This window comes from Cupressus sempervirens, chromosome 5, assembly GCF_028749045.1.
Source record: "Cupressus sempervirens isolate cs-2001-9-10 chromosome 5, ASM2874904v1, whole genome shotgun sequence".
Taxonomy (NCBI): Eukaryota; Viridiplantae; Streptophyta; class Pinopsida; order Cupressales; family Cupressaceae; genus Cupressus; species Cupressus sempervirens.
This window is the reverse complement of record NC_143122.1, coordinates 664,020,646-664,092,734: the sequence shown is the minus strand read 5'-3', so window position 1 is coordinate 664,092,734 and position 72,089 is coordinate 664,020,646. Positions and strand designations below refer to the sequence as shown.

The following is a 72,089-nucleotide window of genomic DNA, read 5'->3' as shown; positions in this document are numbered from 1 at the left end:
GGTTTTTCAAATGGGGTTACAAGCTTTGGGTTTAACCATGGAGGAAACTCCATAGTTAAGCGCGCTCAGGCTGGAGTAGTACCAGGATGGGTGACCTTCTGGGAAGTCTCGATGCTTCACCCCTATGAGCATCACCTAGATCCAATGAGTGCTAAGTGTTCCATTTATTCTCATGAGAGATGGATTCATGTTGAATCACTACTCATGAAACATGGGTCAATGATTTTGACTCAAAAATCACGCAGTTAAATCCTGATAGCAATATCACAATCATTAATAATGTCATCAACCTTCCATCCAACCAAAGAAGACCAATGAGAATCATCGGAGATGATTTTAGAGTATCCCTCAATCTTAAGGTATTTAGTACTATAGAGATGACAATTTTAAGGCCCCAAAGAAGAGTTATTCCCTTTATTTAGTTCACAATGTGATTCTTTAATTGACTAAAGAAAGTTGCAACTAATTTTCCTCTATGGTCTCATGACTCCTCTAGATTCCATCCTAGAATTGGTAGCACCTTCAAAATTAAATTTTTGCCAATGACAAAACAAGGGTTTCCAAGTTGTATTTTGGATGGCCTTCTTCTTAGAATTAGCATATTTAATAGCCATAAGGGAGATTCTAGGATTGAGAAATTGATTTGTCCATAACTAAAGTAGTGGAGATGGGGATATTCCAATTGGTGACCGAGATGTTCTCAAGTAACATTTTTTTCGCAAGAGAGGAAGACATTACCTAGAGACAAGGTTTTATCCTTGAAAAATCCTATTGTTGTGTTCCTTCCAGATGCTCTAATAGATACAAGGAGAGATTTGTCTCCACTATTTTTTAATGAGAGGTGATTTGAGGGGAGATGGGGTGGAGGGGTGGGGAGGGGGAGAAAATTGAAATAAATAGTTGAATATCCCACCCAAAGAACCATTGAAGTTTCAATTTGTGGATGACCTTTTGCTAAATAAGGGAAGCAAATTGGTAGTAAATAAATAGATGGTAGTTTTCTCAACCATTTTGCACAACACACAAATATTATTTGTTGGTTTAAATTTCAATATATACAATAATATTATGTCAATACTTGTGACTTCAAAATATTATTATTGATAATTATCATCTATGATTGAATAAAATAAATTCTTTGGACCTAAAAATAGTTAGTATGTGATGTCATATTGATGCACCAATAATACACGATCTAGTGTACAAGCGTAAACTCTACCTTTTTAAAGTTTTTTTGAACTCTTCAACAACAACAAAATACAAAAGCGGCATTATGTTTGATGGTGTGACTGTGAATGTGAAAGTGAGTAATAATCAAAGGACTTGCCAAATAAGGTACTATAAACAAATTAAGTGTGATTTTAAATTTCTAAATTAAATGTTGAAAAATGTCAAAATGCTCAACTACTAATCTTCTCCCTTGATAAATGTTTCTTTCAAAAAAAAATCTTAAAAGTTCATTCAATATTGTGTTCCACTCTTAGGCCCATATGAGAAGTAACATGCATGAACCATAAGATCGGGAGAATAAACAATCAACCAAATTTTCTTATTTGATCAATAGAGTCGACTAATATACATTATAGTTGTTTTAACAAAAGCAAAATAGTAGCAACTTGTTTTTAAGTTTTATTAGAAATCACATAGCATCCTAATTCATCAAAATAAATTATACATTGGAGTAAAGAAATAAGTTGTATTTTAAGAGCTTATTAAACCCCAGTATGTATATGTAGATACATGTGTTATACTATACGAAGAGATGAAGACAATTATAAATGAACTATCTATTTAGGTATCTTCATGAGTCATGACCTAAATTTATGTGTGAATGTTATGAACATAGTATATAGTATAAACAGAAATTATGTAGTGTTTGAAATCAAACATGAATATGGATTTATTTTTGTATATCCATCTTGATACAATGTGACTGGGAATCTATGTTTCAAAAAGATTTTACATGACACTTTATAGATGCAATATTTAACCACAAGGATAGGTTGCTAAATTAAATTGATAATGACATTGTATGACAAGGTCTCATAGGCAAATGTACCTTTCTAGAATCCACCATTATCTAGCCCACATGTTGTAACTTGAGCCTTAATAAATGTTAATTGATCTCCCATTAAATTATTTATGTTGTGATACTAGATTATTGATGAAACAAACCATCTAACCTTGTCACTAAACTATAATTATACATTCAATTAAAACTACATCCTATAGACACATCCATCATAATTATATTCCCCTACGAGACTTAAGGCCTAGCTAAGGAGTGTTAAAGCAACATGGTATTGTTAAGAATATTACACTATGCTAAATCAACAAATTAAAGAGATTACCTTCAATTGGTGATAGAATTAGGTATCGACATATTCCACACCTAATGAACATAATTATTACTTGAAGACCATGATTATGTATTTTGAACACATGACTAAATGGTAATCTAGTGGCAACATGTATATGTCATTATGTGATTCCCTAAGTTTACCTTTCAAAATAAAATAGTTGTATTATTGCCCATAAATTGTGGGCATGTCATATTGAGTAAGTTGACATTCTCTCGGTTATAAAGACTCGTGACAACTTAGTTCACCCCCTTTTGGTGGTTACTAGTTTTCAATGGTTGTTAGCTTTCAAATATGAGGTCAAGAGTTTTGGTGGGGTCATGGGATTTGTTATGGCTTGTTTTATTAGGGACCACCTTTGGGGGGCAACTTCTATGATCCACTCTAACAATGTTTCTAAATTCACCTGGGTTTGTATTAGTTGGGAAGATACACATTCTAGGAATATCTTCATTTTAATTTTTAACAGTACACATGATGATGACAATCTATATGGGGATTCACACAAGTACATTTCTCAATTCTCGACTATGGTGGAAATTTTCATTATGGAGGACTTTAATGCACATAGAAGGGACCATTAGACCCCCTTTGTGAAAGAATGGCCAATTTTGTTTGTACTTCCAAGTCAAACTTGACCACTTTGGGTATGCAATGTACCTCTAAGGATAAGGAGGCACCCTCACTAGATATGGTCATCATTTTTACAATTATGTGAGTCCTCATACTTGGTGATCCTAAATGTTCTATCTTGCCTGTGTGGCTCTAACTCTTTCACCTATTTGCCTCGGTAAATGGGTGCTAGTATTGTGGACTACATGCTTTCACTTGCCTCTTTCATTCCCTCCATTTTGCTTCTCCATTTCTTGCATTCCCCTAGAAAACTACACTCTCTTGATCCTTATCATCTAGACTTCCTCCGCCTCACCTCTTCCCATTAGAGCCACCTCCCACCCGATACTCCATCTTCTTTGATGATGGAGACCAATATATTTTCACCCTCCATCTTAGATCTATCATCCCCCCTAATCCTTTTATTAATACTAGGTGTGTCTCCAATGTGTTCAAAAGCCTGGTCGTTGCCCTTTGGGAATTTGTAGTCATTTTCTTCCCTCATTGTAATGCCCTTGTTTCTCACAGTCTCAGACACTGAAACATCTATCTCATGAAAAAGTGGTTTTTTGACAAGTGTAATTCCTTCAACTATTATAGTCACACAATGCCTTCTATCTACACCCCCTCATCTAACCAACTAAGACTCTCCTACCACCACTTTCTTTGCCACAATAAGTCCATTTTCATCTCAATGTAGTATAGATCCCTCCATACCTCACTCTTATTGTATCCCAAATTCTTTTGGTGCATTCTCTTTTCCTAACGCTCCCCCCCTCCCACCCTTGTAATGAATTCCTTGGTCACTCACACCTCCAACCTTTAAGATCTCCCTAACCAACCCCTCTTACAACTCACCCCACACTCACTACCACTCTTTATCTTCTCCAATATAATGAAATGGTTAGATCCATGAACAATAGCAAGGAGATGGATGAAGAGGGGTTCCAAGTTAAAATCTTCAAGCTTGGAATTACAATTTTGGTTTCCTTTCTCACAATGCTCTTCAACAAGGTAGTTTATTTTGGTTTTCCTCCTTTATCATAAAACATTATTCATTTGATTCACAAGGTTTTCCTAACCTTAGATCCCAACAACTACAAGATTTTCATGGTTGGACACACAATCTCCAAACTTTATGCCATCATATTACACACTATGTGTTCTAGGGAGTTGGACCAATGCCACTCAATTAAGATGATGTCAGTTTCCATATGGACTATCAAACCATGGACCATATTTTGACTATGTGGATTGTCATTGAGGTGGGCTGACATCACTCAACAAAGGTATAATGTTTAGTTTTAGGCTTTTGTAATGGTTTTAAATACATTCCTTGGGCTTCCCTCTTTAGAGACTCTAAGATATGGGGATTTTAGAGACTTTATTAATAGCCATCATGAGATTTTATGAGAGTGTTGTGTAAAAATTTGAGACTTTATGGGGACTTTTAATGTGATCCAGAGTATCATCAAGATGAAGTAGGGTTTCCCTCACTCCCCTACCCTATGTTTCATATACATTGATGGTTTAGAGGATTTCCTAAGAGAGCATTCTCTTTTGAGTAAAAATTTATATCTTCTTGAGGAATTGATCTCCATCATTCTCTTCATCAATGATGTAGTCCTCTTGGCCTCCTTGCCAAAGGTCTTCAAATAATTATGGATGACCTAGCTCCTTTTGTGTTTCAAGATAGTTGATGATGGACCTAAGCTAGACCTGCGGTCTAGTCTTCAATTTATTGAGTACTTCAAATCTTCACTTCTTTTAGGGTGCATGGATTGAGATATCTTCTTCTTCAAAGTCAACTATTTAGGCAATATATGGTGTTTTTGTATTCAATTGATCTAACATTATTTGGATCAAACAACCACTTAAAGGGATATGGGAGGAGGTAAATTGTCATGTGACACTATTGTTGTTTGTAGCAGGCCATATATTGCACACATTGTTGGTATTATGGAAAGATTTTGTTCTAATCCTAAAGAGACACATATGACTGCTATAAAGAGAATCCTTAGATATCTGAAATGAATCAAAGACTATGGCCTATGGTACAAAAAGGATGGATATTTTGAATTGAAAGTGTATACTAGTGCTGATTGGGAAGGTAATATGGATGACAAGAAAAGTATGATTGGGGGAGATTTTTTATAAAGAGAAATATTAGTGACAAGGATAAGCAAAAAACAAAGTTGCATTTAAGAGTCAATTGTTGAGGCAGAATATATAGTTGTTGCAATCAGTTGATCTAACATTGTTTGGATCAAACAACCACTTAAAGGGATACAAGAGGAAGTAAATGATCTTGTGACAATACTAGTGCTATAAATATTTATAGTCATAGTCAGAATGGGAAAGAGGAGACAAGAAGGAATCTAGTTGATGGGAGCCAAAAGGCCATCTAAGAGGCCTGCCTACCAAAGAAGAAATGAAGGTCATATCTTGGAACATTTTAGGGCTAAATGGAGCCCACAAACAAGAGGTAATAAGAAATATGCTAAGGGACCATAGACTGGATTTCATCCTTATTCAAGAAACCAAAATGAGAAAGGAGATGGCGGAAAGAATCTCTTTCAGTGTAAGTTTGAAGGGCTTCATTACAAATTTGGATGGGGCTTCGAGAGGTTTTCTTACTCTCTGTAGTTCCAATCTTTTCAAGTCTCATGCTTTATACAGTGAAGGTAATCTTCTTCTCATTCAAGTTGAAATTATGAAAAATAAAGAATCCTAGTATCTTTTGAATGTGTATGCTTCCAATACTAAGAATGGAAGGAGGAACTATTGGGTTAAAATAAAGAATATTTTAGTTAGATTCCAAGTGTGTACTTTTATTATCATGGGGGACTTCAACACCCCTTTCAAGGATGACAAAATATAGGGGGGTCTAGCTCTTGATTTGGATAGTAGGTAGGACCTTTTTAACTTTATCAATGAACTGGTTGTGCCAAATGTTGATCTTCAAGGAGGTCTTTACACTTGGTCTAATAGGAGAGTGGGTAGAGATTGCATTCAAGTTTGATTGGACAGGGCTTTTATTTCTTTAGACTGGATGAATTCTAACTATTGCAATCTTTCTTTAATGGCTCGGATTGGATCATATCACTCTCTCATTTCTCTCACCTTGGACCCCATTGATATCAAACTTAACTTCCCCTTCATATTTGAAAAAATGTGGACCTCCCACACTAATATTTCTCTTCATATCTTGGAATGGTGGAACATCCATGTATAGAGGGATCTTCCATGTTCAAGGTGGCTAAGAAGCTAAAAAATGTAAAGTTGAATATTAGGAAGTGGAACAAGTCTAATTTTGGTAACATTTTTTACTCCAAAGCATAGATCTTAAAGAACCTGGGCATCATTCAAGATGTCATTCAGAAGGAGGGGTACAATGAAGAGAGGTTGGAGGAAGAAAAATCTATTCTAAGATTCACAATTGTTATTAGTCAAGAGGAGGCCTACTAGAAATAGAGATCAAGAGTTGTCTAGTTAAAAGAGGGCAACCAAAATACTAGGTTCTTCCACACCTCTACTCTAAAACATAGAGTACATAATAGAATTACCAAAATCAAGCAAGGAAATGTTGATCTAGAAGAGGAAAATGAAATAGTAGCTAAGGAATTTTCTTTCTTCCCTAATCTTATTTTGAAAGATCCAAATCTAGTGGAACAAGGGTAGTTGGAAATCCTTTCAAATATCTTGGCTTTGATCCAACCTAAGGAGAATGCTTTGATTGAGGCTATCTCTTCCCCTCTAGAAGTTAAGTAGGCAATCTTTTCTCTTGCTGCCAACAAGTCCCTTGACCCATATGGTTTCCCATATTTTTTCTTTCAAATGTTATGGAATGTGGCCCACCAGGATGTCACCAAAGCGGTGCAAGATTTCTTTGGTGCCAAGAGTTTTCTCAAGGAGGTTAATGCCACTTTCCTTATGCTTATTCTGAAAGTGGCTTGGGCAAATTCTAAACCCAATTCAGACCTATCAACCTGTGCAACTCTTTTTACAAGATCTTTTCCAAAGTTTTGGCTTAAGGATTATCAAGGTCCTCCCTTTCATAATAGCACCTCAGCAGTGACAATCCTGGACTCAATTATGTATGTCCATGAAGTTATTCACTCTTTAGAAGAAGGTAAGATAGAAGGTTTCCTCCTCAAGCTCAACTTGTCAAAGGCTTATGATCATGTGGATTGGTCCTTTCTTTTCAAAGTTCTAAGAGCTTTTGGGTTTAATTCTAGGGTCATCAAACTTATTAACCAGTTGGTGAGTATTACCTCTCCAATTGTTATGGTGAATGGATCCCCCTCTACTTTTTTAAAACCCTCTAGAGGGCTCAGGCAAGGAGATCTGATTTCACCCATTCATTTCATTATTTTAGCTGAGTGTCTTGGAAGGATGATTTATGCCAACAAAAATTCTAGAGCTTTGTCAAGAATCAAACCTTCTTATGTTCCCCTAGTTTCTCTCACCAATAATTTTTTGATGACACTATTATGGGAGGGAAAGCCATGGTTGGTGAAGTCGGGGTGGTGAAAAAGATCTTGAGCTCTTACTCAAGAGGCTTGGGGTAGCTAGTCAATTAGAACAAGAGCTTTATTTTCTTCATTAACACTTTGGTTGAGAGATAGAAGAAGATTGCTACTATTTTGGGTTGTGAGTGAAGCCTACCTTTAATTTATTTGGGTCTCCCAGTGGGCCTTAAACCCCTAGATTCTTTTTGGAATAGCCTAGTTGACAGGTCTAATAAAAAATTGGTTGGTTGGAAAGGAGTCACTCTTAGCCAAGCTGGTAAGATTTAGCTGGTCAAATCTACTCTTCAGTATCCCCCAACTTATGCTTTGAGTCTCCATGGGATTCTCAGCAAGTATGTTGATCTTTTGGAGAAGATATAGTAGAATTCTCTTTGGTCAAGGTTGTAAAACAACAAGAGATTTCCCCTAGTGGGGTGGGATAATGTGCGCCTACCAAAGCATAATGGTGGGTTGGGTCTAAGGAAGTTGAGACCATTCAATAAAGTTCTCCAAGCTAAACAGGTTTGGAGAATCTTTTCCAGTAAGGGGACTGGAGAGACATCGTAGAAGAAAAATACCTACAAAGACCTTCAATTAGACACTTGCTCTTGGAGGGTCAATCTATAATGGATCAAATATATGGAATGACATTCTAAAAGCTAGAGAGACAACCAATAGTAGAGGAAAATGGAGTATTGGTAATGGGAAGGAGACCCTTTTTTGGCAAGACAACTAGCTGATCATGGGACCTCTTCTCAACATTTCTAATTATGAAAGATGGGCTTGTATTTGCATCTAGAGGTTTGGAAAATTTGTTAGTGATTAAAAACAAGGCCAGCATTGGAGGGATCTTTCTTCAATATCTAGGGACCTAAAACCTCTAATGACTATTCTCCACTCTATGGCTTTGAATGATGATCAGGATCATCTTGTTTAGGAGAACACCTTAGATGGAATTTTTTCATTAGCTTCAGTGTACCAAGCTATAATGAAGCAGGATTCGAGATCGGACTGGGCTAAGGCCCGGTTCCCTAGTCTTATCCCAAAAATCAATATTTTCTTTTGGCTTTTACTCCAAAACAGGATACTAACCCTAGACAATCTCAGTAAAAGGGGTCTTCCTATTCCTAATAGATGTGTCCTATGCAAAAACTAGGTTGAGTCTATGGATCAAATCTTTATACAATGTTCCTTCACTAGAGAGGTGTGGTTTATTTTTAGTCCAACTCATTTTTAGTTCCCCTTTCTTACCTTCCTACCATTTTGCAGCGAGTACTGTTGCGACAACAGGTATTGCTGACGCAGGAGTGCCCATGTTGTAGCAGACAGCCTATCGGTCATGCGGGCCCTAAACGCAAGGTTATATGCATTTGTAATTTTATTTTAAAATTATTTTTTAATTTAGTTTTTAATAAATTTAAATTATATTTAATTTATATTAAATTTATATTATTATTTATTAATAAATTTTATCAATATTTATTAATTTAAAAAATTAATGAATGAGAATATAGTTTTTTTATATAATAAGTAATTAATTTAATTAAATTTAATATAATTAAGGTTTAATTTATAATAAATAAATAAAATGATGGAGGTTATTAATGAAGTTTTAAGTTTATTTAATTATTATTTTTAATAATATTGATTTTAATAAAATTGCAAATTAATCTATTTGATAATCAATAAGTATTATTTTAGTAATTTAAATAAATAATTACCCTTAAGGTTTTTTTTGAATAATTGTCTTGAAATCAAATTAGGGTAATTGTACATTCTATTAAAAAATAAGAAATGGGTTAAATTATAAGGATTATGATGTAATCTTTTATACTTAGAAACTCACATTGAAAACTAAAACTAAAACCTTACTATTAACTCAACTATGTGTTTGCAAAATCAAACCAAACTATGAAACTACTCTGTTATTTATATGATGTCTATGTTTTGGGTTTGGGTTGACTAGAGTGTTGACCAATTTTAGGACGTCTACTAGAGACTTGGGAGTTTTGTGATTGTGGTATTATGTTGATTTGATCTTTGATCTTTTAAATTCAACCATGGTAATGTGTTGGTATGCTCTATGATGAGTTTGATTATATTGTTGGTATTGCTTTCAAAGTCCTTGTGGGATAACGAGAGGGATGTTATGACATATTTGACTTAACCTTGAGTCTTCGATCAGTATTTTTGGAGATGTTTTCTAGTTACTTGTAAAGAACTGATGGGTTATTGTGAATTATCTTGTGATGCTTTCCAGTCACTTGTATAGGACTAAGGTGAAATCTACGATTCTTTGATTTATACTTTTATGAGCATAGGGTAGGTGATCTATATGTTAAGTTGGGAAGTGGCTTGCAATGGAGGCTGGGGCCCAAAGTGGCTACCAGGGTAACCTATTGTAAGTAGTTTGATAAGTGATAACATTTCATTAAATGGGTTTTAAATGAATTAATAAGATATTGGTACCAGAGAAAGTCACTAAGGGGCCAGAGGATTAAAAGACTACTCGGGTAACCTTAGAGTTGACTCGTTAGTATGCCTTGTCAGTACAAAAGAATACTAGTGCCGCATAGAGTCACTAGGGGACCAAAGGATTAAAAGACTAGTCGGATAACCCTAGAGTTGGTTCGTGCGATGACACTTGCCCACTAGTAGTGTAAATTTCCTATGAGTCCTTGTTTGCCTTTGGGTCTACATGTTGATTTATCTTATAACCTTTGAGTTAGATTACTTTTAGGGTTTCCTTGACATAGATATTACTTTTGATTTGGGATTGATATCCTGTTTGGGACTTGAGACTATCTCCTCAGAACGGTGGGAGTGGACCTTTTTGGGTTACCACGCAGTCGGGTGGTAGTGCTTTTTACTTTTACCATTGAGATTTGTTCATTGATGTCGTGGCTAGAGTTTCTCGTTTGCATTTCCTTTCATTCTATCTTTGTGTATTATGATGGATGGTTATATCTTTATGATGGATGATTTCACTTATTGTATTGTACTTTGTTTCATAGATTTGAAAGGGATGATGTAATCTATTTTTATAAATGTATATTCTTTTAGCCTTTTGTACCCTGTGACATATATAGTGGATGATTGAGCATTCTAAATTTTATTGCCAAGTGGCATTCAAAACAAATTTATATTATTTAAGTGGAATGGACTTGTAGTTGTACTCTCATGTGGATGTGTTATTTATTAGAATTAGTATTATTTAAATTTAAATGTGATTCAACATCTTGGGATCCTTAAGGAATGTAATCTGTTATATTTGCTTATGTATGAATTGTATATTATTGCTTCCGCTACTTCATGATTGATGTGTATGTTATTCTTTCCTTTAAAAAAATATGTTTGGCAAACTTAGTAAAACTTTAAGTTAATTATTTTGGATCCCTTGGTGGGGCATTACATAGAGACAATAATTGTCTATGTAAAGGATGGACAAGAAGGTTGTTGTTGATAGCCAAGTGAGTACAAAAGGGTATACCAAAAAGAACAAAATTGAAAGAAAGTGTGAATTGAGTGAAGGGAAAAAATGATATGAGGATTGTGTGTTGATCAACCATCAAGGAAGAGTTTGAAGAAGAGAAATGAGCATAAAAGATATTTGAATAGGCAAAGGTAGTTGTAAATTTTATTAGATCATTTCACAATTACTCTCTAACCTTTTGTAGCAAAAAACCTCTTAAATAAGTGGATTTACTAGTCCTATTTATAAATCCTTTCTAAGGTGACATCTGAATGAATGTGTTATATAACTGAGAGAGGGGGTGAATTAGTTATCTCTAGTTACCCTACTGTCCTTTCAAACACTTTAGTACCAATTCAAACTTTGTGAGCTTCAATAAAAATAACTCAATGATCTCATTTAACTTCACAATTCAATCTTGTAATCAATTTACTTCAAATTATTATCTCATTGTTTCTAGTTTTACTAAGTGTAAGAAATATTACTTAGATTTTACCAAGTTGTAGTATTAAGTAAATAACATAAAATAAAATTTGCAACACAAAAGAAATCACACATTTGACATCATGATTTAACATAGAAACCCTACAAATGGAAAAACCACCTAGGACTGACAACCCACCTAATATCTTTCTTCTGAAGTGAGCTATGCTAGGAGACAACCTTCTTAAAGGTTACATACACATTTCTAGTGTGACCTAGTTAGAGGGTCTTAACTGAGTGGATTAGATAGTCCTATTTCTAAATCCTTTGTAAAGTGGTATTCAAATGCATGTACCAAGTCCTCTAACAAGGCCACTCATTGTAGGGTGATGTTGATCTTTGTTGAAAATCCCCTAATAGGGTCACATCTAGCAAACATGTTTGTAAGCTTGTCAGGGTTCGCTCTAAACCAAGCTTCCGTTAGAAAGGTGAATTATTTGTGGGTGATAATTCTTGTAGTGGGTTTTACCCAAATTGGATTTCCATGTTAAATAGTGGTTTTCAATTGTGATTGAATCTTTTGCATGTTATCTTCTTATTTCCATATGCATATTGATATGTTTGGTTGAATGCTTAATTTTTTTTAATAAGATGCCTAGTTGTTGTCTAACTGGGGAGTGAACAAGTTATCTTTAGTTATATTTAGATCCCTAAACAATTTTCAAGATTGTTCCAAGGTTCAAGATGATGAATTAAGTGGAAGTAAAATTGTGGTATTAGAGGATCGACTCTTTCTCTAAACCCTACTTCTACTCTCAACCCTACTCCTCAAACTCCATCTTTTACTCCTTCGATTTCGTCTATTGATAGTAATGATGATAATGTTGATAATAATGATGCATCTATAGATCATGACTCTACTTCTAGTGATGTATCTATTACTACTAGGAAAAATCCTAAATGGTTTCAAAAGTTACTTAATGAAAGAGATCATTATCTTCCTAGATTTGGTGGACTTAAACCTAGTAGAATTAATTATTGCAATTATGATTTCATGTCGTCTCTTATGAATTCTAATGATTTTGAAACTTTTGAACAGGCTAATATTCAACCTCATTGGCAAACAAATATGCCAAAGGAATATGATACTTTAATTTCTAATCAACCTTTGGATTTAGTCTCTTTGCCTCATGGTAAGAATTTAATTTCATGCAAATGGTTATAAAAACACAAAACTAAATGCCAATAATGAAATTAGTAAGTTTAAAACTAGACTAGTAGCAAGAGGATTTTCTCAAATTGAAGGTTTAGATTACAATGAAACTTTTGCACCAGTTGCTAAGATGCCTACTATAAAAATTGTGCTTGCTATAGCTTCAAAAATGAATTGGCTTATTCATCAAATGGATGTTAAAAGTGCATTTTTAAATGGTGATTTACATAAATAAATTTATATGGCTCAAACACCTAGTTTTGTCAATGAAGGTAATGAACATTTAGTTTATAGCAATCTCCTAGTGAGTAATATTCAAAAATTGATGATTTATTTATTTCTTAAAGTTTTGATAGAAGTAAAAATGATCATAACTTATACATCAAACATATTCAAGATGATATTGTCTTTATTATTCTATATGTTGATGATTTGATTCTCACTTCAAGTTCTAACACAAATTAATTTTGATATTAAATTTCAACTTAATCAAAAACTTCAAATACACGATCTAAGAATTTTACACTACTTACAAATGCAAATATGACAAACAGCTTGAGATATTTTTCTTTCTCAAAGGAAGTATTATAATAATAAAAAATTATAACTTCACTATTTGCCATCCCACCCCTTGTTGACATTATAGAATCTCCATCAACTTTTAAAATAGTTATTTTAGATTAAGGTAAAAACAGGTTTTGAAAGAGCTCCGAAACCCATTACATCAAAGAGAAAGATAAACCATTAAGCACAACCAGGTTTTAAAAGGACCTGAAACCAGCCAAACAACTAAACCAGGTTTTGCAAGGACCTGAAACCAGCAGATATGACTTGTAAAAATAACCAAAAACTCTGGAATCTGAAAGGACAAACAGACTGGAGCAAAGCAGCCAGGAAGGCTATCCAAACCAGATACCAGAAAACCAGAGACAAGACCATAACACCAACCCAGAAGAACCAGTCAGCATAAAGGAACAAAAGATTATCCTTTTAAAATGAGGTTACCCTTACGCGACCGAAGGGTCATATCTAAAGGGGGAGCAGAAGGCTTAGCCTTCTTCCCTTTAACCGCAATCCAACCGTCCTCAAACTTCGCTGCCTCGATCACCCAATCCTCAGAGGACAAAGACCCATGGAACCCAAGGGACGCAGAGGCCTCAACAAACACCCTATGAGAGATAGACGACAACTGACCCTTAGGAGGGTCAACCGAAGCAGGGGGAGAGACCAAATCCTTAACCACCAACTTGGAAAGAACGCTGCCCACAGCCACTAAATCCACAGGATGAGACGCCAAAGCAACCTCCGCAACCACCGGCTCGAAAGGAACACTAGCCTCAACCTCTGAAACCGCAGGAGCAACCAAGGATTGTTTCACCGTATAATGCTCAGAAGAGGCCCCAGTCCACCAAGAGGGGGAATGCCTGGGTTTGGATTTCCCAGCTACACAACGAGCAGCAACGTGACCCGTCAAGTGACATTTCCTGCAACGAAAAGGGATTCCCTCGAAATCCAACATTTGAGTCCAAGACCCCTCGGGGAATCCAAGTAGACCGCCTCAGGAAGGCCTTTAGAAACATCCAAGTCAACAAGGAAGCGAGCACAAGTGGAGTGGAAAATATCCGAAGTGTTAGCATCCACATATAAGAAATCCCCAATAGCGTTCCCGATAGATTCAAAAACTGAATCCTGCCAAAGATGAATCGGAAGATTAGGGAGCCGAACCCAAATAGGGTACTTATTAAAAGATTCCGAGAGAGGATCAAAATCCATATGCCACGGTTTGGCCATAAGTGAAAATCTGCCCTGCCAAGAGAAATTATTGTGACATAAAATAGTTGTTACAAAATGTGATTTGTCTTATTCAAATGAAAACAAAGCAAATAAAAAGGAAAGCGTCTATCCAACAGACATAATAGACATTATATTATTATTTAATATTAAATTAAAATTATATTATAACAATTTATTAATTTCTAAACTATTAATAAATTCTAATATGTAGACATTTTGTCCGTTGAATAGCCAATTTGAATAAAGAGCTCTTTACATTATAAAGTTAATAAGCAAATTAAAAAAGACTTCGCATAAACAATTATCATATTTATGTCTGTTTGCTTCTCTTTCAAATGATGAATTATAAAATTTGATTGATATGATCGGAAGTGTCCAAGGGAAATAATATTACGGTCAAGATCAAATGTACCAATAATAATAATATGAAATGCGAAAATTATATGTAACTTTATTCACTTCCATTTGTAGGCAACCCGTTAAGTTCACTTACATGATTATTAGTATATTATTCCATGAATTTTGCATTTAGTACAGCAATTGCTTGCAATGTTCCATTTACACAACATTGATTAAACATCATAAGAACACAAACGGCAGTCAATTACTATGTTTAAGATGTCAAAATTTTGAGAACTAAAAAATAATGTACTATTCTTGAAAGGGGAGAAAAAAAGTTATGATATTTCATGTCAAATATGATGTCGATTGATTAACAAGAGATACAATGCATCAAAGTTACTTTCAATAATTGAAAAAGAAGGAAAATAGATTTATACATAGAAGGATATGAAGAAAAAGCTAAAATAGAGAATATGTTATTATAAAGAAATTTAGAATGATAGAGAGAGTTGAAGGGAATTTGAAAAATATTAATAATTATATTATTTTAAGAAATATATAAATAGCAATAAAAATTATATTATATGAATGAACTACTCATTTATACCAGTTCAATTATAAGTTAAAATATATAATTTTGAAGAATAAATTATTGATTACTTAATTCAATCTACCAAAATATCTAATAAGTTTGAGGTGTAGTACTAGTTTTACAATTTGTAAAATGATATTCAAAAAGAGTTCAATTGTAAAATAGTAGCTAGTAAAACATTGTGTAAACTTAAAGAAGTAGCATTTTACAATTGTCAAAAATAATCAATGTAAAACTAATAAATATATTTAAAATATTAAATATAAAACATTTAACTCCATATTTAAACTTGGCAATAAAAATAAATGGTCATAATTAATATTGATTAAACATTCATTTTTGTCCAGTGAAAGATAAAAATGATTATATCTTAAAAATCTAATCAACTTGTCACAAATGTGAAAAAGATAAAATTGTAATTAATGCATTGATAATGTATGATAGAGTTGTTAGAAAATGTGTTTTTTTGTTGAAGAAAATTGAATTTTCTCCCTACCAAAAATAGTATGGTCCAATAAAATGAATAAGAAATGTGAATTATAAAATAATGAAAAATTAGAAAAAGATACATACATTTGAAATTTCTTTTAATCTTTTAAATTTTATGAATTTATTGGTCAATTGAATTGAATAAAAGCAATAGTATCCTACCTTTGGCAGAAACTAATAATATAGACATTTTGAATCATAAGCAAGTCATTTTAAAAAAATTATAAAGAATTTTGAAAATCCAGTACCTAAGAAGGTTTATGTAAACAACAAAAGGCTGCCATCAAATGGTAGCTAATTTCATTACAAAGAATAATCTATTTGAGGTAGCCTTGCATTATTTACCTAAACTCTCCTATGAGTATATCAAAGCATAAATTAATCGAAAGGCCCCCAAAAAAATTTTTTACCAACCTTACTGCAATCCACAACCAAGAGAATTAGCTCCACCTTTACTCTCTATTTTTCTCGTAGGTGTAAAATGAGTCAATGAAGATACATATGTCAAAATTAAGACCACTCTTTGAAAAAAATAAGAAAATGGCAAGCAAATTCCGAAGCGAGTGGTGATCAATCATGGGAATTCTACTACGGTTTAAGCTAATCTAATAATTATCAACACTTATCAACCGCAAACAAGAGAACTCCATACGCATCAAGTCTATAGAGAGTTACATATGTACATGTCACACTTTCACAAATGATTATAAACCATGCACAAAAGGATTAAATTCCAACATGGACGCGCAAAATGAACATAAGCCTTTTATATGAGTCAAAATTCAAAGCTCGACATTTGATATGCACATGTCAATGCCAACGGCTAACATTAACTGGATCATCAATACAGATAGAAACACATCAATATTTGATTTTCAACATCAACTATCATTCATAAGAATCTGATGGTATAACAAGTAAAACACCTAGTGAATAAACCATCATTGTTACAAGCTGGTCGCAAAAACTGCTGTAGCAGAAACACACTATGATTGCTAATATAACACATTCCACTGACTTTGAACTACAAATGAACAATGCACACCAGACTGATACTCCACGTTAACCTAAACAGACCAGGATAAGATTTGAACACGATAACTTCCAAGAGAGTATAGGAACTTCTTGGGGACAAAGAAGGTACTGACTACAGTAAGACTAGAGAAGACAAAGGAATATATGACAATTACTCACCTTTGAGAAGAAACTCTGTACCATTCAAATAACTTGGCTACCAGGTCCATAATACATATCAGTTATGTGGTAAGAAAATCCCACACCTTTTCCTTAAGAGATTTTGGTTCATCTTCCTCATCATCTTCTTGCTCTGTTAGAACAAAATCTTGAGGAATATCTGCGATATCATTATTTCCATCACTCTCTGCGCAGAGCTCTCCTGTCTCCGGCTGAAAGCAAAACAAATTTCATGAGCACACCAAAAATGAGTTTAATAATTTTGTTTGAAAAGCCTAACGACATTGAACAGAAAGCTTGCTGTCAAAAGGATATATGAGAAGAACACTATTTTGTGAAGCAAAAAAAAACAATGAACTCAAACGCATTGGATCAGAAAATAGTCTTGTGTTTGCTTTTGAGATTTAATAATTTAATAAGTAATAAGAAGGAAGCTATATTTACTATAGATTTCAAAGATGTTATATATGCCTATCCGTTATGTAAAAGTGTATGCTTCAAACAGATGTTCAGAAAACGAAAAGGGCAAAGAAATTGCTAGGAAATGCTTATTTCTAGATTTACATAAGTACCGCATCTCAGAAAATCTCTCTGCTCATTCGCTCAGTAGCTTCTATCTAACTAGTCTATGATAGTAATATACAACAAACGCTTGCAGGTTATAAATAAAGCAATTTTGCAAAGCGAGCAACAGAGAAAGCAACACACAAGTTTTTTAGACTAACCAATGATATAGAGAATCATTATAACACAATTTCCCATTTTACAGTACAAAACATACCAATATAACCTCAAGCGGAGAAGAAATCTCTTTGTCAATTTCATTGACTGAAAGTACTCTTGTAAGCTCATATGAATAATCCTCCTGAAGTTCCACTCCAAGATCTTCTTCCAATGTTTGAAGTGATGTCTTCAAATTGTCTGGATTTTGATAAGAAAGCATGTTCTCTTTTTCCTCAGGCTCCTTAGTAACTTCCTTTAAACAATTTTCTATAGAAATTGTAAAATTATTTCCCTCTTCATGGGAAATGCCCTTTTCTTTGCCCTCGGTACCTGATGAGCGTGTAGCAATCTTACTTGCCCTGCATTTAGAAACTAGATAAACATTATAAGGAATATGCATAAAACAGTTAGAAAGACAAAAAATTAACAAAATGAAAATCCAGAAAAGTCACAAAACTCTGTCAACACACTTACACTGTGGAATCTCTAAAATTATATCGTTTCCCATTAGATCCTTCCAGTCCAGGACTGCAATTTGGAATTTCTCGTTGTTTTTTTCTTTGCTCTCCACTGGTAGGCTCAGATTGAATTCCAATAGCCTCAGCATTTTTTTCAGTTGTATCTTCCGAGATATACTCATGACGTCTCTTCCTCCCAAGATACAAATCCTTTTTGCCATTGTCAAGTGATTCATTTCTTTCTTCATCAATATCCTGAGTAGAAACTGTCTGATCCCGAGCTTCTTTTTCACTATTTAGCATAGCATGTCTACCCTCCGCCAAGTTCACAGTAGTTTTCTGTTGAAATTGGTTCATGTGGTCTGATCCATTCTTTTCATTTGTGACTTCAAAAATCCTTTTAACTTCGTCTACAACAGTCTTCACTGATCGAGTTCTTTTGAAAACTCTAAGGCTACCTTCAGCATTCCCTTCATGTTTGTTGGTACCAGAACAGGATGGTTGAGACTCAGTAAGGTTAGCAAGTGGTGCCAAGCACTGTTTCAGACCTGTCATTTCTGTCCCTACTCGAGGAGACTTCTTAAAAATCCGTGAAGTGCATTTCTGCAACCATGCCAAGGGGCTGAGAGTATCTGAAGCACTTGCAGTTGATCTGGTCAGATGCAGTTCAGGACGGAATCCATCTGCATTGAATGCCATGCCAGAAATACTTTGTCCTGCTTGAGAAATACCACCATCAAAATGTCCAGGGGAGATAGCTTCACAGTCATTCACATTGGCCTGTGAAGGTGGCTGCTCTGAAATTTTAAGGCTATCTTCTGTCATTTTAAGTTCATCTTTTAATTTCTTTAGTTGGTCAAGCTGTGCTTCAAATTCTTCTCTCTCTCTGTGCAGTGATTCTCGAAGTTCCTTAAGCTTCTCCCTTCGGATTTCCATTTCTTCAATATCCTTTTTCATCTCAGACCACTCTCTATCTATGTGCTCCCGGGTTGTAACAATTTCCTGCTTTTCTCGGTCAAGTCTCTGCCTTTCCAGTTTCATTTCTTGAGATTCTTTCTCTGACAATTCCTTTTGAGCATTGATATACTGCATTTGTTTTTGTTTTTCTTTCCGAAACACTCTCTCTCTTACCTGGTAATTTGTCTCTAACTCCTCCTGTCTTTGTTCGATGCTCTTTTCCAGTTCACTTTTTTGTAATTCAATATCACGATACAGATCTGCACGTTCCTTCTCAAAGTTAGCAAGCAACTCTGCTTCTTCTTGCTTCTTGTTATTGGCAAAGCTCTCTTTCTCAAGACGGAGAGCTTCTTCCTCATTTTTTATTTGCTCTCTTAACATCCTCCTCTCTTGTTTCAATCTCTCTTCTTCATCTCTCAGCCATTTGGACACTCTCTTCTTCTCATTATCAATTTTCTCCAACTCCTTCCTGAGTTGCTCCGTTTTCTCATCAAGAATTTCCCACTCTCTTTCAAATTTTTCTTTCTCCACATTCAACACATCATCTTTCTTCAACAGTTCTTGCTCCTGTTGTCTGAAATTATCAATCTCCTCTTTCAATTTGATTTGTATAATGCGCAAATCGTCCCTCTCTTTTTCTGTAAGCTCCAACCTCTCTTGTTCTTTACGAATCTGTTGTCTCTCTTCTTCCAATGTTGCCTTAGACTCTTCAAGAACTTGCTTTGAAATGTTCATTTCATCTCTTTCTAAATCTAGCTGTTTCAACTGAGTCTCAATTTCTTTTTCCTTTATCTTGCATGATTTCTCTCTTTCCTTCACATGTCTCAATCTTGTGTCTAGTTCTTTATCCTTCTCTTTTAATTTTTCAACTTTTTTCTCCACTTGTTGTTCTCTTTTACTTAGTTTTTCCTCTCTGCACTGAATTTCAAACTCCCTAACATCTGCTGCATTTCTCTTGTTTGCTAATTCATCATCAACTGCCCTGCATTGCTGTTTAATTTCTTCTTCAAACACAGCCTTTCTTTCTTCAAGTGCAATTTGGTGTTCATCAGTTAGCCTTTGAATCTCTTCCTGGAATTGACCCAAAAAAAGGAAGCTTTAATTCACTACATGTTCCAGAGACATGAAACATACAAAGATTCAACAAATAGTAGAGTGATAATCAAATGGCAAAAATCGACAGAAAATTTATTTGAGAAAAACTATTATATTCTTCCACACTACTCTGTTAATCTAGAATGTTTTCATGCAAAGGTTTTTAAGACACCAAAATATCCAACCAAAACCAAAATCATGAGAGGGATCAGATTTATTTCAACGAGGACAATCAAATTTGGCTAGGCATTCAAACTCTTCTAAACAGCACAAAAACAACTATATTAAACATTATCTAAGCAACGCAGTAGAGATCAGAAAATATACTCGTGATTTAAAAAGGTCCAATGGCCTAGACACATGTCAGTCTTGGAAACCTGTCATCCACATACATGAAGACTAGAACCTAGTGTGAGGCAATAATTAATGTATGGATTATTTTTTTTATTTTATAGTTAAAAGAGCCTAATCAGTAGTTTGTATTTGATATACATTCTTGGAGGTATATGCACCACATAAATTTTACTTACTGGAGTTTCTATATATTGACATCTACTCTTCATTCCCAATCATACTAATGATGGACCATGAAATTTGATCTGAAGCAATTATTTATCAAATTCCTTTATCTATGGAAATATATTTTCTATTAACTATAAACTTTAGATAGACCATAAATTTTGATCTGAAACATCAATTTATTACATTCCTTCTTAAAAAAATGCATTTTCTAGTAACTATGGACTATACAACTTAGAATCTTTAATTATATATTTGACAGATATCAAGTGTTGGATACTCAACTTTCCCACCACAAAATTTGGCAGAAGATGCACTCAAATTTTTTATTTTTTTTTGTAGAACAAACAACTTACTCGTTCTCTAGTTGCAAGCTTTTCTTGCACCAAAAGTAGCTCTTGCTCTTTCTTATTAATAATGACTTCTTGTTTAACTAGAGCCTGCAAAGAACAGTAAAATTCATAAGCATCTAATTACCCTTTGAACATTGCCTAATGAAAGAGCTTAGTGAACACTGAAAACAAACCTCCTCACGAACTGTTAAATCAGTTAATCTCCCTCTCAGATCAGCTTCCTTTTCTTTTAGGCTTGACTGCTCTTTCTCGATATTCCTTTTTAGATCCTGCAATTCCTTTTCTATCTGTTTTGTGGTTTCATTCCTTTCAATGACATACTCCTCCCTTTGGTTGAGGAGTCTCTGGCCATCTAGGAGCCTTTCTTGACCTTCTTGAAGATTTTTCTCCCATTCTCGCAGATTTTCCCTCTCAAAAAACAGCTCCTTCTCACGAGCTTCACACCTTTACAAAATAGAGGTCTACATCAACAATCATATTATTAACAGAAGCTATAACATAAAAGAACAGAAAAAATACACAGACTTGACTTTTGATGTGATGTGAGGACTGTAAGTCAACCACGAATGATTGCAGGTAGCTCAATGTGATAGGACATCTTTTATATGATACCAAAAGCTTTCTTTTAAATATACAAAATAAGCACTGGTACGCACCAAATAAAAGTTAAAACTAAAAAGTTTACTAAAAACACAAATCAAAGGTTACTGCCTAATGCAACCTGGCAGAGCATACAAAGCTGAGGAATATGTCAGACTCCACCACAAGTAGCCATTGATTCCTTAATAAGATATAAAATACTATATATATGAGTTGGATCCCAAATACACATTGTAGAACAGATTCATAGCGCTTCCAAATTAAAAGGTAAAAGCAAAATTACTGCAGTGTTGCACATACTCAGACTTGAACGACTGTCGCTGCCTTCGAAGTTCATCTTCACGAGCTTCAACATCTTGTAGAAATCTTTCTGCATCGGCAAACTTATGTTTGGCTTCTGCTTGCAAGGCTTCTCCTGCATACAACTTTGATTCAGCTGCAATAGACTTTTCTTCAGTAGAAGCCACCAACTCACGTGCTTTTGCCAGCTTAGTCTCAGATACAAACTTTATTTCAGCAGACTCTGCTAGCATTTCATGTAATGCTTTTTCAAGCTGCAGCCAGTGAGCATATCAAAACATATGGTTACAAACAATCAAAAATCCAGACTACAAAATACACAAATTCCTAATTAGTGAAGCCATGGATGTGAATCAGAAACACCACAAAAACAAACCAAATATGCATTACAAGCCCCCTAGCTTGCTAAGTGAGTAATAAAAAGTTTATGAAGATTTAAGGTGAAAAACAGCAGCACACAGCCAGCAATGCTTTATGCGTAAACTTGAGAAGGATTAATAGAGGTACATAATGCATTTAGCATGTAACATAGAATTCTAGCTTAATTATGTTTCCTTTGTTATTTATTCTCCGATGTAATTGCAAATTAAATTGGAATATTGCATATTTCTAGTTAGAGTGTCCTTATTTGATACATCTTTCAATTTAGTGAGTTACCTCAACGCTCTACTTGACACTTGGAGGATGTTCTTAGTTTGGATATTTGATTCAAACACATTACAACCACTATTTCATAATGCAGTTGCTTTCAGTAACCAGTTTTAGTAAAAATAGAAAAAGTTACAGATAGTGACTACAGGGTAAATAAATTATGCCGTTTTTATAAGACAGAGATATATATAGCATAGAAACTAATAATCTGCAAAAAAAACTTGATTTATTTACAATTAATCCTGAGTCCTAGACCTAGCCCATTATGTCCGAAAAATCCTGATTCATCAAAAAAATGCTGACCCAATTTTCAATGACCTTTTTGCATTTATAGCACATTAAAATCATATTAAAATCCCTTAAAATGTTTTAAAAAATCATTGCAAAAAAGTACAGAGCCCTTACAAAAAACTCTCAAAATTGACGATCCATCAAAAATAAGGTTGATTCTGAGATAGAAATGAAGTCAATGTGGAATTAGCTTGGATACAATTTGTTAGTTTGTCCCTTAAGTTTTCTTTCCAACCTCAGGAAAACATTAAATACAGGAGTGGGAGAAGCAATGTTGGTCATTGACCAAATTTGAAATGAAAGGGCCTCAATCATCCTAAATTGGAGCATATTGATATTTTGTCCCTTTAGTTTTCTTCCCAACCCCTAGAAATCCTTCAACAAAGGAGTGGGAGGAGCAATGGTGGCGATCAAGAGAATTTTAAAGAGCCTCGATCATTTTAAATTGTTGGGGGGCATGGGAGATAGTGCCAAAGCAGCTAATAAATTTACTCTAAATAGTGGTATGATTCGAGCTCTTTGCACACCTCACCTCATGGATTTTGACATGATCAAATATATGATTAAATATCATATACTATTTTTGAAAATTATAATATTATGCACCATTTTAGATGGTGCCTTTCAACGGAGAAGCAATGAATCCCTGTAGTTTATATTTAATACTATAAAGTAGTTTCAAATTTTAGATTATTATTGACTATTAGTAATTTAGTATTTAATAAATTATAAATAATAATATATTTATTTTTTATATACAATTAATATATTCAAATTTTAATATTTGAGTGTGTATAGGCATTGGCCTGCAGTGCAGTGGTTGATGCTTCTCTTTGTAACAGCAAAATCTTGTGTTCGATTCCCGAAATGGGAGCTTAAATAAACTTAACATAAAATGAAATAAATATATTTTCTTTTATCATTAACATTGGTCTCCACCTAAAATAGTAGTTGGTGAAACCAGTGGTTTGCTAATCTTTGACTTCAACGAAACACGTCTTTTGTTAAATTCTACCCCATATGGATTACGGATTACCAATTGCCATTATGGAATTTAAAGCATTGCAATTGTGGAATATGATTCAATAAGGTTTCTCAAAAATTGAATTACGCCTACATAACTCCTTGCCTCAATCACAATGGATGTCTTGGCTCACCTGACAGAATGGTTTTCACTTTTCAGAAAATCCCCTTTGAATAAATTCTTAACGGTAGCTAGATTGCTCTGGCAAATTTTGATCTCAGTTAATTCATAGACTTAGCTAAAATTATATCCCAGACTTAGAAAACTAGTTGGTGACTGCCCTCTTCCAAAGTCTGATAAGTTTTGATCTCAATTACTTCATAGACCTGGCTAATACTTTATCTCAGACTTGGACAGACATTTCATAATTGCCTCCCCGCTAACGGAATATTTGCCTATGTAACTGGCAATATGAATATGAACAAAAAAAATTATTTCCTACAATTCATTTTGATCTTAATATTTATCTCGCACTTAGGCAACTATTAGGTGACTGTCCTATAAAAGATAACTGAATATTTGCCTATGCATCAAAAAATATGAATATAAACGACAAAGTCTATTTTCTATAATTCATGAGACAAATTCTATTTTATTTGCTCTTTGTATCTCTGCCCTTAAGTTTTAAAAAAATCTAGTTTTTCTCTTTTTCTACTATTTTTTACTATATTTTTTAAATCCAATTTTTTCTTATTTTTTCCTGATTGTTTCAAGAAATCTTTATACTTTTGGTTTGTCAATTAATTCCCCAAACAATTTTTGCTCCTCTGGCATATGGAATACCCAAACTAAGAACATCCTAACAGTGTGACTAATATGACAAACATTGACACGACTCAACTACCCGGAAAAATGTCTCAGGACAATAGCTACTTAGATGAGATGGTAAATGTAATATTCCAATTTCATTTAGAATTAACCTGAGTACCATGCTATGTGCTAAAATTACAAAGTATCCTCTAAAAGTCCTTACAAAACTTTTAAAATATCCTATTATATAACCTTGTCTCCCCAAGACTACATTCTAAAAAAAAGGTATCCATTCCTTGAAAAGAACGAATAATTGCATAAGAAACAAGCAAAAAGAAACAAAGTTTAAATAAAAAGGCAGACATCAAAAATATTTCAGCTGAAGAGATGTCAAACCAACAATAGTTTTTGCATTAAATTTGAAGAATAAAGAATAAATTTTGAAGTGGCATATCGCAAATCTAAAACAATGCATCACTGCAGCTGGTTGTGTGAAATTAACTTTTTACGGAATATACAATGTGATGGAGTAATCTACCAAAAGAAACTTGAAATAGTAGAAAAACAAGCTTACTTTAGTTGGAACGTTGAAGAGTGTTATTTCAAATACTCCAATAAATTACTGTATCTGAGGTATAAAAGACCACAATAATAGAATATACTGGACCATGAAAGTAACAATGTTGGGTTGTATAGGGGAGGACCACAGTGTGCTTATGAAGAGAACTCTAACTATTGATTTGGCCTATAGGTTACTTGTGTTGTTAGGACAGAGCAACTGGTAAAGATATAAGACATCAGTGCATGTACTAAGGTGCACAGGACCATAAGTAGCTTCCATTGTCTGCAAGCAGAATTCGAATTGCCAGCCTTCAATCAGATTTCCAGGTCTTGTTGAAAACATTAATGCTAGACAAATGAAAAATGGTGTACTCTTGCTCTTGCCTGCAAAGGTATCTGTTGAAGGTTTTTAAATAGCGCCCAGTCACTACTATCAGTGACTAGTTGGTATTTTCATGTAAATTAGACAACTATTTCCATTAGATGTGTGATGCAATAGTAGTTCAATGTATTGGCGTAGTGTATGACCTCTCATTGACCTGCAAAAGGTTCTGTACTTATATATAGAGAATGATACAACAGATTAAATAGAGTTCTGAAACAACAGGAAGATTATTGTAATAATTTCATCATGTTGTAGCATATTATATGAAAACAATCATATATGTGCAGTTCAAAAATAAATGCCCTTCTTTGTCCCTGTTACAATCAAATAACTCGAATGACAAAAATGATTAATTTCATGCAGAATAATCAGTACACTTTTCTAAAGACTCTGCTTTCCACATCATCATCACTTACAGCAAATTTAGATATCTATAAGCAAAGCTAAAGGGAGAAAGTTGATGTACTTTATGGTTGCAACGTGAAGCATGGGCTTAAATGTTGAATGACCTGAATACATGGTAGATCAATAACAAAAGGATCCAATATAATAAGTCAAGTGACAAAAATGTTTGATTCGATGGACAAAAACCAGTATGTTTCTCTGAGGACTCTGCTTTCAACATCATCATTGCTTTTATCAAATCCAATATCTGTACGCAAAGACAGAAGGAGAAACTGAACTTCTTTGAGGTAGCAATATGCTAAAATGTTGACCTGGATACATGGTAAGTTAATAACAAAAGGATCTGATGTAATAACCATTGACTAAGGTTGTGTGTGCTAAAATGTGAGCGAAAAACATCATAAAGGAATAATTAGTAGTCATTTAAGCCTGACCAGACAATAACTCAGAGCCATCAAAGCTTGGTAAAATGAAGTTGCACAGATTATTATACAACATCAAGCACACTTCTTAAGAAACTGATATAGAATTATCTTTGATAGTTTCTAATTGGGAAAGAAAAATCTATATAAGGCACGAATTTAAATATAATCTGAAACTTGCTAATACTAAAACTGTGATAAGAAGTTATTTTAGCTTTATAAAATAGATCAACTAGTAGTGCCAAGAAATTATGAAGTGTAATCTTACATCGGCTACACATTGTTTCTCAATGCCTAAAGCCTTTCTCAGACTTTCTTCTCGCTTCTCAGCCTCAGCCATAGCAGCTGAGTGAGAAGCTCGGTCACGCTTACAATTTCCTTCAGCTTCTCCTGCAGTTAGCTTCAACTGCTCATATTTAGATATCAATTCCTTGCGCTCTAATAATATGAGCCCCATGTTATATTGGTAATCATATACCTGCAAAACCAATGCCAAGCACAAAGGAATTATTAAATAGACAATTTAGAAAGAATTCATCTATGGCATCACTCTTAATGACAGAAATACAATGGCAGAGGCAAATGCCATTGTGTACAACAGACATAATATAAAGTTGTAAACTAGTAATGTTAACTAAAGAAAAATAAATTTTGCTGCACTAGTCTTCTGTTACAGAGTAATCTAGAAAAATTTAAATGTTCCAACCAAAAACTGGAAGCATATTTCAACTTTATTTAGCTGTCGCCACAAGCAAAAATCTGTTGTACACTTTTGTTTATTTAACTTCCTGATACCTATATATATATATATATAAACTGCAAAGGTACAAATACAAATCTTTGAACTGCCAAAATCTATTCTATATGTTACTTTAACACAAACTGTAACAGTACAAATACAAAAGTCCGAACTACGAACCATTCATGATAATGTGAAGGATATAAATGAACAAAAGTAAGCAAGCACCAAAAACAAAACATGAACTCTTTTGTTAATAATATGAGATGTACTCCCATGCGATGCGATTTAGCTATGAATTCAAACTAAAGGCAGATATAACCAAACCCAAGTTTGAAATTTGGTAGGCATGCCCCTTAATTTTCCTTACAGTTTGACACTTTAAATGGTTGAGGCTACATATGATCTGTAGTATTCATAAAATCATTTACAGGTAAAATTGTAATACATAATAAGAGTGTAAAAAAAAATAGTCCAGCAGCAATGGCAAACAGTCTAGTGGTAAGATTGATTGGCATGTACCAAAATCCTTTAGTCGTGCAATACATAAATGGAAAATAATCTAGTGGTAAGATTGTCGGCACAAACCAAATTGCATCAGACAGGCAACCTGCTTCAAAACAGCCACAATAATGCAGATCCACTAAGACAAGGCTAAAAGCAAATGCCACGGGTACTTTTGACAGAAGATATATACACCAAGCATGACATCTATGCCAAATAATATTCAAGCTTGATAGTCCATTCTCAATGCATCAAGTCAGAGAACAGCTAGTTCTAACCACTTGGGCAAAGAAGTAAGAAAATAATGTCTATAAATAGAAAACAAATGTTGACATCTGTTTGAAATCAACAAAAAGCAGAACACCTTGTGATCCAAAGTGTTAAACAGATCACTCAATAAGAACAGTATAGTAAGAAAAACGTCATCCAGAATTCAAAATAGGAAATGACATGCCTGAAAGATGCTACTGGCAGATAGTAGGACCAGTACTTGTCGCCTAATAGAAGGAGCCTAATTTAACTTGAGAAAAGCTAATGGCATGTGGAAAACTTGAGTAAAGCTAATAGTATGTGGAAATGTCAAAATCGATAAAAGGAGGCTCAAATTATATCTCCTTAATGTGTGACTTAACTCTCAGAAGCAAGATTAAAATTTAAAAATATCACTTGCCTGTTAGCAGTTTTTAACTAATGACTGCTGAAAAGAATTTTCAAGACCATTATAAAGAGACATGAACTAATTATGACATCATCATCTTATTGTTTCTATTGAGTGTTTTTGTCCTATAAAAGTATGGCAATCGTAGTCCAACCCTATTAGTGACATTATTAAACAATTCATTGCTGACAGCATAGAGCATATGTCTTTGGCCTACCAAATTTAAGGTGTTAATGGTTAAGCAGTGAGCCTATAGATAAATTGTTAAAAAAGTAATGTAGTTTAGGCTTAACAAAGCCTTTGCAAGCAGAAAATGTTTAGTTACTACTTAGTCCTGATCAATGTAACCAATGCTTTGTTTAGGCCTATAAATGCTGCTTCTATCTTGTTAATTCAAACTAGCATCACAGGCATCTTCAATCATATTTGACATCCATTATCCGAACTTATAAATTGAGGAGGCCGGAGTTCACAAGATGTAGCATTTTTTAGAAAATATGAAGCGTTTTAGGCATAACATTATGTTATCCCTCATGTACGATTCTGACAGATGCTATCAATGTCCTGTTGCTGAAAGTTTTAAATCCAGTAAATATTTCCTGTAGCTTCCTCATCTGATCAGAGGCAATAAAGACCAGAAATAAGAAATACTTTGGGATTCCACTAATTTGAGAGACAGTTAAGTAAATTTGAAAAATAAGAGCTGAAATCTGTGATTCCTATGAAGGATCCTTGTTATCGGAACCTAAATTTGGCAAAAAAATTAGCATTTATACATATTGTGAAAAAAGCCCATATGAAAGATTGTGCTTAAATAGGAGGTAGATGGAGTCGCTGCATTTGAGAAGTGAATTCAGTGTTCCACAGTGATGTGTCCCTTCCAAAAAAACACATCCATCCCCAGTGCAGGATGTTTTTGAGCCTTGGGGAAACATTCCCCTACGGCACCACCAATTCGGCCACCTATGATGGGGCCATTACTAGGTCGCTTACTATATGACCATGCCATTACATACTGATTGTGACCTTTGACTTTGTGAAAACTAATTTACCTTTCATGAAGCACTAGCAGAGATATTATCCTACAGATATTGCCTTGAAGATTTCAATTCACTTAACTTTGTATATAAGCAATAGTACCTGTCTTTTAACTCAGATACGGTACCATGCAGCTTGGATTTTTATCTATGTTCCCCCAAGTTTCTGGGACGGGGACGGCAGGGGACAGCGGGACGGTTTTCCAGGATAGCAAATTTTTTTGCTGATTTTGGGGGACGGGGAGGGACGGCAAATGGGGATCGCAAAAGTGACATTTTTGTTTTTTTTTTTAAATTTTTTGTGTTAAAAAATTGGGGACGGATGCAAGTCCCCAATGAAGTCTCTGGGACGGGGACGTCCCCGTCCCTGAAACACTGGCTTTTTGGGTGGGACACGTCCCCGGGGAACATAGATTTTTATGTATACGGTAGCAGCATATTAGTTTTCACCCAATTTTGTAATATGCAACTTGGTTATGCAAGCCAGCAGAGACATAACTATTTGGTCATGCATATTCAGAAGATTTAGTAATTTGAAAGCTCATAAAAAAATGTTTGGTGGAACATGTTCTGATGCTGTTTTTTGATTTGTAACTTATTTGTAGCACTCAAAATGCTATGTTTAGAATTTTCCATTTCTTGCACTTATGTTCATGTGTGCAGCAGCTAATTTTTATTTTATAGTTGGGAAATCCATTACTAGCACCTACTCAACGACCCCCACCCCACCCCCCAAAACACTAAAGAAAAAAAACTAATCCAAGGGCTTGCAGTGTTAATAGTAACGGGTACTCTCATTAAGAGTGCAACCCAGGTTAATATCCTTTTGATGATTAAGTTGACGTTTACCAAGAAATATGCATGTGGAGCGTGCTTACATTTGACATACTTGGGGCTGCCCAGTATTTGAGAAGTCAAAAGAATAATGTTACAGTTAAGGTTGTGAAGCTGTCCAGTATTTGAAAAGGATACTTTACCAACTACTGCAAAAATATGGCAAATAGAATGGTAACGGTGGTTCAGTGCCTAGAGGTTGCTCCGTAACAATATTGGGCAATTTAAATACGACTGAAGTGCTGTCCAATCTTGGCATAATTAAATAGGAAATCAAATTGAAACTGAGATTAGAATCTCCCTCGCTGCAATAAGGTTGCTGCGTAACAATTTAGTCTATATTCAAGGAAGCCTGAAGTGCAGTTCACGCTTAAAAAATCACACTGGTCCGAACAATTATGATGGCAATCACTAACAAGATTGAAACTAACATTAGAATTCCCCTTGCTACAAGAAATAGATTGTTTTGTAACAATTATAAAATTCAAATACGACCCAAGGAAGCCCCTTCGCTTACCAGTACTAACAAAAGCATGATCAATGGTCAAATCCCTAACGATATAGCGTGACCCATTACTCAAAGGGTAGATAGGTTTTTGATGTAAAAATTATGGGTTGAATATGACCCGAAGGAACTCTATCGTGCTAGCTGACTAGAAGCATAATCCACGTTGTAATCCTTTCAACACAGTAATGTAGCACAGAAATCTAAAGGGCGGCATTGGTAGTATTCTGGTGTACCAGCTATGGGATACATTCGAGACTGATCCAAGTGCATAGGGGATAACTGCAGTGAGGCTGTAGTGTAACAATAATGGGCTTACACTCAAGCACAGCCCAAGAATAGTCAAGCTCTACAATCATCTCACCAAAGGTTTATCAAGAAAAAAAAAAAATACAATTAATGGCAGAATTGAACATAGATCCATAAAATCTACAGCTGAGAGCTAAAACACTACTTACTAACCTCAGTTTCCAAGTTGGTGATGTGGGCAATCAAGGCGGCCTTGTCCTTCTTCTGCAAGGTTTCTTCATCCAACCCCACTTTTTTCAGGCGCCTCCACATTTCATTCTCATTCACTGGGCTCCCTCTTCCATTAGGAGGAGAGCGAGCATCAACCAGAGAATCCCCCTTCTTACTCTCCTTTCCGTCTGTTGACGGAGAAACAAAAGGTTTCAGCCACCTCTTCAGCTGCGGGCTCAACATATTCAAACCTCAAATCTCTGGCTCGGGAAATCTGTGTCAACAAACCCTTACAACGATTTCAAAACGGGTCATAAGGTCCGATTTCTGTCAATTCTCGATGAACCTTTCGAATTCTGAACAACTGATGAAGCTGAGTAAGCAAAAATCAAATAAATATCTCCTCAGACACAAAATCCGCTGCCAACAGTGTAACTGAAAATTGCATGCTGCGAGCGTACTTTGGCGTAACAGTCGGTCTTTTATAACAGAATAGAAAGTAATCTAACGCTCCCGTGGGAGGCTTCTGATCTCCATTTCCGCTTTCATTTTGATTTTCCCGCTGGTCAAAATGTTTGTGAATGACCGTGAAACTTAGAGCTCGAAGTATTTTTATATAATATCTGGTTTTTCAAGCGCCGGGAATCCTTTTGAATGCTTGTGGAGAATTACAATCGACACTTTCCAATTTTTATGCTTTGTTTATGCAAATTTCGGCGAGCGAAAAGCAGCTTTGTATGGTGTGATGTTAACCATTCATTCAAATGATACTTTTTCCATTTATAATATTAGTATCTTTGGGAGGCAAGGATACCGGGGCATTATTTGTCGAAGCTAATTTCTAGTGTCAGTGCTTATGGCACCTATGCATTAATTTCTCTAATAGTCAGATTAGTTTATCTGTCAACAAAATAAATCTAGACTTTTTTGGAAGGTCTAGAAATATCTATTTTAAAATGAAGGGCATATCTTTTGTATGTAGGAAAATTCGCATTTTAAAAAGTTTTCAAAATGGAGTTAATATCTGTCTATATTGCTTTACTATTAATTCAATGTGTAAAAGGTAAATATTTTTATATTATTAAAAAAAAATTGTATTAAGAATTTTCATTATAAATAATGATAATCTTTTAAAATGCTTAAGGATAGAAAAAAAATATTATTAAATTAAATGTATTGTTAACAAATTCAATGTAAAAGAAATTATATATGTAGAAAAAAATGTAGACTAAAAAAGTTAGCAAAACAATCCTATCATTGTTTTACCATTAACTCAGTATGGCAAAAGTAAAACATGGTTGAGCTATTAAAATCTTCTTCATAACAAATAAGTGCCACATAGTGACTTAGTACTTGCTTTAGTTTTTATATAATCTAATTTTAATTTAATAAGTTTATTATAATATGTTAAAAAAATTATTAATAAATGTAATTATTGATATATTATAAATAAATTGTAATATGAAAATAGTAATATTTTTATTTTCATAATAATAATATTTCTTAAACAATTATATAATATAAATAATAAGAAAATGCAATATTAAAATATTAAAATCTAAATCAGCGTACTTACATTCAAAAATTATTAAAGAAACATGAATCACATTAGATGTAGTGCCCACCTATAGTTTGTTTTTCCATTATATTTACCAAACTATTTTATGCCTATTTCATGGATGTGTTAGTTTCAAGGATATTATTTCATAATTTGGACTAGATATATATCAACTTGACTATATTTCATGTGTTGTTTAATGGTTATGGTTACTAGTGTAGTAATGATGCTTTAATGATTCGTAGTTAATAAATGTGATTTTTTTCATACCAATGTTAGATGATGCTTTAATAATGATTACTTCATATTTGTAATGATGCATTATTTTATCTAAGCATTCAATGTTTAACTTATAATTATTATGGTACTTACCTCATACTTGCATGTGTATGGTGTGTGTGTTTGTTTTATCTTTCTATTTGTCGTGTTTGATATGGTTAAGAGAGGGAGTCGTAATCACCTACTAGTTGGGATCTACATAATATATCACTCCCTGCCATTGCTTGTTTAGTTTAGATATATTTATATACATGTACATGCTCATCTTTTATACAGAATGTAGGTATCGAGCATCGACTTCCCTAAATTGTTAGGATGAGTGTGCCCTATCACAATAACTCAATGGTAAGAATAGGGAGATAATATTCAGGTCCAATCCCAACCATAGCCTAAATACTTGTCTTATAAGGAGGACTCGTAACTAATTTTCCACCCTTTTTAAAACTTATGAGTTTATCTTTGTATGTGGTTTGATTTTGAGTTTCAATTTGTTTTGGTAATGTTGCTTTTATGTGGATTTCACTACGTGATTTATTTATTAAATAATTTAATTATGTTGGGGTTAATCATATAAGTAAATATTATTTGATTAAAAAGAAAATATTAAAGTATGAGATTATTTAATTAATTAAATATGTACTTTAATTTAGAAGTCTAAATTTTAAAAATTAGCTAAGGAGAAATTAGAATATGATGATATTTAATTAATTAAATATCTTTAGTTTAAAAGTTTAATTTAAAAGTTTAATTTACGAAGTTAGACAAAAAGAGAATAAAAATATTAAAGATTTAATATTTCTTTATTATAATTATCTATTTAATAATAATTAAATTAGAGTTGCATTTAAATAATAAACTTTAATTATTATTATTAATTTAAATAATAAATGAATACTCGCATGCACGGGTTGAGATGATGGAGATTCACTAGATGGCTCTGCGATGCGAATTCGCACCCTACGGAGCTAGGGCCTGCGTGCCTTTGGCCCACTGATCTCAGGCACTCGGTACTAGGTCAAGGTCGCTCTCTCTGTGTTTTGTCTGCTTGTTGGATCGAGGGTTTAAGTAGAAGGAGTGAGGAAGCTGTGGTCTTAACGTTGGAGGATTGTGTGGAAGTGTGGTCGGCCGGGAGTTGGTGTTCAGAGTGTATTTTCTTCTACGGTGGTGGGGGAGGCTCAGTAGTGAACGGCTGGGTCTGATTTCAGCTTTTGCTTGGAGTTTTTGCCTTTGAGTCTGAGCATGGGGCAATCGGAAGCCCCTAGGGCTCAGAGTTTTTCTGATGATTTGGAAATGCCTGATACAACTTGTCAGATGCGTGGAGGGGCTAAAGGTTAGATGGACAATATACCTTCTGGAGAGAATGTGGCATCATCAAAAGGTTTTATCCGAATTAAGAAGACGAATGGGTGTTTGGAGAGATCTGACGATCGACCAGTCTTGATTATTCAACCAGAGAAAATTTCAGAAGATGTGGAGTATTGGAGCAAGCGTGCGCTCACATGCAAGTTTTTGGGTCCTGACTCCCTCTCCATGTGTTGGAATCATGGGCGCACCGGATTTGGAATCCAGAAGGGGATATGGAAATTCTTCTAGTGGCTAACAACTATTTTATGGTTATTTTCTCATGCATGTTGGACAGGAACAAAGTATTCGAAGGAGGCCCATACTTTTTTAACCAAGTTGGTCTGTTCATCAAACCCTCACACACTGGATTTAATTCTGCTGAAGATATCCCGTCTCGGGTCCCTGTGTGGATCCGGCTGCCACGTCTGCCACTGGAATTTTGGAGAGAGGATATTCTTCATTCAATTGCTCTTCTGCTTGGGAAACCAGTTGGGTCGGCCACCCAAACCCAAGATCGAAAGGTAATTTCATATGCACGAATCTGTGTGGAGGTTGATCTTGTTAATCCACTGCCTAATTCTATGGAAATTTTCTTGGGTCCTTCTTCATGGACTTAGTAGTTGGACTATGAAACTCTACCCTTCAGATGCAGGATTTGTCATGAGTATGGGCACTTACAACGCAAATGCCCCCGAAATAAATTTTCTCAATCATCAACTACCACTTTGCCGAACCCTAAGGATGACAAGGGTAAAGCCCCTATGACAGTTGGTCCCTCTGCAGATAAGGTGGGTTTTATCTCGGTGAAGCCACGAAACAAAGGAAAGGGGCAGAAGAGAACGTGGACGAATAGACAAAGTGATGATACCTTCAACAGGTTTAATGTGTCGGAGAACTTGATGCAGGAGGAAGGTATACCTATTGAGATACCCCCGGGTGAGGGTTCTCTTTTGGAACCACAGCTAGAAGAAGTTGGGAATCTAGTCCAGATTCTTGAGGAAGTACAAGGCCAGCCAATTGGTTCAAATGGATTGGTTCAGGATTTATGTTATGATATTCTTGGTGAGGCACATCCCCATGACGGTCCAAATATCATAGCCTCCTCCCATCCTGGCAAGAAAGGAGTGACCAACAACACAAAAGGCTATAAGGTTGCATCCACATTGGGCTTACAGCAAAAATCCTTTAAAAAAGAGATTTCAGAGACGTTTGCTAAGAGTGGAAGGAAGACGGATCAGGAGAAAGTTAAGATGATGGGTGAGACTTTAGTTGAGGCAGGGTTTGTGAGGCCCATTGACTCCCACTTCTCGCAATCTTCTAAATGATTGTTATCTCTTGAATGTTAGGGGGTTGAACAACATCCCTAGACAAAAGGTTGTTCATAGATTGATAGATTCTCACTCTCCAGCTATTATTTTCATTCAGGAAACTAAACTTTCAGTTGATGAATTGAACAGTTGTGGGCCAAAGCTATGGCCCTATGGTAGCTAGTAGGCAGGTGGTGCTCAAGGAAACTTAGGTGGTCTTGCTTGTTTGTGGAATCCCATGAAGGTAACTCCCCTGTGGTGGACTGCAAGCAGGTTTTCCATCTCTTTTATGGCTTCTCACTTTGAGACAGGTGAAAGGTGCTTGTTCTCCAATATTTATGCTCCTAGTGATTTGGTAAGCAAATCTCTTATGTGGTCACATATTATATTTGTCTAATCTTTAGATCCTTTCCTTCCTTGGATTGTTGCCAGAGATTTTAACACTGTTACTCATCTTGAGGAAAAGAGAGGTGGATCTTCTCATTTGGGTCCTTCTTCTAGTATGCTTAGAGATAATATTAGCTCTTTGAATCTTATTGATGTTAAACCTAGTTCTAGTATATTCACCTGGAATAACAGAAGGAGTGGGATGGAAGCTATCTCGGAAAGGCTTGATAGGTTCCTGATATCTTGTTTTTCGATGAATATTAGATGGTCTACCAACTCAGATATTCTTGACTGGAGAGGCTCTGACCACTGGCCTATTAGGCTCTCTGTCACTCCTTTCAAGACTGTTAAGAATCCCTCTTTCAAGTTTCAACTGATGTGGTTGAGAGATCCTTCCCTTCAGAATCTTATGATAGCTTGGTGGTATGAGGGCAGGCCTCCTCATGGTATTGCCATGTTCACCTTTGAGAAGAGCCTTCAAAATGTGAAATTTAGGCTGAAACAGTAGAACAAACAGTGCTTTGGAAATCTTCAAGAGCATTTAAAATATGCCCAGGCTAGGCTGGCAGGCTAGGCTGGATGGTATCACTTGCCAGATGAGGGACCAAGGAATGACTCTAGATTTAATGTCTGAGGAATCCTCAGCTTTAAGAGAGGTTGAAGAATGGGAGCTTCGAGAGGAAATATTTTGGAAGAAAAAATCTCGGGTGGATTGGTTGCAGGAGGGAGATAGGAACACTGCTTTCTTCCACAACACTGTTAAAGCTCGTAGGTTCGAAAACTCCATTTCTTCTCTTGTTTCTTCTTCTGGAGATCATCTCTTTTCCAAGGAGGCAATTTCTTTAGAGGCCACTAATTACTTCTCTCAACTCTTCTCTAAGGAGGAACCTATTTCCTTGGTAGAGACAAGGGCTATTTTAGATTGTATTCCTCATCTTGTGTCTGGTAGTATGAACATAGATCTATTAAAACCTGTTATGCTTGAAGAGCTAGAGAAGGTGGTATTCGCTATGAAGAAAGGTAAAGCCCCGGGCCCAGATGGATTTCCCATTGAATTTTTCTAGGAGTTTTGGGAAATTATTAAATTTGATCTTCTAGAAGTTGTTCGGGAATCATATCAAAACAAACAAATGCTCAAGTCTTTGAATGCTACTTTCCTGACTCTCATCCCCAAGATTGATGGAGCTAACAGGCTGGATCAATTCAGACCTATTGCTTTATGTAATGTCACTTACAAAATTATCGCTAAATTAATTGTTGAAAAGGCTTAAGCCTTTCCTTGCCTCTTTGATATTAGAGGAACAGGGAGGTTATGTTGGTGGTAGACAGATTCTAGATGGAGTGGTTATTGCTTCAAAGGCTATTCATTCTATGGCCACGTCCAAGGAAAAGGCTATGCTTATTAAGCTGGATCTAGCTAAAGCTTACGACCGAGTTAGTTGGGAGTTCCTGAGACAGGTGCTTCTTACTTTTGGATTTGATAGGGAATGGGTGGATTGGGTTCTTAGCTACTTTACTTCCACATCCTTTTCAGTTCTTATTAACGGAGAACCTACTGATCTATTCTCTACTTCTCGGGGGCTTCGGCAGGGGGATCCTATCTCTCCATATCTATTTATCATTATGGCAGAGGCTTTGGGTAGATTTATAAAATCTCAAGCAGAGCAGGGACTTGTCCAGGGGTGGAAGTGGCACAATGATATTCCAGCTTACACACACCTCCAGTTTGTGGATGATACTGGATTGATGGGTTTGGCTACCATTAATGAAGCAAGGAACTTCAGAACGATTTTGGATACTTATTTGAAAGCCTCTAGACAACAAATTAATGAAGGTAAATCATCTATTTATTTCTTTAATACTCCTCAGGCGATTCAGGTCAGGATTGCTAGAATTCTCAAGTTTCAGGTTGGATCCCTTCCCTTGATTTATCTTGGAGTACCTCTAACCCTTGGGGCTCAGCTGAAGGAATATTGGCAAGGTCTGTTTGACAAATTTCGGAGCAAGGTGAGTCACTGGACCCATAGATGGCTCTCTTCTATTGGTAGGGTCATCCTTCTCAAGACTGTGATTCAGGCTCTTCCTATTTATAGGTGTCTGGTGCAAACTCCTCCCATTGGATTTATGAAAGACTTTGATGCTCTGTCGCAACAATTCCTTTGGACAGGCAATCTCCTCTCTTCTAAATGGTGCTTGGTCAAATGGGACACTATCTGCCTACCTAAGTTTGCTGGAGGATTAGGCCTTAAATGTATGGCACTTAGTGTCAATGCTTTGGCAACAAAGTTATATTGGAGGTGGTGCAAGAATCAAGAACGAGATTGGGCTAAGATTCTGGCTCATAAGTATTTCCCAGGAGTGGAATGTCAGGATATTCCTAGAATGGAGATGGATGGTAAGGGATCCTTTATTTGGGACACTCTTAAAAGAGGTTCTCCTCTCATCAAGGATGGTCTCTTCTGGATATGTAATGAGGGATCGTGTGTGTTATTCTAGCAGGACTCCTAGGATGGCTATCCTCCCATTCTCTCCAGCTATCCACACCTTCAGCCTCTATATCATATTTTTTCAGCTGTAGGATGGACCAAAGTAGTTCACTTCAAAACTTTGAGGAGGTGTGGCTCGATGGTTATGGCTAATTGGAAGGATCCTCAGGATTGGCCCTTAGGGGGCTCCTCAGAGATTCGGGCTGAACTGGCCAATCTTCTCTCTGGTAGGCTATGCAGCTCTTCTAAGGACAAAGACATCCTGGCTTGGGATCCCAGCCCTAAAGGTACTTTCAGTGTGGCCCAAGGATATGCTCGATTGGATAGTCAATGTAATGAATTTCAGGAAACTCTCTGGTGGCGAAAAGTTTGGAATAGATTCTCGTGGCCTAAATGTAATTTTTTTCTATGGCTAGTTGCTCACAAAAAGTGTCTTACTTGGGATAACCTCCAGAGAAGAGGGTTTCAAGGTCCTTCTTTTTGTCCCCTCTGTAGGTTGCATGGAGAGGATGTTTCTCATTTATTCTTCTTATGCCCTCTCTCTAGAGAAATCTAGCATAAGTGGTGGGAGGCATGGTGTCATGGATGCATTCATGCTGAATCCCTTATTGAGTTTTGGGATAGCCTTGGGAGGCCCCCTGCGAGAACTTCATTTCTCCAGGTGGCTTGGGCTGTTGGACCTTCTTTTATTCTTTGGAATCTTTGGCTGGAGCGTAATCGTCAGATTTTCTGTAACTCCAGCCTGGGGGTCACTAAACTATGGCAGTTGATCTTAAGTAGGCTTCAGGAGACTATCTATGTTAAATGTGGTATGACGGAGCCAGTGGATCCTGATGACTCCAGGATAGTTAGGAATTTGGGATTGGTGGATAAAGGTTTGGGAAGTAGAAGCAGTAAGAAATCTCAGCCACAAAAAATTAAAGTGTGTAGGATGGGAAGATGGAGACCTCCACCAGATTTTGTCCTAAAGATTAACACTGATGGCTCCTTCCGTGGTAATCCTGGACAAGCTAGTATAGGAGGACTTGGGAGAGATACGGATGGTAAGGTTTGTTTGATTTTCTCTGTTCACAAAGGAGTTCATTCCAATAACGTGATGGAAGCCTTGGCCATTAAGGTGGCTATGGAGCGAGCTTGCTCTCTTGGATGGAGGAGAATTGTATGCGAATCAGACTCTCAGATTGTTGTGGACATGATTAGTAATCAAAGAATAGATGATTGTAACTGGCAGATTGCCTCTCTTGTTAGAGAGTTTCTTCACTTGAGCAGCTTTGTGGATGAGATCTCCTTTTGTCATATTCCCAGGGAATGGAATGGAGTTGCTAATGTAGGTTGGAATATTTTCGATAGGGATGATCTTCCTGCTGATTATGTGGGGATTTTCGAGCATTTAGTGGAGAAGGATAGAACTTAATGGCTTTTGGATGTGGTTTGGTAGATTGGGCCTGAGGCCTTTGTAATTTGGCTTTTACTGAATAAATTTTTACCCCTTTTTCCAAACAAAAATTTAAATAATAAACTATGTATTAATTAGTGCAAGCACTAATTAATAAACTAGAGGAAAATAAAATATAAAAGAATGAAATTTAAAGATAAAGTTATAGTTCTAATTGTGGCATAGTTATATTTATTTAATTTAATGATAATTATTTAAGATTTTTATTTTAATAATAAACTCTAAATAATGTTATTAATTAAATTAATAAATATATTATTAAAAACACTTCAAAAATTAATTAAGGAGAGAAAGCTAATTATTTAAACTAAGATTTTTGTAATTAAATATCTAAAAGAGTTGTGCATGAAAAGGTAAAAGGTAATCAAGTAATAAACAGTAATTGATCAAGTAGTTCCCTCTCATGATTGCACATTCAGAGCCCCAATTCAGGGAAGAACTCTTTATTAGAGATCTAGAGCTCATTTTGCAATTATACAGGTTTTGGGGAGCAAAATTTGAAATTGGATTAGAAGAATTTTGAGAGTTTGAAAGGGTTTGGGATTGGCAAGCATTCATAGATTGTCTCAGATTTTAGATGTGGTTTTGAGGTTTTGGGAGTGAAAATTCAGAATTTGATCAAAAGAATTGTTGAAAGTTTTAGAGGGTTTGGATTTGCATGCATTCATAGATTGTCTCAGATTTTAGCTATGTTTTTGAGGTAGGGTTTGAAAAAATATTGTAGAATTTTATTGAAAGATTTGTCTACTTCATGTCTTCATGGGTTTTTGCATATTGCTTATTAATTTAGTATATTGATTGTTGAATAAAGAATTATGTTGTAGATTTGAAAAAGGAAAATTTATTAATCAAGAAAACTTGACTGAGGAAAATTATAGAAAAATTGTAGAAAAATATTGTGACTATATTCTTATAAACCTCTTTCTAATATAACAAAAAATTGATTATTGAAAATCGGAATAAATTAATAAATTGAATAGTTAGGGTTTCGCCTTTAAATTTGTCATTAGAACTATGTGATTATCATAGATGAATATTCTTCTTACATCTAAAATAATTTAACTATAATATTTATTTCGAAGCAAACAAATTAATTGAGAGGAAAGCACGTTGTAACTAAATCTATATATGCATGTGAAAATAAATGAGCTAAAAATAGAAAGCTAAGTATAATAATGTTACATGCATGTGAAAACAAATATGCTAAAAATAGAAAGCTAAGTATAGTAACTTTACATACATGTGAAAACAAATATGTTAAAAATAGATAGCTAAGTATAATATGCTTGCATGATTTGAGAGATCAAAGACATATGAAAATACTAATTGCATATTTATTTTTATTTTATAAAAATATAATTTAATTTCCAAATTTATTTATTTAATAATAATAATAATTTATTAATTTCTAAATAAAATAAATATTATCCATTTAGTTATAAAGTGAATGTTAGTATTAGTGATTATTTAAGTTTAATTAAAATAGAAGTCAAATTAATATTTTAGAAATGAAATTAGTATTATTATGTATAACAATATACATTTATGTTATTAATTAAATCATTTATGGTTTAAAATTATTTAAATTAAAACATAATAATATTGCATGATAATTTATATATAAAAAGATTGGATATTTAAATACTTATTATTTTTAAATAAGTATATTAGCATAACAATTTATATTAACATGTACATTCTTACTTTATTTCTAAACACATTCTCATGGCCCAAACTAAACAAGAGAAATTGGTGGAATTAAATCATGTCGCTGAAAACTATTTGTTTTCTAATATTCTATTTTATATTCTTGTGATGTTTATTTTTTTAATAGTTTTTCTTTGTGGGTTGTTCAGTTGGCCAAGTTAGGATGTGTACTAGAGGCGTTTTTGAGATTTCTTTTATGATTATTTGACTAGATGTCATGATGAACTTTATGATTTGAATTGAGATTTATGTTTTATGAGCTTTCTGCTATTGAGCATTTATGATAACTTGGGTTTCGAGAACCAATGTTATTTTTTGGGTTCCTCATTAAGGAACCAAATTCAATCAATATTACTCTTGTGGTATGGGACACTATTGTGGTTTGTGATTTTTGGAAAGGTAGTCTAGGTGCATGTCTATGGGAGTGGCTTGCAATGGGGGTCGGGGCTCAAAGTGGTTGCCAAGGTAACTTATTGTAAGTTGTGTAACAAGTGATAACAAAGTAATTAAAATATCTCGCCTATCCTTTTTCCTTGAGATACATTAAAAATAAAAGTTAGAGATTTTTTCTCATCCATGCCTTGAGTACTTGTATAGAATAAGGATGAAATGGAGATGATACCTTGAGAGGTATGACTAGTTTTCTCGTCATCACGAGAGGGTATTTTGGTTCTACATAGAGACACTAAGGGGTTGGGGTCTTGAGAGACTGCTAGGGTAACCTTAGAGTTGGTTCATGTGATAACATTTCATAGTATGTAGCCCGAGTCTCCTTCATAATTTTTTTTAATATTTGCCTGTGGTGGTGTACTTATCGGATATTACTTTTGATGGTGTGTTTATTGTGAGTTTTTACCCATTGATTGGATGTCATTTGCAATTGACTTTTATTAATGAATAATTAGTTATTCATTGGTGTTTTAATTGTTGGAGTTAGTGATTGGTAGTTTACTTTTATTAATGATAGTTGTTATTTATTGGTCATTGTGCTTGTGACACTTAATATTGATTTTGAGGTGGTTGTATATTTTTGGTCTTGGTATTTGTATATTGACTTAGTATGAGATGTTAGTATTGTAGTGAGTGACCTTTCGATTTTGATTATCTCTTCTTCTTGAGTAGTTTGTGTTACCCTTGAGGTAGTTTTGGCTATCAAGACTTCTTGCTTAGGATTATTTTATGATTTGATTATTTGTGTGTGGATTGTACATTATTTCTCTTGCATGGTGGGAGTGGGAGCTTGATTAGGTGACCACGCAATCGGGAGGTAGTGTATTCTTACCATTTGGGTCCCCCTCAGATTGAAAAATGTTGGATGCCCCTTGATACAATGGTACCATTATCATTCTTCCTTTTATCTTAAAGACTTCTATCCATTTGATGTATCTATGTATCATGTATTTTGAGATCCTATGAGATATTGTATTGTATATTGATGTACTTGTATCAATTTTCATATACCATGTGACATGTGTAGTGGATGTTATTCATTAGATGTGCTTTCATATTATTAGTTGTACTTATGCATTTTCTTATATGACTATGTATGTATTTATTCATTTTATGATTATGGACATTGTAATTGAGACTTAAACTTATTAATAAAACTTTCTTAAATGTGACTCAATGTGAAGGAAGCCTTGAGAAATTGAAATTGTATTTGTAATTGCTTATGTGTATTTGATGTATATGTAAATATTGATTTTGCATTATTGTTACTTTGAAGTTGTTTAAACTTTTAAAAAAATAGTTCAGTAAACTTTGTAACATTTTGGGTCTTTTTTTTGGTTTTCGAGTGGGGCGTTACATTAGCTTAATAAAAAATCAGTCTTAAAAAGTATTAGTTTTAAAATTCACCGGGCCAATATAAGAGGTATATGAGTTCAACCAATCAAATTGTAGAAAAGTATTTTTTTTTAAATGTAAAGTTAAAAATATTGCATCTATAATATGCAATATAATAGTTTAATAAAGAAATTTAAAGAATGATTAATTCAAACATGTAGAAACCAAAAAAATTAATCATTGGTTAAAAGTATAAAATTCAAAATGTATCACAATAGTACTTATCCTACCGGCAAGTACTACTAATAATCTTCTAAAAAACTTCAAGAACATAAACAAAGGTAATGATAGAATGTACAAATGCAAACTAGTTGTTGGTTGGAAAAAAATTCAAATCATATTATGTAATCAAATCAAATGTAGAAATTTTCAATATAAAATTACTAGTATATGTGTGTTTTTTTAAAATTTGGGTAAAATATGTATAGAGATGTTCATTTTAAAACGAGTGGTAATCTTTAAGAGAACCATGTACATAGGAAAAACTAAACACTAGAGCAAAACAAGCAAGTGAACATCTACCATTCTTTCATCATTACCCTAATGTATAAAAAGTCATATATATTTGAACCATTAATTTTTTTTGGTAGTAACTAAAACAATTGTAGGAAATAATAATCTTCCAAAAATCATGAAGAGCACAAACCAAAGAAATGATAAATTGCAGATGCAATCTAGCCTTAGTTACAAAATGTATCCTTCAACCAAATATATTCACCAACAAATCAAATGTAGGATTGTTCAAATGTAAAATAAGTCATGCATGTTAAAAAACTCCACACTCAAAAAAAAGTTAGCAAAACAAACTGTTAGTGTAGTTTTTTATTTTTCCTATTTTGCTAGGTTTTTCCTACACTTTTAATAATCTCGCTTACGTTAATAAAGCATGTCTTATTAGGTGAATGGTTGTGAGGTGTCACCTTCCTACATGTGAGCATCCATTAGCTATCTTGGGAAGATACTTTGCTATCTTTAGTTCGATAGATGGTTGCTCCTCATTGGTTGGTGTTGCCACCTCCTCCCTCTTCCTAGCCTATATAAGCATGCTACCTGGCTTGTATTTGCATCTCTTGTTTTTGCATCCTCTTAATGCTATTTTGCTTCCAGCATTTGCATTACTCTCTTGGAGACTAACTCTATGATGCTATTTTGATTTTGTATCATTTGCATTCATAGTTTAGATATTTACTCTTTGCACTAGTTTTCTGGGTTATTAATCTTATCAGATTCTAACATGGTACCAGAGCTTTTCTATGTGCAAGAGTAGATTTTAGTTTCCTTATTTGAGAGATTCGGGGGGGGCAAATAAACTTTATTGTAGTTTTTTGAAAAACGAAGTATGCTCTTCTCTTGCATCTTTGGATGATCCTGAGAATCAGAAAAGTTTTGACAAAAATAGTTTTTCTCTAGGGTTTCAATCTCAAATCTGACAACCAACTTGCATATTTGGAGTTTTCAATCAGTTTTTCAGGTTCCAGCATGCCATTGATGGACTTAAGAAGCTGATCCAGCATTTGCATGTCATATTTTGGTTGCTGGGGTCATTTTTTAATTTTTGGAACCATTTTTTACTGTTAAAGGCGTCTGATTTACACTACAGCAACATCTTTTGTACATCAGCAAGAAAAATGCTTTTTGTTCGTAGCCCCAAAAAACCATTTGGGTATCTTTTAGATTTTACATGCAAGCTGTATATTTTTCAAAATCGAGCATGCAAAGCTACAGCCATACCCCTCTCCGTTGGCAGTCGTAGATTTGAATGCAATTTTCAAATGTCTCGTTCTTGCTCATACGGACTCCGATTTTGATGATTCTTGTTATGAAATTGGCTATTTTTTTGTGCTCTATCCACAATTGGAGTTTTTTTAAAATTTTCATACATGAATTCTTTAGAAATTGCAGATTCTTAGCCGTGACTGTGCATAGTTCTCATTTTGGAAACTTCGTAGGATCATAACTTTCTCATACGACCTCGTATCGAGGCGATTCTTTTTTTGAAAGTGCATATTTTTCGAGTAGATCGCAGTGGTGCTATTTGTTTCCTTGATTATTGTGCCCAAGTTTCACTTTTAGCATATGCTCTTCATGAGAGTTTGTAATGCATTGAAATCAAGACCACTAAGTATCTCTTTCTAGTGGTAGTTGTAAATGCACTAAAATAAAGTGCCAAATCATATTTCTTTGGGGGGGTTCTTTGATTGAGTAAAAAGGGGGGGGGGCATTGTCGTGGCTAGGTTCTCTTCTTTTTAGCATTTCTTCTCTGCATTTCTTCATCATGGATCAAACAAATATGTCCTTCCTAACTCCATACAATTACTTTGAGTGGAAATCACGCATGACAATTCACTTAAGGAAAGCTGGATTAAATAGGATAACTATGGGACTTGAAATTGAACCTGCTAAAGATGAAGATAAGCTTAAGTGGTTTAACAAATGTGATGAGGCATTTGGAACATTGTGTTTGTCTGTTTCTCCTGACTTTCTATTTCACATTGAGTCTTTGGATACACCAAATGAAGTATGGAAAAAGCTAGAAACACTATTTGGCACACAAGATTCAATGAGGGGTCATATGTTGGAAAATGAATTAATTAGTTTGAGTCCAGGCAATTTCACCACAATCCAAGATTTCTTCACCAAATTAAAATCACTAAGGCTGCAGTTAAAACAATGTGGAATTGAAAAGAAAGATGAACAACTGATTCTTAGTATTCTCTCTAAGCTAAGTTCAGAATATTCTATGTTTGTCTCTACCTTCTATGCTACTAAGGGTGCACTTGGTACTCAATTCACCATGCCATCTTTAGATGATTTTGCTGTCAATCTCACTCGAGAACAGGACAAGCTAATCCAGATGGGCACTCTTAAGTCCTCTAAGTCACATGTCTTGGCTGCCAACCAAGGCACAAAAGAACAACAAGGACAAAGTAGTAACAACAATAGTAAGGATAAGAAACAAAAGAATAGCGAGGAGAAGAAGGATCAGATATTGGTTTCTTCAAAAGCAACTATTGATACACCATCTTCCAAGGGTGATAAGCCTAAGAAAGAAAAGGTCAAATGTGCCTATTGTGAAAGACCTGGTCATGATGAACATAAATGTTTGCAAAAACAACTTGATCACTTGACATACATTCTTGAGAAGAATAATATCAGTGTTCCTGAGTCTATCAAACAAAGTTCTAATGAAGGGTCTAACAAGGAAAAAGAAAACAACAAGGGGAAAGGAAAGGGCAAGGCCCTTTTTGCAGTTGCTTCCTCACCATCCACTTGGGTTCTTGATTCGGGTGCTTCACACCACATGGCTTCATCTAAGGAAGAACTTGCATCCTTGGAGTCGTGTGCTATGCCTTCTATTTTGATGGGTGATAACACTCTTGTTGAGGTGTGTGGGAGAGGGTATGTTGATGTTGGGGATGGCACATTCCTTGATGTTCCTTATGTACCCTCATTTTCAACTAATCTCCTATCGGTACACCAGATCACTCACACAGGTTTAGGCAAGCGGGTTGAGTTCACTCCTGATTCAATGGAGATATGTGAGTTGCACAATGATTCTACAGTTGTAGTTGGGAGAGCAGATCATTAGTCATGACTCTATATGTTTTCTCACTTTGTTCCTGATCCTCCTTTGACTATTTTGCTCACTCACTTTAATGATGTGAGTAGATTATGGCATGAGCGATTTGGCCATCTTAACTTTCACTACTTGCATCAGCTTAACCAACAGAGCATGGTCACAGGGTTGCCTTCTACTTTGACATTGGAGTCACTTGGAATACACGATAGATCTTCTGATGGGTTAGATTCACTTGAGCAGTCTTCTACCTCCACTTCTGATGCAGAGAGTGATTTAGAGGACTCACCTCCTTCCTCTCCTAGTCATCATTTACAGGTTGATGATTCTCCTCTAGATTCTCCATCTTCTAGTCCACTTTGGGCTAGACAGACCTTGCAGTTTGCAGGTGATTGGGTTGGGGATCCATCAGACACCAAGCAGATTCGTTCACAATTCCAGGATGCTCTACATATCTTCATTGCTATTGCCTCAAATCCACAGTCCTTTCATGAGGCTTATGGTATTTTTGAGTGGGATACAGCTATGCAGGAAGAGTATAGTTCCTTGATGAGGAACCACACTTGGGATCTTGTCCCTTTTCGTAAGGGAAGAAAACTTGTTCGATGTAAGTGGATCTACCAGACAAAATTTGCAAGCTTTGTTGGAGGTGCGGGATGCTTCATCTTTTGGGGGGGCCACTTCCTCTCACTTGGAGTCCTAATTTTCTTTGGGGAGTCTCTTTTCTCTCTCTTTTGGGGGAATTTTATGTACATGGGTACCTCATCAGGCTTGACTTGTCAGGACCCATTTCTACATCCACCTAAGCTTCACTTATGGGGGGTGTTAGTGTAGTTTTTTATTTTTCCTATTTTGCTAGGTTTTTCCTACACTTTTAATAATCTCACTTAGGTTAATAAAGCATGTCTTATTAGGTGAATGGTTGTGAGGTGTCACCTTCCTACATGTGAGCATCCATTAGCTATCTTGGGAAGATACTTTGCTATCTTTAGTTCGATAGATGGTTGCTCCTCATTGGTTGGTGTTGCCACCTCCTCCCTCTTCCTAGCCTATATAAGCATGCTACCTGGCTTGTATTTGCATCTCTTGTTTTTGCATCCTCTTAATGCTATTTTGCTTCCAGCATTTGCATTACTCTCTTGGAGACTAACTCTATGATGCTATTTTGATTTTGTATCATTTGCATTCATAGTTTAGATATTTACTCTTTGCACTAGTTTTCTGGGTTATTAATCTTATCAAATTCTAACACAAACAAGCACACATCTATCATTGTTTCACCATTTCCATTATGCAAAAAAATAATGTAAAGAAATGGTGAAATGTAGATGCAAACTCTTTATTTCTTAGGAAATATTTTGTAATCTATAAATGTAGGATTTTGCAAATGTAAGATAATTGCTATATCTATATTATTTTTTAAAACTAAGTATAAATGTCTAGAGATATCCATTTTAAAAAGAGTGTTAAACCTCTTAAGACAACTATGTATGAAAGAAAAACTTAACACTAAAAAACTTAGCAAAATAAACAAAACAAACAACTAGCAATGTTTCGTCTTCAGCCCAATGTAGAAAAAGAAATATTGGTTTAAGCGATTTAAATTTTCTTACACTAAAGAAAGTTTTGTAACAATTAATAATCTTCCAACAAGCTTTAAATATAGAAACAAAGGAAATGACAATATATGGATGCAACCTAGCTTTTAGTTAGGAAAAAAACATTCAAGTTTCAAATGTATTTATTAAAAAGTCAAATGAAGGACCTTTTTTTGTGAAATAAATTATGTATACAAGGAAAACTCACAAAGTGAAAAAGTTAGCAAAACAAACAAGTGAACATCTACCAACATTTTACCATTAGTCTAATACAAAAAAAGTACTATTAAAATCTTCTACAATGTTGAAAGCTTTCCCAATAATTGATAATCTTCCAAAACGCTTCAAGAACACAAACAAAGAAAATGCCAAACTATGGATCCAACCTACTCATTAATTAGAAGAAAAAAAAATTCTCAAATCAAATGTATTTTTAACAAATCAAGAATGGGAATTTTGTTAATGTAAAAATAAATATTTATTTTTAAAAAATTAAGCTGTGATTTTTTAATTAAATATATTTTAAAAATGAATTAATTATAATTTGCATAGGTAGTGGAACTGACTTGGGTTATGGGTTCATCGTTTGGTCTCAACTTCAACTCTAAGGCTTGAGCTTGCCTAATGCATGTGGTTTGTGGGCTATTATATGCATCCTTAAAGGACTACTCTCAATTTGGTTCATCCCTTGCTAAATTCTAACTTGGAAACATCTAAGATGAAGCCAAGGTTGGTTGGGCACTAAGTTGATATGTGGGATACCTTTGAGTAAAAAAAATTGCAAGTGGATTGATTATGATGTTTCATCTTAGTTATCAAGTATTCATTTTTTTTTAAGAGGCTGAAGCCATTGATTAAAATAGTAAAAATTTATAACCCAAATTGAGAGGCACTAAGAGGATGGAGTTGGGTAGAACTCCTTTAATTTTTCCTATCATTTGAAAGATACAAAAGAGAGATACATTTTCTTCCTACATTCTATTACCAATTCAAATTCCCTCCATCTAGTTCTATCCTGAAAGAACACAACCAAACCACCAAACAACTCCTGGTCTACTTTAGTTATTGAGCCCTCATTATATTCAAGATAAATAAATTATTTTAGAACAATAAAATATTTATTTTTTATTGTACTAAAATTTCATACAATGCTTCCTTCAATTTATAATGCTAGCCTGTTGTTAAAATATGAAGTCGTCATAGATAAACATTAGTTGTGGTTGAGTCATCAAATAGGGTTGAGACATCATAGATAGTAAGTTGACATACTATAATCAGAAAGTTTGTATGAGTTGACTTACTATAAATAGTAAGTTGTTTTGATGAGTTATCAAAAATAATAATTTTGACAAGTGTTTTACATATAACTTTGTATGAGTCACACTTACTAAATGTAGTAATTGTTTTGAAATTTGGACTCTACAACTCAGTTGTTATATACAACTCGAAGTCATGATTGTTCATATATTTTGAGCATTGTTGTAACTATGAAAATTCTTGAGGAATAAAGTTGAAAGATTTTTTCTTTTAGTTTTTTACTAGTATAATTTTACTAGGTTTTCCCATGTAAATTATGTCTTATCTATGGTTGTTCTTCTTTGCAATTTTCTACATTTTTTTATTTCATTTCACCTACAACATAGAGATTAATGTATGTGTGCACAAATAAATTTCTTGAGCCTCACATGGAAATAGGTATTGTCCTTATTTTTGCTTGGCAAGAATCAAGGGATAATTGTACCCTAAAAGAACCCTAAGAACATAGGGGAAAACATGCATGCAAATACATTTTTTAAATCAATATCATATCATGTGCATATCAAAGGGTGACAAAGAAATTGGATCATAAGCATAAACATGATGATCATTACACAAGTGTACATAAGAGGAAGTCTCCACACTCTCCCAACGTTTCCATGACAACCCAACACATGTTGTGAGAATGGAATGCACTATACGCATTTTCTCACAAGAGCTTGGACAATGTTTGACAAGATGAACAAGACCAAATTGGATGATATATAATGTTTAACAATGGAGGAGACTAGGTCAATCCTCAAAATAAACTAAGTAAAGACTCATCTTAAACACTAGTTAAAAAAGTGTTTATGCCCAAGACTAAAATTTGATTTTGAATATATCAAAAGCATCTAATGAATTAAAGGTATCCACAAATCTTTAAAATTTTCACATGCCCATGGCAACATAATTCTATCGTAAATGCATAGGAACAACTAATGAATTTGTAGAAACGAAGAGAAAATACACAAGAACAAGAAAAAATGTGTAGGGCATCAGATGGATGCATAAAAACACACACACATAACAAGGAAATTTGAATAAAAGTCAAGGCCAACATCAATTTATGGCCAACATACAATAAAATAAACATTAGGAAGTGTCAAATCCGCATGATTGAGGATAATTCACTTGAACCCAATAATATAATGTAAATACCTTATCCATCAATAACACAATATCATATAAGCACAAATATTGAAATAAAATGCATAAGGATATAACAAAAAATAATATGCACAATATTGTGTCATTGAATCTGGTAAACCACATGTATGTTAGTCCCCAACAGTGAGAACATAGGGGAGAACATGCACGCAAATGTCTTTTAAATCAATATCATATCATGTGCATATCAAAGGGTAACAAAGAAAGTGGAACATAACAATAAACATGATGATCATCACACAAGTGTACATAAGAGGAAGTCTCCACACTCTCCCAAGGTTTCCATGACAACCCAACACATGTTGTGAGAATGGAATGCACTACACACATTGTCTCACAAGAGCTTGGACAATGTTTGACAAGATAAACAAGACCTAATTGGATGATAGATAATGGTTAACAATGGAGGAGACTAGGTTAATCCTCAAAATAAACTAAGCAAAGATTTGTCTTAAACACTAATTAAAAAGGTGTTTATGCCCAAGATTAAATTTGATTCTAAATATATCAAAAGCATCCAATAAATTAAAGGTATCCACAAATCTTTAGAATTTACAAATACCCATGATAACATAATTCTATCATTAATACATAGAAACAAGTAATGAATTTGTAGAAGCATAGAGAAAATACACAAGAACAAGAAAAAATGTGCAGGGCATTAGATGGATGCATAAAACATACACACAAAACATGGAAATTTGAATAAAAATCAAGGCCAACACCAATTTATGGCCAACATACAATAAGCTCCACATTAGGGAGCATCAAATATGCATGTTTGAGGATAACTCACTCAAACCCAATAATATAATGTAAATACCTTATCCATCAATAACAAGATATCATATAAGCACAAATATTGAAAGAAAATGCATAAAGATATAACAAAAAATAACATGAATAATATTGGGTCATTGAATCTGGTAAACCAAATGTATGTTAGTCCCCAATAGTGACATTTCATGTCATTTGATCATAGACAAACTAAAAAATTTAGCAAAACAAATGAGTACATACCTATCATTGTTTCACCATTAGCTTAATAGAGAAAAAGAAAAACATAATTAAGTCATTGAAATCTTCTTATATTAAGGAAATATTTCATAACAAATAATAATCTTTCAAAAAAACGTCAAGAACAAAAACAAAGGAAATGACAAAATGTAGATTCAAACTAGCTATTAGTTAGGAAAAACAAATCAAAACATATTATGTACACAAATCGAATGTAGAAATTTTTTCAATGTAAAATTATTAGTATATCTATATATATATATATATATATATATATTAATTGGGTAGAATATGTCTAGAGAAGTCCATTTAAAAAGAGTGACAAACCTTTAAGACAACCATGTATATAGGAAAAACTTATACACCAAACAAGTTAGCAAAACAAGCAAGTGAACATCTACTATTGCTTTAGCATTAGCCCACTGTGGAAAAAATACATATACTTCAACCATTAAAATTTTCTTACAGTAACAAAAACATTTGTGAGAAATAATAATCTTCCAAAAACCTTCAAACGTACAAACAAAGGAAATAATAAGTTGTGGATGCAATCTATCCTTAGAAAAAGTATTCTCCAATCAAAATATTTGTCAACAAATCAAATGTATGATTATATTAATATAAAATAAATCAAATGTTTGATTATATTAATATAAAATAAATCATGCATGTAGGAAAAAAAGTTATCAAAATAAATGTTAGATTAATAGTGTGTGTGTGTGTGTGTGTGTGTGTGTGTGTGTCTAGAGATATTCATTTTTAAAGGAGTGGTGAGCCTCTTAAGAGAACCATGTATGTATGAAAAATGTAGACACTAAAAAAGTTAGCAAAATAAACAAAGCAAACAACTATCATTTCTTCATCATTAACCTAATGTAGAAAAAGTAATATATATTTGAGTCATTTAAATTTTCTTACATTAAATAGTCATTTGTAATAAATTTTAATAATCTTCCAACATAATTAAAGTACACAAACAAAGGAAATGACATTATGTGGATGCAACCTAGTTGCCAGTTAGAAAAAAAGAATTCCCAAATCAAATGTATTTATCAATAAGTCAAAGAAAGGACTTTTTATTTAAAAAAAATTACGTATATGGGAAAAACTCAAAAGGTGAAAACATTAGCAAAACAAACAAGTGAATATCTACCATTATTTCTCATTTGGCATAATATAGAAAAAGTAACTTATATACTTGAGTGCTAAACTCTTCTTATAGTATTGTGATATTTCCTAATAAATGATAATTTTCCAAAAACCTTCAAGAACACAAACAAAGAAAATGAAAAACTATGGATGCAACCTACCCATTTTAGAATTTTTTTTTGTCTCAAATCAAAAAGTATCTATTAACAAATCAAATCTGGGAATGTTGGTCTCTCTAACTATTGCTGTCTATTAGTGTCAAATACTTAGTCATTTACTAGGCAAAGTTAGACCATCATCACTACGACTGAGCTACTTGTTGACCATTTTTGTCCCCCATTCAGCCCATCATCATAACCGATCAAAGATATTTTTCAATGGGATAGTTTCTTTGTTGTGGGTTAACATGTGATTTGGTTGGAGTTAACATTTTGAGTTAACTCAATCTCTTCATTAACTGAGTTGGCTTAGTTCCTTCATCAACTGAGCTAATTTAGCTTTTTATTTGACTAAGTAAACTCAATTTTCTCATTTGCTGAGTTGCAGGTTAACACACATTTTCTATTAGGGTTAACATTTTGTGTTAACCATTTTTGTCATTTTGGAGAATGACTTTGTTGCTCTTTCCAAAATAGCAAAATTTGTTATTTTAGTAGGCTTACCTTTTTGCTTCCATGAAACTACATGTTGCCTCCTCTACCTTGCATTTGGGAATTGTGTCAACCGTTAGATTTGTGTTATGTGGTGGATTCTTCTTGTGCTAGGTTGATTTTGATCCAATGGTTCTTGTATTTTCACATAGCTTCCTTTTGCTCTTGAAAAGATGCAATGGTCATTAGGTCTAGACACATCTTTGAATATTTATGAATGCATCTCAGTCGTCCATTTTTTATGAAGAGGATCTTGATCTATGATTGGGTTTTATTCATTTGTTGAGGATACTTTTGTAGCATTTGGGTCGTTTATTTTAGAATGAAGATCTACATTGACAGTTCATCTTTTTGGGGGCAAATTTGATTTATTCAACGTGGGTCATCTTTGCATTTTCATGGCAGGTTAACATGGCATGTTATCCCATCTTGCATTTTTTGGCAGCGGTGCGAATTCATTTGTTGTAGTCATGACACATTACAAGGATTGTTCTTTAATGTTGAACAATATTCTTTGGCCTTGTTTGCAAAACACCTTTACATCTCCATGCCTCATTATTGATTATAATGATCAAATCTCATGGGATTTGATTTCTTACAATTGGGTGCATTTTTTTTGCCCTCCTTGTCACTTCACTACAACAAGTTGATTTCAAGATCAAATTTTACTTTGATATTCATTTATTGTTGCTCTCTGTAACTTGACTCTAGTCTCGTGGGGTTCAAACTTCATGTAAAATATGAGTTATGTCTAATCTATAAAGGCAAGTTGTAAATATCTTTCAAGGGGTTCTTCTTTGTTCTTCTTGGGTTCATTATAGTAGCATTATGCTTTTTATTTGTACTCTTTAGCCTTCCATGAATAGAAAACTTAGCTTCTACCTCATCTTGCTAGCCTAATATATTATGCATTTTATACCTTGTATGGATTATTTCATGTTTTCATATCATGTGTAGCTTGTTATTGAATGTTATCTTGTGAACTATTTCCTTGCAACATTTCATTGGTTTTACCTTCATGTAAATCTTGAAAGAGCAAAAAAGAGTCAAGATATGTGTATTTAGGTGTTTTATTCATGTTTTGTGCAAATGCAAGTAGAGTTGTAACCACCATTTCTATCTTGGTACATCACCCCCCTTTCATTTCTACAATTTATTTCATGTTCTCCTTCTCCCTTTTCCTGTCAAGTGGTAGTGTAGGTGCATCCTAATAGTGAGGAAGTAGACCTTCTTTAGAGATTCAACCTCAGAGCATAAGTCCTACAGTTGGAGGATGTTTCCATGTTACACAAGGTCACTTGAGTTTCATACCTCAAGAAAGGGTGTAGACTTTTCTATCAACACTACTCTATATATGTCGAGTCATGTAAAGACTTATTAATAAACTTGTATATATTGAGCTCTATAGTAGCCGAGTAAGTCTATGGTCATCGAGTATTCTCAATGTAAGCCAAGTTTGATGTTAATTGAGCAAGTCGAGAAAATGCAAGTTGAGTTACACAGAAGATGCCAAGCATAGTAGAGACTGAGTGTCAATAGCATATACAGTGAGTATCAAGTGTCAAAAATAGTAAGCGTTGAGCAATGTAGAATTTACATTCAAATCAGGAATGATACAAAAACCATTTTAGGTTGACATGCGCAAGATATTTAATATTTGTAGATTTTGTTACATATATTTTAATGCATTTTATGATATAGATTGTAGATCCCTATGTTATGTGATGAACAAATCAAATGGAGAGCCGAAACAAGGAAGAATCTAGAAAACTCTTTATGAAATATTTAAATAGGGCCAAACTTAACATAATTTTATATGGTATGGCGATTGTATGGTGATATGAAGGAGCGAACATGTCATTTATGCAATTCAAGTGTGAACATCTGAACATTGAAAAGGCAAAGATTTTTTTTATACCAAAAAAAAGCAAGTGACCTAGTTAAGAAGTGAAGGATAGAAGAGTCATATCAGATCAAGAGATCATATCGGATTGGAAAGAGGAGATCCAACATCAACTTATCAAAGAAAACCAAGGATCGAGTTTGAATAATTTTTAATAGATTGAGTAAGGGTATATATCTTAATAGATCTTTGTAAATCTCCTAACTTAGTCCTTACTTTTTTGTAAGTGTAAAATCTCCTAGTAGGGTGAGATCTAATAGTCTCAAAATATTTTAACAGGATAGACCCCTCATAGGGTAGATCATTAGATATGGTCAAACATTGTAACCCTAATAAGTTAAATTTATTACTATAGTAGTGAAGATTTGTGGGTGTCATCCCCTAGTTTTACCTTACCTCGAAGTGTTTCCGGGTAATCAAAATCATTGTGTCATGTGATTAATTTTCACACATGTAATTGATAGATTAGATCTATATTCTATTATAGTTTTATTTTATAATTTATGCATGCATAATAAATTGGATATGAGATGATAAATGTGGTGAATGCATTATAGTATTGTTGAAAAGGTTAAAGTGTTACAGATCCTTATTCACCTCCCCTCTCAATATCTTGGTTTCCAATTTAGATTTCCAATAATTGGTATCAGAGCTAGGTTTTCTTGGAATATTTTAACAACTTGGAGTTCAAATCTTGGATATGGAGGCTTTTAAATTGGACAAAACTATTGACAAGCAGGTGATTGACATCTAGCTTAGACTACAACAACTTGAGATAGTTGGAAAAGAATTGAAGAAATCCCTAAAAAGGAGAAAGGAATTGACTATTCAAGATAAAAAAAACTTCATTATGAAGAAGTTGAAACTGAAGGACTATTTGAAATAGTAAATACAAATGATACATCATCTATAAAACTACTAGATAAGAATAGAATCCTAAAGGAAGAAGTCAGAGGAATAAACAGGGAGCATGAGATTCAATCAATAATGCTATGTTATAGATAAGAATAGAATCCTAAAGGAAGAAGTCAGAGGACTAAACAGGGAGCATGAGATTCAATCAATAAGGCTATGTGAAGTAACTAAGCAAAATAAGAAAGTTGAGGAATACAAGGTTGTTACTAAGGAAGACAAACTTGGATGATAGAGACTAGACTTGAAGAAAGGATATCTGATGTGCAAAATCTCACAGAAGCTCAACTTGACATGATGAATCAACTTATGCTTGAAAATTAGGAGTTGAACAGAAAGGATGTGGAAATAGAAAATCTAATATCATAGAAGGACTTACTGAAGAATGAACTAAAAACTGAAAAGGAACTTGTGGATAGATTAAACAAGACAAATGAAGCAATGAAATACTTTGAAGAGCCAATGAGGTTATCTGGAAATACTATTAGTTTAGGAAATTCATCTAATAAGAAAGGAGAATCATCTAAGAGTGGAGAACAAAGAAATGCAAAATCTAAAGGCAAAAAAACTTGCTAACATTGTGGAAAATTTGGTCGTACTGCAAACATTTGCCAAAGCAAAAATGGTATACGAAACCCTAAACCTAAGTTTGTTGGTTATTGTTTCTACCGCAAGAAGCAAGGACATAAAATACATGAGTGTAGGTCAAGAATGAAAAATACATCTAGATTTGGAGGCTATTGTTACAATTATCAAAAGTATGGACATAGTGCATATGAATAAAAATCACAGAAAAAAACCCTACTAGACTAATCAAAGACAAAACCATGCACCTAATAATGTATGTTCCAAATATCACAAGTTTGTACATTCAAGAAAATGCTATAGAACTCAAGTACGAACAACAAATCACATCAACGTTGAGGGAAAAGGCAAAGTGGACATTGATCAAACAAGGAAGGAGATGAATCAAACATGGAAGAAAAAGATAGAAGATGGAAGCAGTGGAACAAATGGAGTTGAGATCACCCAGTCCAATAGAGAAGGTAATCACATCATCTCAAAATAAGTAAGAAAGGTATGTATGGAATTGTATATCTAATGATACATCATACATTAGTTTCTAACATAAAATATGCTAAAGTTCATATTTGTATAAGTAAAGATGTAGAAGGACATATCTATGAAAGGAAAGTTGTAAAAGAATCATGTATACAGTCAGTGTTGACCATTAGTAAAATCATCTATATTGCCTGAGCATTGCAATAAGGATCAAGTACTTTAGAAGCTCAATTGGTGTATAGACTAAGTTAGATGGAAGAGATCAAGTTGTATAGTGAAGACCTAGTTTAGAGGCACAATGTCGATCGAGACAATTGGCTTCCACCTACCTGAGTACACATTATTAATGGAGACCTTAAATTAAGCAAAAGGAAATATATATCTAAATTTGAAAGCATTATTTCATACCTTGCATACAATATTCGAGAGCACAAAGTGATTTTAGTGAAAATAGATCCTAAGGCAATTTAAGAGAAAATATGAGACAAGAAGATTGATTGAGTGAAGATCTTAGTTATGTTGAGTGATCCAGAGGAAGAAAGCTTACAAATCCTAATAAAGAGAAAAATGATAGCTTCATCATTCGCAAGAAAGAGTCAAGGAGTAGAGATTAGTAATGTTCACTTGGTAAGGAGTGATGCTAATCCTCCACATAAATTTTGTGTTATTCCTAAAATCATGATCAAAGGAGACTCAATGGGTGCATTATCCTTTATACCACCCAAGGTAATCACGATGCAAGATGTGCAGAGTTGTTACATGTGTAAGATTGGAGAAGTGGGTAATTACAAGATCTGGGAAGCATATGAGAAATTATGTGATGAAGGATTTTTGAGGGAGGAATTCAAAATTGTTGAAAGAAAAGGGTTAATGTGTGGCCTAGAATTCCCAAGAAATTTCAAGATTGATTAGATTAAGGTTGTTTTGAGAAGGATCCATGACATGAAATTTTGGCTACACAATGGACCAGTTGAAATAACCAAAAAGATGATTCATAAGGTTACTAGTTATCCAACACTTGATAAGAAGAAGACCATACAAAGTCTAAATCATGAGGAAATTGAAACCAATAGAGGAGTCGAGTGGAATGGATGAGGGTTGTCCATAACAGATATTCCTAATCCATTGATTGAATTTGTAGTGAGGTTATCTCTCACAAATTCTATCAATCTAGAAGATTGAATAGTGTGCCATGTATGGTAGTAGATCAAGCATGGAAGATAGTCATGAAAGATCACAAATATGATCTTGTTGAGTTGTAGAGACTACAATTAGCAGAAAACCTGACAACCACAAGGAAGGCAAAGAAGTCAATGTGTAAGTTTGGATCACTCATCATGTGTATTTTATTTTACATTCAAAAGCATTTTTCTAGTATTGATAGTATTGTTTGGGAATAAGGAAAACCTATAATAAGGAAAATTAATGAGTATATAACTCAATTAGGAGATAATTTTAAAAACATCATGGATAAATAATTTGAAGACTTTAGACAGAGAATGAGAATGCGAATGAGGATATCAAAAGAGTTGGTAATGAAATATTATAATGAGATATGTTTTCTAGTACATACAGATAACATATTTGTGCAGGTAGTTAAGCCAAGGAAGGCATGACTAACATCATTTGATTATGAGATTGATAGTGATACAATTAATGCAAATATTGTTGCACTATTGAAAGAATAAATTGATACAAAAGCTTAATCTTTTAGAAAATATGAAGAAGCTAAGGCAAGAATTACTACAAATATCAAGATAGCTTCCAAGGAAAAGAAAAAGAAGAAAATTATTGAAGACCTAAAGGCAAAGCTAGGGACCTAAGGCAAGAGAAATGAACCTCTACAAATTACACAAGGTCTGGGAGAAGGTGAAGAAAATGGTAGTGATGATGAAGAAGAAGGAGTTCAGGGTAAAACTCCAATTATTATCACACCCCCTAGAAAAAGAGCTAAAGGAACTACAAAGAATCTAGTGGTGATACTCCTCTCTCCTCCACCACCTACCAAACCAAGGACTAGGGCAACAACTAGTGCCGAGTAGTCTACAAAATAAAGAGTGGTAGAGACCACTAAGTCTAGTGGGTCAAAACCAAAGAGGAGATTGGTTAAAGGAAAACCCACAAGGAAAAAAAGAAGAAGCTATTGATGAGGAATGTGCCAACCTAAGAAGATCTTTAGGCTTATCCAGTTTTAGATTTGTGAGATATGACACATTGGATAATACTAATAGAAAAAAAGTTGAGGAGGCCATGATAGATATGATGTAAAATCAGAAGTTAGCTCCAAGTGAAGTAAAGGAGAAGATACCTATAGATTTGTACAATAGACTTGTTAGAAGGTGACAAAAGGCAACAGAAGAAGAGAAAAGAATTAGAACTGGCACATTAGCCAAGTTTATGCCCAATCTGTCACAAGAACAAAAAGATAAATTTTTGGAAAGATAGAGGAACAAATTCATTCCTAAATTCAGAATTTTTATGATATTGCAAAATAAGGTTGAAGCTATAATTTAGTAGAACAAGTTACTTTAGAGAAGCATTTTTGGTCTCATAACAAAAGAAGAGAAGGATATAGAGACTGTTACTTGATTCAAGAGCATCAAGAGATCGAATTTCAAAGATATCTACCTATAATTAAAGTTTTATTATAATCAGATCACTAAAGGTCATGATAGGGGATTATGGGAATCAATTTTACCATTTTTAATGGTCACATGTGGGCATAGTAATTGGGTGACAACTCATTTAAATGGACAAAGTTGGACTCCATTGCATTTTGGTTATTAGTGGGTTGTTAGTTTATTGAAAATTTGTTTTAGTTTAGTTTTGGTAGTTATTAGGTCCTCTTAAAAGTTATCATAGTTGAGATGTAATGGGAGAGGCTAAAAACCTAATAAGGAAGGAGGATACTTGAGTAGAAGGATAGTGGCATGGTGGAGCTGATATGTATGGGCATCAACTCAGGAAAAATGAGGAGGAGCCCAATAAGAGAGACATTGTTTGGCTAAGTAAAGAGATCTCTAGGGAAACCTTTGTTGGAATTAACAAGTGGGAAGATTTACTTTTGAGAGGGGGGTTGAATTAGAAGTAACTAATTTTGACCTTTTCAAATCCTTTTAACTGATATCATCCACATGCATCTAATTCATCTAATAAACATGAAAGTAAAGTTATGCATGAAAATAAATAACACACAAATTTGGTAACCCAGAAGCCCTCCAAAATGAGAAGGTAAAACTAGGGTGGGGATGACACCCACAAAATATCATTACAACAATATGTAACTATTCAAGGTTATAACTTTTGACCACTTCCAATGGTCTGCCTTGTGAAAGGCCTATCCTATTAAAGACTTTACACCCTATTAAAAGTGACCTAGTTAAAGGATTTAACTACCCTGCTAAAAGTAGGCCTAGTTAAAGGACTTTAGTACAATCACTTGGAATGCCACCCTGTTAAAGGATTTACAAATGGTTGCTAGGCCAACCTAACTCCATAGGATTTCCATACCTAATATAATTGCTACAGAGTATTAGAAAGTCTTGACCTGATGACTTGCAATCCTTAATTGCTAATTATAGATCCTTGTTCTACTCTGTCTGCTCTGATCCTTGCTTGATCTAATATGTCACTCTACGTAGCTCTAATACTTTGTTCTTGATCAACTAGATTCTGCAATGTTGCTCTGTTCTTCACTAAGTCTTTTCACCCTTCTACACTTCACTATAACTCACCATACACTTCTCTCTCACATCCTCTCTCTCATGCATAATGGGGTTTTGTCCTCCTTTTAAAGATTTCAAAGACTTAAGGTTAGGTATGAATCTACGATCAATATTAAATCTTCATTTTCCACCCATTTCTTGTAATTTTCCTATTGGTTGCATGCCTTCTCCATTTTTCTTATTGGTTGCATGTTGATTACATAGGTAATGCAAAAGATTCGATCTTATCTTCAAGATCCTTCAAGATTTATCCCGTGTTAGCTCAAAAAATAGTTTACATCTAAGTTTGTGAAGGCACAAACTCATATGTTGTTTCTATGTTACTTGACACTTACTAGTTGTTGATGCTCAACACATATAGGAAAATTGTCTCACTCGGCTCCTATAGTAATTCTATCTCGCTTGGCATTTATAGTGACTTGGCATCTATACTTTGCTCGACACCTATAGTGACTCAACACTTGAACTTTCTTGGCACTTAAAGATTACTTGACACCTATTGAATTCTCTAACTTGACACACATTATAGCTCGACTTTTGTGTTATACTTGACATCATCTTGAGAAATGGTTAAGTGTGTTGACACTCAATTGTCAAAACCAATCTGAGACTAACAATCTCCCCCTTTGACATGAGTGACAAAAACACTTAACATAACATTATGAATCTGATCTCTATGAGTATACTACATATTTTGTTTAGCATATGGACAAAATTTCAAAAACTTGTTCAAAATTTTGTATACCTCGAAAAGTTTGTAACTCCCCCTAAGCTGATGTGCCATTTCCATTCTTGTAACCAAAATTCTTGTGCTTCTTATGTCTCATGTTTATGTATCTGATACTCTTTATCTTGTCTACCTTTGTTTCTATATACCCTATTTCTGCTTGTACTCTGTACCTGCTCCCCTTTGGCTTTATTCACTTATTACTTTCTCAAAATGTGAATTTGAATATCTCCCCCTTTGGATATTCTTTATTTCCATCAAAGAATGTATTACCATTTATTCACATCTCCCCCAAAACATTATATCTCCCCATTCTTATTAGTTGCAAGAATGAATTATCTCCCCCTTTTTGACACTTATGTCAAAGGATTCTAAGAATGAATGGAATACTTGGCCAAAAATGTTTTATTTACCTCCATAATCATCTTGAGAGAAGCATCCCAATTATCTAAAGAAATCTCTAATGACTTATGTTGGATGGCTATCTCTACTACAAGATGTACAAGGCCTTCTAAAGTAGAAAGATTAGGATCTTTCTTTAGAACAGTTTCTGCATAGGCCTTTTCCTTATGGAGTACTTCTAAATGTGGGGTGATGAAAGATTGAATTTGTATCAATTTGGCCTTAATATTGGCATCTTCTATTGTCAATACAACTAATTCTTTCTATATGTGAAGTGTAGTTGCACAATGCTTCTCACTCTGAGCTGGATCATTAGGTAGCTAAGTGCTAGAAATCTTGAGTTTTTGTTCCAAGCTCATTATCCTTTGGCTAGTTTCCTATGTGAAATATGATGAATCACACAACTTGGTGTACAATGAGAATACATTCTCAAGTATTGTCTTCACTTTTTCAATCTTCTTAGCCAATTCTACTTGGGAAAATGCTATTTCACTTGATATTTTCTCATTTGCTTTCATTTGAAACTTCTTTTCTAACTAGTCTAATAATTTAACATTAGTGTCAAGGTCTTCATTCTATGCTTATCCACTATGTTGGACAATTTCTCCATGATGGGTTGGGTTTCATTAGGTACTTGCAATCTGAAAGCATCAAGAAATATATCTTTGATTTCCACCAGTGCTTGCTTTTGCTTATACTCATTTTTGAGTATCTCTTGTCTCTTCCTTCTCTCTAGTGCCTCTTGCACTTCATTTATTTGAGCTAGGTTCATAGTTCTTGAGTCATAACTAGGTATGGCTATTTCTTCATCAAGTGCAGGGTCTCCACAGTGAAGTACCCTCACAACCCTGGTAAAGCTCGAGCTTGTTACTGAAATTTACAATGGTACTACATCAGTGCTTGGCTTCTTGGTAGGAGTCCCCGAGGTAGGCAAGTTTTCCAATGTTTGTATTGCCTCCTACTCATTTTATTTAGGGGATCTCTCCTCTTCTTTCTCCTCTTCTCTATTTCCTTGATTAATAATGATAATTTGAGGAGGTGCACCTTGTCTTTGTGTAGTAGGAACATCTTGTCCTATTTGTTCCTTTGCTTGCTCCTTGGCAGTTGTTGTGACTATAACTATATGATCAACCTTAGCAATTTTATCCTATGCTTCTTGCTCTTTAGGTTGATCTGCTATAGCTATGGGAGGTTGTGAAGGTGGTTCTTGTGTATTCACCTTCTCCCTTGTGATTTCTACTACAACCTTCTGCAACTCATCCACACTCACCAAAACTAGATTTGTACATAGATGTGATTACATTGTGGTTTGGTGAAGGATCTTTTTGAGATCCTCTACAGTTAAAGGATTGATGTTCTGACCTGAGGTGTCAAGAACATCCCTTACAATTACTGTGTCTTTAGGTGTTGTATGTGGAGGGCTTGGTGGTGGTAGTTGGGTGTCTTGGACGCTCTATTCTGGTTACTGTTCTTTAGCTATTGTCTCTTCACCATGTGTCTTCTCCATTGTTTCTTCTTCTTTTTCTTTTTCTCCTTCCTCATCTTTCCCATTTTCCTCTTCTTCTTCATCATTTCTTCCTTCAAATGGGTCTTCTTGCCCTTCCTTCACAATTGTCAATCCATAAATTAATTTTCACATTTGTGTGGACTTTTGCACAACATCTTCTATTTGGTTCTGCAAAATACTAAAGGCTCTATATTTGGGTGCAAATTTGCTCCCATGTTTTTTGCTAGCCTTTGCTATTTGACCTTTTGTTAGGTCTGGCATTACATGATCCAATGTTGATTGCCTTATTTCTTTCTCCATTTTGAGGTAGTAATGCCATTTATTCTCAACTAATGAGCTTAACTCCTTAGGCATTGAGTTGTCTAGTTCAAGTGGGGTGGTCTTGAACTTAGCCATCATAGTGTAGATGGACTCTTCCACTATATTTTGTTGTTCTTTTGAAAACTTATTAAAATCAATGGTCTTTAGACTAGTTAAATCAGCATTGTCTCTAATGTTATTACAAATGCTTTCCAATTTAGATGTGGTAGAATGTCTTACCAATCTGAATTGCTCTTCATCAGACTTTGTTCTTTCTTCATCTGATTAACGAGGTGCAACATACTTTCTTCTTTTCTTTTTCTCTGCAGGTCCTCCTTGTTTTGTAGCCTTTTGCTTCACTTGTTCCTTTGCTACCTGAGTTGTAGCTCTGGTATTAACCCTTGTAGTTGGCCTGGCTAGGCTTGGCTCTATAGCCTTCTTCTTTCCCTTGGGCTGTGTAGTTGGCTATTTTTGAGCTTTTCTTTTCTTTGTCTTAGCCTTGGGTGCTTTTTGCTTGGCACCTTCTTCGTCATCATCCTCTCCCATACCTTGGGTTATAGCAAGTGGCCCCTGATCTTGTTCCTCTTCATCATCCTTAGCTTCTTCACCTTCTTCTTCTATTGCTTCTGTAGTGCCTTCCCCAAATTTAGCTTTTAGTTTCTTGACAAGTTTATCTTTCTTTTTCAAAGTGGAGGTAGTCTTCAACTCCATATCCACTTTTGATCTCACCACATCATAGGTTCAAAACTTTGGTGCATCCTTGTCTATTTCCTCTACTAATAATGCAGTTATTACTACTGATGCTTCATCTATATTGATTTCATAACCAAGAGGTCTTAACCATCTCACTCTTGGTATGGTAGCTTGAATGTATGTATAGTCCATATCTACAAGAAAACATAAATCATTTACATGTTTCTCCACTAATAACATTGGAATTCTTAGCCTTTACTTCATTGACTTCTTGAAGTCTTCAAAATAGCTAGTCATTAATGTCTCAAAATTAGCTCCCATTTACTCTATATAGTCATTGACTTGAGCTATTGTTAACCTATTAATTTTCTAGGCTGCTTTACCAAAAGAAGGAAATTCATTCTAAACATAAAAGAATATAAAAATTAAAATTGCACCAACTTTACATTGGGCTCCCTTGGTTCTTCTGATAGCTGCTAGATTCTCATTAATCTGTTGCAGTTCTATTTCTACAAGATCATAAATTTACTTTGGGCTCCCTTGGTTCTTCTGATAGCTGCTAGATTCTCATTAATCTATTGCAGTTCTAGTTCTAGAAGATCATAAGTATGATCTTTCTTCACTAATTTTTAGCCTACATCCACTGCAATGCAAGGGACACTTTTGAGTCTACTAGATTGGTAGAATTTGTGTGCTATAACCCTAACAACAAAATCAACAAGAGGGTCTTGGATGGTGTCAATTGTCATCCCTCATTCCACTTAGCACTGGTATTCTTCTCAATTGCATCCTTAGAATCACTCCTAAGGGTCTTTCACTGATCTAGGGTTGGGTACCCTGTCACTCTATGCACAATTCTCTTTGTGATTTTTATTGGGCCATCCTCCAACCATAAGCTTCCATCATGTACTTAGCTTAGCACTAGTTTGATCCATTCAATTTTGAACACTGTAGGAAATTCTAGGGCATGTGTTAAACCCTTCCTCTCAACAATATGGTATTCATCCTTTAACACTCCATTCTCACATAGTCTCTCATAGGCTTCCCTCATTTCCATGTCACCTATGGCTCCAATCTTGCAATTGTAACATCTTCTTACATCCTGAACCATTACAACCTTAAGGGGTATGATGGATAGGGCTCTAGCTGGGTCGTTCTTATAAACTACCTCTAGGATTGGACAAAAATTAGGTTGTTTGATCTCATTGGACACTAGCTAGACTTCAAAAGGTTCCTTCTCCTGAGTTTTCCTAGAGCTAGAAGCCATTCTTGCAGTTCTAGGATTTTAACATGAAGAAAATATTAAACTGCATAACTCAACATAGAAGTAAATACCTTGAAATTGATGGAATCATGCTAAAAATCTATTGAATTCTACTTAAACACTGGATCATTCTGTGCTCTCTCTCATCTTTGCTCTTTGTTCACGATAAGGAAAAAAAATTGGAAACATGATAATATACCCTATTTTCATTGCATTTAGTGCTTAGTGCATTTACAACTATCCACTCGGCTTCTGAAGGATTCTATATTACTTGGCTTCCATTGGCTTTTCACCACTCAACTTCCACAGGAGTATTCTTTACTCAGCTTCAACTAAAAATTTCTTCTTCACTTAGCTTCCTCTACTAACTCAGCTCCAACTATTCATTTAGCTCCTATTGTTCTGACAATCAACTTGGCATGTACTGGATTTTTACTTGGCATTTGAGGGCAACTTGACAGCACTTGCAAAATCTTGAAATTTTAACTTTGCATCTCTGATCATGCTGATCTCTTCTTTTTAGTACTTACTTGTTTAGGAACTAATGTATGATAAAACTTTGTAAATCAGTCTCTCATGCCTTTTCTTTGTGTAGTTTGGCAAAGTGTGACCACTTGACCTGTTAGGTGAAGTGATCCCTTCATTTGATGAGCTACACCCATCTTTCTTCTTCCATGTCTTATTCATTTCTCCTTTGATGTGTTCAACATCTACCTTCTCTTTACCTTTGTCATTCTTTGAGTTGGGTCCCTTTGACCTTGTTGGGTAATTCCTACTGATATGACTAATCTGTAGTTTGGCTTAACCGTCTACTGTAGTTCCCTTTGAAATGTGTTCTTATGTAGTTCTCAAGAATATGTCCATATTCTTGATAGTAATGATAGCTATACTTGATGTTGTAGTCCCAATTGTAGTGATGACCATGGTTACTTTCCCTTGCTATCTAATTTGGTGACCACATAGGTTTTGATCTATACTCAAAAACTCTATGTCCATACTTCTTACAATTGTAGTAGTGCCCTTCAAATTTTGGTGTTCTCATAGTCCTAGTCCTGCAGTTATGTGCTTGGTGTCCTTGCTTTTTGCACTTATGACAATGACTTGCATTCTTAGGCTTGTCATGTTGATGGGCATTCTTGCTCCTGCACACATTAGAGGTATGTTCCTTTTTACCACAAAAATGACAAGTACATTTAGTGTTCTTACCTTTGTTACTCCTTTCTTCTGTAGTCTTGCATGACTCTCCTTGTTCAATGCTGGTGTATCCTAGTCCTGAAGTATCATTGCTAGCCCTTGGTGATTTTAGTAGCTACTCAAAGTACTTCATGGCCTCATTAGGTTTGTTGAAGCTCTCTGTAATCTCCTTTTCTCTTTTTAGGTCATTTTGCATCTTTAGTGTAGAGATCTCAATATCCTTAACATTCAGTTCATGATGTGCATTCATCATCTGACTTAGGGTGTCTAGTTGCATGTTAGAAATTCTAGCAAGCTTAATTGACTTTTCTTCTAGTCTATTGGCAAGGTTTCTCTTGTCTTACTCTAGCATAGCCTTGTCTTCAATGGCTCTTTTCTTCTATTCAGTTACTTCACAAAGCATCATGGCTTGTGACTCTTGTTCAAGCTTGAGTGTTCTAATTTCTTCTGCTTGAGCTCTATTCTTCTCCATCAGGTATGCTATTGCTGCATCAAACTCTTTGGAATCTCCATTTGAAAATAGATTTGAGGTGTCAATCTCCTTGTATTGTGTATCATTCTTAGCTATGGAAATCTCTCTTCTTCTCTTTAAGGATTTTCTCAGTTCTTCTCTAGCATCTTCCAAAGCATGTAAAGGAAGTTGTATATCAATTGCCTGATTCTCTATGATCTTCCCAAGTTTGTAGACTTTCATTTCCAGATCTTTTCTCCAAGTTGTAAGGCTTCTCCTTGTGAGAACTTGGCTCTAATACCAATTGTTGGAATTAACAAGTGGGAAGATTTACTTCTGAGAGTGGGGGTGAATAAGAAGTAACTAATTTTAACCTTTTCAAATCCTGTTAACTGATATCATCCACATGCATCTAATTCATCTAATAAACATTAAAGTTAAGTCATGCATGAAAATAAATAACACACAAATTTGGTAACCCAAAAACCCTCCAAAATGATGAGGTAAAACTAGGGTGGGGATGACACCCACAAAATATCACTACAACAATATGTAACTGTTCAAGGTTACAACTTTTGACCACTTCCAATGGTTTTCCCTATGAAAGGCTTGTCCTATTAAAGACTTTACACTCTGTTAAAAGTGACTTGGTTAAAGGATTTAACTACCTTGCTAAAAGTAGGCCTCATTAAAGGACTTTAGTACATTCACTTGGAATGCCACCCTATTAAAGGATTTACAAATGGCTGCTAGGCCAACCTAACTTCGTAGGATTTCCATATCTAATACAATTGCTAGAGAGTATTAGAAATTCTTGACTTGATGACTTGCAATCCTTAATTTCTAATTACAAATCCTTGTTCTACTCTATCCACTTTGATTCTTTCTTTATCTAATATATCACTCTGTGTAACTCTAATACTCCGTTCTTGATCAACTGGATTTTGCAATGTTGCTATGTTCTTCACTAAGTCTTTTCACCCTTTTTCACTTTGCTATAATTCATCCATACACTTCTCTCTTGCATCCTCTCTCTCATGCATAATGAGGTTTCATCCTCCTTTTAAATTTTTTGAAGACTTAGCGTTAGGTATGAATCTATGATCAATATTAAATCTTCATTTCCCACTCATTTTTTGCACTTTTCCTATTGGTTACATGCCTTTTTCATTTTTCTTATTGGCTGCATGCTAATTACATAGGTAATGCAAAAGATTCGGTCTTATCTTCAAGATCCTTCAAGATTCATCCCATGTTAGCTCAAAAAAAGATTTACATCTGAGTTTGTGAAGGCACAAACTAATATGCTAATTCTTTGTTACTTGACACTTACTAGTTGCTGATGCTGGACACATATAGGGAAACTAGCTTACTCAGCTCCTATAGTAATTTTGTCTCACTCGACATCTATAGTGACTTGACATCTATAATTTGCATGACACCTATAGTGACTCAACACTTGAACTTAGCTTGGCACTTAAAGATTACTCGGCACCTGAAGTTCACTCGACACTTATTGAATTCTCTAGTTCATCACACATTATAGCTTGGCTTCTGTGTTATACTTGGCATCATCTTGAGAAATGGTTAAGTGTGTTGACACTCAATTATCAAAACCAATTTGAGACTAACAACCTTGATGTAAATAAAAAGTAGTATAGTTTTGGCATTCAATCACTATTCTATTTTCTTATGAACTTTGTAGATCGATGTATAAACCTTGATAGGAAATAGAAGAGGGAGCTCATGATATTGTAGATGGAAGGATCTAGATGACAAGGGAAAGAATTAGGTCTTAGTTGGGAAAGAGAAAACCAAATGACTATGTATAACCACAAATCAATAAAATGAAAGATTTGTAGGTTATGCATTTGGACTATAATCAAAATTAAAGAGAATAGAATTGAGTCCCTCCCATGTCATTGTTTTTAGTATTGATATTGTGTTCCAAGAACCACAAGTAATTTGGGTAGTAAAATTTTTACTTTGCCACATTCAACATCATGTTTTACCGAGCACATTTTTGAGTGTCTTCATATACATTCGTATAGTAAAGTTTTCTATTCAAGTTGGTAATTTGAGTATCACCTAGAGAAAAATGATTTGTATTTGAATATTTTTTTGTTAAGATTCAGACTTGGAATCAATCTCCATCAGTAGGTAAAATCAATTTCTTCATTCAAAATGTTTCTTTGAGAAGAAAGATGCTTTTGTGAGCCTACCTCAGTTTGATTTACATTAGAATGGTATCAGGGCTAGCAAAAGATCTGGCAGAGATATTTGTGTTGTGATTTGACTTGCAAGTTGTGCTTTGAAGATTCTTGAAAACGTTATGGATGAAGAATTAGCAAGAAGAACCAGATGTTATTAGAGACATTCAATGTTTTACACAAAATACAAATGCAAGAATAAGGTATGCAAGATCATTATTGAGAGTGGTTCTTTTGATAACATAGTATCTATTGAAATGTTTGAGAAGTTGAATCTACTAAGGGTATCTCATTAAGAACCTTATAAAGAATTCAGGTTAGGTGATGATCAGTGGGTAGATGTTTTTGAAAAAGCATATGTTCCTTTCAATATTAGGACTTACCATGACATTGTTGAGTCTGGTATTTTTCCTTCAAGGGATTTTTGTTTGATTTTGGGACAAGCATGGCAATCAGACAAATCAACCATATATGATGGAAGAGAAAATACTTATACCTTTGAGAAATATGGAGTAAAGTTTGTGATTTAGCCACTACCAGATAATGATGAATCATGGCCAAGCAAGAGAAGTGTAGGTTTGATCGAAAGAATCAACTTCCCAATACACAAAGCTAATGAGAAAGAAGTTACAGAGAAAGTAACAAATCATTTGGTTGAAGAAGGTAGAGTTTTGGAGCAACCAATTCCAAAGAACATAGAAGTATTTGAAGATAAGATGCAACAAGCATAAAAAGAAGAATCAAAGGAGATTTAAGATCTTAGTGGAGATCACATAGAGTCAAAGTTAATGGTAGATGAAAGGATGAGTTTCCAAGAAGGATGGCATGACAAAGGAGTTCAGATTGTGATACTTGATTTTGTCTCAAGTAAAGAAACTATAGTACAATTGGTAAGAGGCTGTGAGAAGGACACTAACATTTTGCTCTTTCTAGATATGCATATGTGGTATAAAGAAGAATAAGATGTTGTCATAGTAGGTACACACCAAGAACTTTCGTTGTGGGAGAAGTATGGAGCTATTATTTAGCCATGGACAAATAATGATGGTGTTGACGCTCATGAGGAAGATATTTTATACGTGGGCATTGAATTTGGTATGGAGATGTTGAGTTCCATAGTGTGGTTATATTCTACAAACGTGTAGGTTGGATTGCTTAGTAACAAGATGAAGACATATCTCCTTAAAGCTTTTCCAATCATTTGTAGCACATACAAGGCAGCACAAAGAGAAACATGAGAAGTTCATTTTGTAGACACCTAAAAATCCTTTAGAAAATAAAGTATTTTTATTTTCTAAAAAAGTCCCTGATGACATCATCATTAATTAATTTATTTATTTTTATGCCATTAAATCCCTTTATCTTAATTAAAAATATTTAATTAAGGAATCCCTCCAAAAAATGTTTAAATTTTATTTAAACATTATTTCCTTATTTAAACATTATTTAATTAATAAATTGACCAAAAATCCCAAAATAAATAATTTATTTATTTTTTGCCCAAAACTTGGCCAATTTCTTTAAGACCACTAACCTCTTCCAAAATCTTCTAATCCTTCTTTAATTTCAATTAAAGGCTAATCCCATCATTTCCTACCCCTAGTCCCAACTCAAAATATTTAATTAAGGTTAAATATTAATCCTCATGTTTATTAAAAATATTATAATAAATATCTCCTCA

General features: G+C 34.4%; 2 protein-coding genes across 2 annotated transcripts; one reads left to right on the top strand and one right to left on the bottom strand.

Moving 5' to 3' along the window:
* Positions 1 to 16,675: 16,675 nt before the first annotated feature.
* LOC149557663 (uncharacterized) lies at positions 16,676 to 31,908 on the bottom strand. The gene is made up of 8 exons (XM_089832251.1): positions 31,236 to 31,908; positions 26,765 to 26,974; positions 22,008 to 22,261; positions 21,281 to 21,551; positions 21,111 to 21,194; positions 18,200 to 20,211; positions 17,784 to 18,084; positions 16,676 to 17,214 (listed from the first exon to the last, which is right to left on the bottom strand). Exons 1-8 carry the CDS (start codon positions 31,473 to 31,475, stop codon positions 17,065 to 17,067), a joined length of 3,522 nt encoding a protein of 1,173 aa, XP_089688377.1. The 5' UTR covers positions 31,476 to 31,908; the 3' UTR covers positions 16,676 to 17,064.
* A 4,747-nt stretch (positions 31,909 to 36,655) lies between these two features.
* Positions 36,656 to 40,007, top strand: LOC149557662 (uncharacterized). The gene is made up of 6 exons (XM_089830381.1): positions 36,656 to 37,127; positions 37,405 to 37,565; positions 37,776 to 38,502; positions 38,680 to 38,950; positions 39,218 to 39,641; positions 39,825 to 40,007. The coding sequence occupies exons 1-6, from the start codon at positions 36,656 to 36,658 to the stop codon at positions 40,005 to 40,007; spliced, it is 2,238 nt and encodes a 745-aa protein (XP_089686507.1).
* Positions 40,008 to 72,089: the final 32,082 nt, after the last annotated feature.

What these genes read in the sequence shown, in the direction of transcription:
- LOC149557663 (XM_089832251.1), bottom strand. Translation starts at nt 31,475, where the DNA reads ATGTTGAGCCCGCAGCTGAAGAGGTGGCTGAAACCTTTTGTTTCTCCG. An exon ending in AGAAACAATGTGTAGCCGAT is followed by an intron (nt 22,262 to 26,764) that starts GTAAGATTACAC and finishes CACTGGCTGCAG; the next exon opens with CTTGAAAAAGCATTACATGA. An exon ending in AATTTTAGAGATTCCACAGT is followed by an intron (nt 18,085 to 18,199) that starts GTAAGTGTGTTG and finishes TTCTAAATGCAG; the next exon opens with GGCAAGTAAGATTGCTACAC.
- LOC149557662 (XM_089830381.1), top strand. Translation starts at nt 36,656, where the DNA reads ATGCCCAGGCTAGGCTGGCAGGCTAGGCTGGATGGTATCACTTGCCAG. An exon ending in GTTGGGAGTTCCTGAGACAG is followed by an intron (nt 37,566 to 37,775) that starts GTGCTTCTTACT and finishes CAAGCAGAGCAG; the next exon opens with GGACTTGTCCAGGGGTGGAA. An exon ending in GGAGAGATACGGATGGTAAG is followed by an intron (nt 39,642 to 39,824) that starts GTTTGTTTGATT and finishes TGTAACTGGCAG; the next exon opens with ATTGCCTCTCTTGTTAGAGA.